We start from the raw sequence: 51,347 nt of genomic DNA, 5'->3' as shown, positions 1-51,347 counted from the left end.
TAGGAGTAGGGGAAATGGTTTTAAACTAATATGGGAGATTTAGGTTGGAAATTAGGAGAAAGTTTTTCCCTCAGAGGGTGGTGAGGCATGGGAACAGGTTGCCCAGAGAGGTTGTGGATGCCCCATCCCTGGAGGCATTCAAGGCCAGGCTGGCTGCAGGTCTGGCCAGCCTGCTCTAGCGTTTGGCAACCCTGCCTGTGATAGACAACAAGAATGTTTGTTCATTATTTTGCTACATTAAGGGAACAAAGGGAGTTGTTCAAACAGTGGCTGGAATGCTGAGACATCCCCCAGACACAGGATATCTCAGATCCATGGCTAAGAGAACATTGTGTAAATAGTGGGTTGCTAAACCGATAACGTACTCCCCTGTCTCGAGGACTAATATAACCAAATAAGGGAGAGAGAGAAGGACGGCTGCCTTGCAACCACCAGAGGGACAGAGACGACAGGGACGAGACGACCCCCTAGCAACAACTGACGCAGCTGCCACAGAACCCGGAAGAGCTTGATGATAAAAGGGGACTGCAAGGGGGGGAAGTTGCTCGCTGCTTGGAGGAGCACGAGTTCCCCCGGCTGCCCAGCGCTGTTTTGCTTGCTGATCGCTTACTCAATAAACTAATTGACTTAATTCAAATTCTCTCTGACTACGAGTAATTTATAACAATTTGGTGCCGTGACTCGGATAAAGGCAATTTGATTGGGAAGACTCATCAAAGAGGGCGCCCCGCCGATTACGGCGGCCTTCGCCGGGATTATTCCCATTCGAAACCTTTACTGACGAACCCTAAATTTGGGCAGCAAGCAAATAAAACCGGCAAAACCCCCAGGTAATCTTTGTGCACGAAGGCCGAACGAAGACCCACGGGGTGGGTAAGTATAGGCCAGTGATCCGTTCGGTTGGGGTTGGTGATCCCGGAGTGCGCCTGTGTGAGACGTCCAATTGCGGACGAAGCGAGTGTGGACCCCTCAGTAGTGCGGTTCCCACATCCCGCGAGGGACTGGGCCACGACCAGGGGGAAGCGGCTGTGTGTGTGTGTGAAGGTGCTCCGGAAGATGGGACAGAAGAAGAGTAAGCCTTCCGGTCCCATGGGTGGGGGAATGCTTAGTGTTAGATTGCCCCCTATTCCCCCAGAAAGTCCACTGGGGTTAATGATTAAGAATTGGAGTGATTCCCCTTCTAGGCGGGGAAAGAATAAAGTAAAAATGATTCATTATTGTGTTGAAGTCTGGGGAGGTAAACAAATTCGAGGTGACAACCTTTATTGGCCCATATTTGGATCATTTGAAGACTGGGTTTGCCAAGCCTTAAACGTTTATGTAAACACAAAGGAACCATTTTGTCTAGAGGAGAGCAAATATGCAAGCTTTTGGATTGGCTCGGGGAATCGAGTTAACTTGTACCCTTTAAAAGAAAAAGGAGGGGAGGAAAAACATAAGAAAAAGAACCGGGAATTGGAGGTCCCGACATCACCACCTCCTTATATTGTGCCCACAGCCCCTCCAGGGCCCTCTAACTCACAGTCCTCAGGGGAATCGGACAGTGAGGCTGATCCAGTTATCCAGGGACCAGTAACTAGAAGCCGAACGAGAAGACAAAAGTCTGAGAGTGTGGGGGGGGCTTTATCCGTTGAGAGAAATATCTATGGGAGGCCTGCAACCTGAAATGGGATATGTGGCGGTCCCCATTAATTCCGGGGATGTCTGCAATTTTAAAAAAGAAATGGGGAATTTACTGGAAGACCCCCTTGGGGTGGCAGAACGAGTAGATCAATTCCTGGGGCCCAACGTGTATACTTGGGAGGAGGTGCAATCCATATTGGGGATTTTATTTACCTCGGAAGAGAGGGGAATGATTAGGAGAGCAGGGATGCGAATCTGGGATCAACAGCACCAACAAGGTCCAGCTGCAGATATTAAATGGCTACTGCAGAGACCTAATTGGAATAATCAGGACCTCATACACCGTGGTCACATGCAAGATTTAAGAACTATCATTATACAAGGAATTAGGGAATCAGTCCCGAGAGGTCAGAACATCAACAAAGCTTTTAGCGAACAACAGAAAAAGGATGAAACCCCGACGGAATGGCTAGAGAGGCTGCGTAAAAGCCTGCAGCTATATTCAGGGGTGGAAATCCTGGATGGATATTGGGAAGAAATTAGAGAAGATAGAAGATTGGCAGGATCGGGGTCTGGAGGGGGTCATCGGAGGCTGGTGGGAGAAGACAGACCGGCTGACCGAAGACCGAGGGATATGACCTGTTTTTATTGTAATAAGAAAGGTCACATGAAAAGGGAATGCCGACAGAGGATGGAAGACGAAAGGATGTTTAAGGAAGATTAGGGGTGTCAGGGGCTCTATTTGCTGGGGACCCAGAAAAAGACTGAGCCCTTGATAAAATTGAAAGTAGGTCCCCAGCGTGAGGAAGTGGAGTTTCTTATAGATACAGGTGCTGAAAAATCTACGGTCCAAGTTCTGCCTCGGGGTTGTAAAATATCGAAGGAGAAGGTACAGGTAATTGGAGCAAAAGGGGAACCGTTCGGGGTCCCCGTTATAAAAGAAGTGCTAATTGAATCACATTCGAAAACTGGGAATAGGGTCTTTACTTTTGGTACCTGAGGCAGATTATAATTTGCTAGGTAGGGACTTGTTGTGGTTTAGCCCGGCTGGCAGCCAAACACCACACAGCCGTTCGCTCACCCTCCCCCCTCCCTCTCTGGGATGGGGGAGAGAAATGGGAAAGTGAAACCTGTGAGTTGAGATAAAGACAGTTTATTAAGACAGGGAAAATAATAATAATAATAATAATAATAATAATAATAATAATAATAATAATAGTATTAATAGTAATAATGTGTACGAAATAAGTGATGCACAATGCAATTGCTCACCACCCGTTGACCGATGCCCAGCCTATCCCCGAGCAGCCGGCCCCCCCTCCACCCCGGCTAGCCACCCCTATATATTGTTCAGCATGGCGTCAGATGGTATGGAATACCCCTTTGGCCAGTTTGGGTCAGCTGTCCTGGGTCTGTCCCCTCCCAGCTCCTGCTACATCCCTAGCCTGCTCGCTAGCAGGACAGAGCTGAGAAGCTGAAAAGTCCTTGGCTTGGTGTAAGCACTGTTCTACAACAATTAAAACATCAGCATGTTATCAGTGCTCTTCTCATCCTAATCCAAAACATAGCACCCTGCCAGCTACTAGGAGGAAAATTAACTCTGTCCTAACTGAAACCAGGACAGGACTTGATAATAGAATTAGGTACAAGTCTGGAAGTAGTAGATAAGGAATTGAAGGTTAAATTGTGCCCTCTGAGAGTAGAGGATGAGCAAGATATAAATCTGGAAGTTTGGTATACCCCAGAAAGTGTAGGGAGATTAGATATTACACCTTTCAAGGTAACTATAACCAATCCAGGTGTGCCAATACAAATTAAACAATACCCCCTGTCTGAAGAAGGCAGACGAGGGTTAAAAACCTGAGATCGAAAGATTGCTACAGCAGGGGTTGTTAGAACCCTGTATGTCCCCCTTTAATACTCCGATTTTGCCAGTGAAGAAAAAAGATGGTAAATATCGATTGGTTCATGATTTAAGAGAAATTAATAAGAGAACAGTAACTAGATTTCCGGTGATAGCTAATCGCCATACCCTGTTAAGTCATTTACATCCAGATGATCAATGGTATAGTGTGATAGACTTGAAGGATGCGTTTTGGGCGTGCCCCTTGGAAGAAACGAGCAGAGACTATTTTGCTTTTGAATGGGAAGATCCGGATACCCATCGAAAACAACAATTGCAGTGGACAGTACTTCCCCAGGGGTTTACCGAATCCCCCAATTTATTTGGACAAGCATTAGAACGAATTTTGCAAGATTATGACAGGGTTCCAATTAAAACATGGAAGGAAACATCTTTAACGCCACAATGGGAAGGCCTCTATGTTGTTTTACTTACTACAGAGACGGCTATCCGGACGGCTGAGAGGAGGTGGACGCATGCCAGTCGTGTGAAAGGACCGATCCAGAAAAGTGAATGGAAAGTGGTCGCAGGCCCTGATGACTTAAAGCTCACGTTGAAACGAACCTAATAAGTATAATTTGACTGTCTATGTATCGTAAAAAGAGGGAGTGGGGACCTTGATCAGAGAAAGGTTGCAGTTACAGGGAAAAATCCCCTGAAGAACACTACTGCTGCCGAGAAGAGCCTGCACCTTGTAGTTTGCTGCAACTGAACTGACACGGCAAGGCAGAGAGTGAAACGGTGGGGAATTACGTGGTCAGGTAAAGAACTCCGAAAGATGGGCCCTAGCCACTTTTTGTGATACATAGTAATGGGTGCAATAGTCTCCACTGTCTCTGGGTCTGCGCACCCTCACAAACCCTTTAAATGGAGCCTGATTAGATGGGAAGATCACCACGTTATTCAGCAGATAACCACTACTGGAGGCCCTAGCTTCAATGTCTCACTATGTGATCTGGTGACGTGGGGCCACGACAGGACAAGCATGTGTTCTAATTGATCGATGTTACACAATTAGACAAAGGGGAATGGTTAATACCAGCGAATAACACTAGATGGGTCTGTTCGTCGATGGGTGTTACTCCTTGCTTATCACTTAAGCTTTTTAATATATCTAAAAATTTCTGTGTACAGGTAATAATTGTACCAAGAATTCTGTACCATTCTGAGGAATATGTGTATACACAACACACGGTAGCGGATTATCACTTAATACAAAAAAAAAAAAAAAAAAAAAAAGAGAGAACCAATTACGGCTGTGACCCTGGCTACGTGGATAATTTTTGGAGGTACCGGGGTGGGTACTGGAGTTGCCTCTTTGGTTAGACAAAGCCAGGAGTTTACCTCCCTATGTGTGGCTGTAGATGAGGATTTAACCCGGATTGAACGATCCATTACTGCCTTAGAAAAATCTGTAAGGTCATTATCAGAGGTTGTTTTACAAAATCGCAGAGGGATAGATCTGGTATTTTTACAACAAGGTGGGCTGTGTGCAGCCTTAAAAGAAGAGTGTTGTGTATATGCAGATCACACTGGGGTAGTACGAGATACAATGGCAAAACTTAGGGAAGGACTGGAAAAGAGAAAACGAGAAAATGAAGCTGGACAGAATTGGTACGAGTCTTGGTTTAATTATTCACCTTGGCTTACAACCTTACTATCAACAATAGCAGGACCTCTACTGATGTTAGTGGTAGGGTTAACCTTTGGACCATGTATTTTTAATAAGGTAATCGCACTTGTAAAAAGCCGTTTAGAGTCAGCGCATTTGATGCTTATTCGTGCTAAATATGAGCTTGTAAATACAGATGAGGACGCGGAAACTTTAATGCTTAGCCACCAGGCATACATAGAATTCATGAACAAAATAAGTAACTAAAAGAAAAAGGAGGGATTGTGATAGACAACAAGAATGTTTGTTCATTATTTTGCTACATTAAGGAGAACAAAGGGAGTTGTTCAAACAGTGGCTGGAATGCTGAGACATCCCCCAGACACAGGATATCTCAGATCCATGGCTAAGAGAACATTGTGTAAATAGTGGGTTGCTAAACCGATAACGTACTCACCTGTCTCGAGGACTAATATAACCAAATAAGGGAGAGAGAGAAGGACGGCTGCCTTGCGACCACCAGAGGGACAGAGACGACAGGGACGAGACGACCCCCTAGCAACAACTGACGCAGCTGCCACAGAACCCGGAAGAGCTTGATGATAAAAGGGGACTGCAAGGGGGGGGGAAGTTGCGCGCCGCTTGGAGGAGCACGAGTTCCCCCGGCCGCCCAGCACTGTTTTGCTTGCTGATCGCTTACTCAATAAACTAATTGACTTAATTCAAATTCTCTCTGACTAAGAGTAATTTATAACACTGCCCAGAGCAGGGGGATTGAAACTAGATGATCTTTAAGGTCCTTTTCAACCCAGGCCATTCTATGATTCTATGATTCTATGTCTCTAGGCGTGGCCAGCTGGTACTTCACTAATAATGACACAAGTTACTGCCAGTCTCCCTTCCCTGTACCTGCTGGGTTCTCACTTTCTCCTCTGGGGCTGCATAGTCCTTGTTTACTTGTAAATACCTGAGATTAGAACTCTATTCACACAGATACCTGGATTTAGTAATTTCCCTTTGGTGACTCCACCTTTTGTGATCTCTCACTTTGTGGGGCCCAGCCACCGGCCACCCCACGCCCACACGGTCCATAAAGATCCCCTTGGGCTCTCGAAGCAAATTCAGATTCTTCTGAATAACATCATCTGGAAGTCACATGTGGCTATGTAATTCAGTGACCATTCACCATCTCCATTGTCACTGCACATGATGGTCTTGTACCCAGGGAGAAACAGCAAGTATTTAGGCCTATTGCTGGCACCATCTTTGGAGGAAGAGCCCAGCCTTCAGGCAGGACACTGGGGACATCCCCTTTTATTACAGAGCTGCTCTGGGAGAGTCCAGTCAGAGAAAGCCTTTAAGATAGACTTTGATACAGACTTCAGGTGAGACAATGCAAAGTCATTCCTCAGTATCAGTGGGAGGAAACCACATAGTTTTCTAGGAACAGCAAAAGAATAAATACTAAAATACATAATAAAACAATAAATAATATCAACTACAAAATTATTATTCAGGAAACAATAACAAAACAAACCTGGAACAGGATATATTGGGAGTCGTTTGGGAAGAGAGACGGGAACTTCATGAATACTAAAAAGCATTCATGAAAACACTTTCCAAATGACATCCTTGAGCTCCTGGTTCCTCATGCTGTAGATGAGGGGGTTCAATGTTGGAGGCACCACTGAGTACATAACTGCCATCACCAGATTTAGGGCAGGGGAAGAGATGGAGGGGGGCTTCAGGTAAGTAAACATGGCAGTGCTAATATACAGGGAGACCACAGCTAGGTGAGGGAGGCACGTAGAAAAGGCTTTGTGTTGGCCCTGCTCAGAGGGGATCCTCAGCACAGCCCTGAAGATCTGCATGTAGGACAGTGCAATTACAACAAAACTCCCCACAAACACAAGACCACTAAATGTGAGAAGTCTAAGTTCCCTGAGGTAGGAATCTGAGCAGGAAAGCTTGAGGATCTGAGGGATTTCACAGAAGAACTGGTCCACAGCATTGCCTTGGCAGAGGGGCAGAGAAAATGTAGTGGCAGTGTGCAGCAGAGCATAGAGAACCCCACTGCCCCAGGCAGCGGCTGCCATCTGGGCACAAGCTCTGCTGCCCAGGAGGGTCCCATAGTGCAGGGGCTTGCAGATGGCAATGTAGTGGTCGTAGGACATGACAGTGAGAAGAAAATACTCTGCTGAACAGAAGAAAACAACCAGAAAGACCTGTGCAGCACATCCTGAATAGGAAATAGCCCTGGTGTCCCAGAGGGAATTGGCCATGGCTTTGGGGAGAGTGGTGGAGATGGAGCCCAGGTCGAGGAGGGCGAGGTTGAGGAGGAAGAAGTACATGGCGGTGTGGAGGCGGTGGTCGCAGGCTACGGCTGTGAGGATGAGGCCGTTGCCCAGGAGGGCAGCCAGGTAGATGCCCAGGAAGAGCGCGAAGTGCAGGAGCTGCAGCTCCTGCTTGTCTGCGAATGCCAGGAGGAGGAACTCGCTGATGGAGCTGCTGTTGGACATTTGGTCCTCCTTGGTATGGGGACCTGTACAGGAAGGAAAATACAGTGACGACATAAGACATGCTTCTCCGAGTGAAACCTATACCATTTCTCATAGACTCTCCCTCTACCATACTCCCCAGTATTTTCTTTCTATGAAGGAAATATTCATTCGGTTCCATGATCTGAGCTTCATTTCATGAAGTTCAATATTCCATGAGGAACAGGAGCATTTGCCCATGGGCTCTCAAGGAAGCACTTCCCAAGGAATTAGTGGGTACACAGGAATGTACTGGGGGGCTAGATTTTATTTTCAGAATATTTTGTCAGTATTTGCAGTCCCAATGCAAAAGAACATGGGTGGCAAAAAGGACTTTTAGGATTTATTTTCTACACACCTTCCTCCCCCTCATCATGCCTAAAGAGCAGTCAGAAATCCTGAGCATTTCTGCTGCACTCAGAGTGAATTGCTGTGAGACCTGAGAGGCAAAGGGATTCACTGTGCAGGGTGAGGGGAGCTGGCTGGGTTTGTGCCCAGCTGCCTGGCACTTGCAGCTTTTGGACACTGAGGGCGATCACTTTCATGTTACCCTGAAAAGAAGTCAGATGCTACTGAGAGCAGAGGAACCCCCTGCCACTGCATGTCCACCCTCTCCCAAGTAACCTGAACATGGTCAGAGCACCACACTGCTAGTCAAGGACATCTATCATTCCTTTTACCAGCCCAACAGCATGTCCTTGCATGCAGCATCTGATTCTTCACTGATGACACTAAATGCTATGGAAAAGATTTGCATCCTGCAGGACAGCTCACCCAATGACAGTGTCTCATTAAGGGAAAGTCAACTCCTTCCCCAGCCTCACTGAATGATTGCCCACAATCCTGGGCAGTTGCACTCAGCCACTCTTCACCACATAGGGAAATGGGCACATGGCTGGAGAGATGCACCTCTGCTCTGCTGGAGCTGTGGCTGCAGAGGACATGCTTCATGCCTTGGATCCACAGCCGTGAGGGCAGAGGCTTTTCTGTGTGGGAGAGGAGGCAAGGGGGCTTGCTCAGAAGAAGGAGTCTGCACTGAATGGAAAAATATGGAGTTTTCTGATGAATTTTCTTACTGGCAACATTTCTGGTTTTACTTTCCTCTACCTGATCCTGTCCCCGCTTCCTGGACGTTTTACTCTAGGAAACTGTTTCCTTGTCCATGTCTTTTCCCTCTCTGTGCTCACAGACCCATGCCAAACTCTGTGCAGTAATGTTTTCCTTTCAGAAACCTACCTGTTTGCAGGGCACTACCTAGATGCATGTGCACCTCTGCAGGTGGAGAAGGACCTGTCAGAAACCCCTGACGGATACAGCAAAGTTGATGTTGACGCAGTCCATAAGAAGGAGAGAGGCTGAAGGCACTTTTGGAGCTGCTCACAAACATACTTATCTTCTAAGGTATATTTCAGGAGTCTCAGCGACGTTCTCATACTTGACAGCTCCTTTATTCAACTCTCCTGCCATTCCCTACTTTAAGAGCAGGAAAATAAAAACAGTGCAGAAAATCCCTGCCTTGATCTTGCTCATGAAAAGTCCCCTTGGATACATCCTGGTTGTGCTGTGGAGCTGTGAGCAGGCTGCTCCAGACAGCAGCCCCCCCGCCAGCAGCAGGACCCTGCCCTGCCGGGGGAGCTCCTTCCACCCGCAGCTTCTCCTCGCAGCGCCCTGGGCAGCTCCCCGGGCAGGCTGAGTGCTGAGCCTGGCAGGTGGCAGAGGCCCTGCCCCGGCACACAGCCCCTGGGGCACAGCAGGGACCCTGCTCTGCACCACAGCCCTGGGCACCCCTGCCTGCACTGTCCTGGACTGTATGGGCAACCTTGCTGCTCAGCTCCCCATCCCCACCACTTCTCTCATCAGCCACCTGGGACTTGCATCACTTTTCCTTACACCAGACTTCTCCACTGAAGTCTGCAGCTGGATGTTACAGCGTCTTTTCACCAAGTCCCACCTCTTTTCCTCAGACAACTGGCTGCACACAGGCACAGTTTTTGAAGTCGTTGTTATTAACATTTAACAACAAACAAGCAAACCCCACAGTCCTCAACAGTGAGCCAAATCCAAGTTGCCTCACAAGACATGTTTGACATGGGTAGGAAATGGTGAACAGAAATGCAATTACAGAGTTGGCTGTAGGGATGATGAGATAGAAAACTGAAATATGGGCAAGCTTGAGATCCCTCAAGTTCTGAGAACCAACTGTGTAGGTGAGAGGTATCGGAATGATCAAAGAGTAAGGGGAGGGGAATCTGGAGAAGAATGGAAACTGCACATGTCCAGAGAGTCTGCTGGAAAGGTTACTTCCAACACGGTCTGTTTCATAAAGCCAGGTGGAAATACCAGAAAGACTAGGGAGATGAAGTGCGGTGCATAAGGGACAGAGTTCTGGCAATGCAAGTACAGGGGAAGATTGGTATTTTTTCTTTTGCTATAACAAACATTCAAGAAAAAAAAATGCCATGGGGCAATTCAAACATTGTATTAGAAGTGTTCAGTCATTTCAACTGATTGAAGTGTGCTGATTGAAGTGAAATGTTTGAAAGAGGGGCTGTTTATCATCCTCCAGCAGAAGAACCCCAGGGACAATACTGGATGTCTTTAAACCAGTGACCTGAACAGAGCCAGCTCATTTCCTAACCCTACGCACTGCAGTGCCCAGAGCCATATTGGCTAGAACAGCATGGGCACTTTCCTCCCAGAGATGCACCTCCAGAGCACGACTCACTATTCTGGTGTTTGAGATCTGGCTTTAATCCCACTGCCCAGGGAGTCTGAGGGGAATACTAAGGGCAGGATGGCTGGGAGGGGAAACACAGAGAAATGCCCCAGTGTTCCGGCTTTGAGAGGCAGGAATGAGAGTGAGAGATGGGCACTTGGGGGGGTTCTCTTCTTCTGAGGGTCCTGCTGCTAAGGGACCACACAGTCAGAGACCCAGTGGTTTTGGGGCAGAGGCTTTGCTGGATTTGAGTGGAGACCATGTGGTTGTTCTGGGTAAGGCGTCTGCACTGCATGGATGTCAGGGAGGTGCCCAAATCTCCCCTACCACGGAGTTTCTGGGAGCAGCTCCCGCTCACTCCCTGCCCATGGCTCTGCTGCCTGCAGCTGTCCCTGCCTGCAGCTGGATCTCTGTCCCCACACCTCCTACCTGCAGGTCACAGCCCCCATCCCACCCGCTGGGTGCTCAGCTCTGCCCTGCAGACACCTCCTGGCAGCAGGGCTCTGCCCAGGGGCAGCTCGCTGGGGGCACGTCCTAGAAATGAGGTCACACAGACCCTGCTGACACTGCACGTGTGGTGGTGGAGCTTTCTAGGGGCTGAGGGGCAGGAAAGGGACATAGTACAGTCCTTCTAATGCTTGTTGTGTAGGCTTAGGAGAGTCTGACTTCTCTTGGAAATAACGGCATCTATTGCTATTCCCACTGAGCCAAAGAAGACAAAATGGAAAGCTCAGCAGGCTCAGGAAAGGTGGGGCTGAAGCTGAAATCCCCTGCCTGATCCCTTCTCTTGCAATGTCCCCTTGGATTCATCAAGGTTGTTCCGTGGAGCTGTAAGCAGGCTGCCCCAGGCAGCAGCCTCCCGCCAGCAGCAGGACCCTGCCCTGCCGGGGGAGCTCCTTCCACCCGCAGCTTCTCCTCGCAGCGCCCTGGGCAGCTCCCCGGGCAGGCTGAGTGCTGAGCCTGGCAGGCGGCAGAGGCCCTGCCCCAGCACACAGCCCCTGGGGCACAGCAGGGACCCTGCTCTGCACCACAGCCCTGGGCACCCCTGCCTGCACCCCCGGATTCATAGCCTGCAGCCGGCCCACAACAAGGGAGCCCTCAGGGCCTTGCCTTGATGCATAATTCCTTCTGTCAGAGACTTACCCTGTAATGTGCTGCAAGCATTGATTATGCAGCAAGCTCTCAGTATCCCCTCACTCCACTCAGCCGGTAACCTCTCTCTCCCTTCTCTCCCCTCCCTGTGCCAGCTGCAGGCAGTGCCCCCAGCCCTGCTGTGCTGGGCAGAGGAGCTGCTCCTGGGCAGAGCTGGCTCTCTGCAGCACTGCCCGCTTGCCAGGAGCTCCCCTTGGGCCCAGGAGCCCGGCCCAGCTCAGCAGCAGAGGCTCAGCCCAAGGTTTCCCTTGCTCTGCACTCCACCAGGCTCCCTTCATGTGTCCCTGGGGCTCCTGGGCTCACAGCTCCTGGATGGCAGCAGGGTCCCTCCTGGGGAACACACTTGGAAGCAGACAAAGCAAACACTCACTGGCCCTCTCTAAGCACCGTGCTGACTGATTCCTGCAGCAGGAATTGCTCTGCCAGGGTGTGCAGGGCTACGGGACGTGCCAAAGTTCCTCTCTGTTGTTCAACTTACTCATCAGTGAAGTGGATGATGTAACAGAGTGCACCCTCAGGGACTTTGCTGATGACACAAAGCTGGGAGGATTGGCTGATACCCCAGAAGGCTGTGCTGCCGTTCAGAGGGGCCTGAACATGCTGCAGAGATAGGCTGAGAGGAACCCCATGAAGTTCAACAAGGGCAAGTGCAGGGTCCTGTCTCCTTCCTAGGGCGGAATAACCCCCAGTACCAGTACAGGCCGGGAATGACCTGCTGGAAAGCAGCTCTGCAAAGAAGGACCTGGGAGTCCTGGTGGACAGCAGGCTGAGCATGAGTCAGCAGTGTGCCCTTGTGGCCAAGAAGGCCGACGGGATCCTGGGGTGCATTCGGAAGAGTGTTGCCAGCAAGCCAAGGGAGGTGATCCTGCCCCTCTACTCAGCCTGTACAGGTGCTTGGTGTTATTCCTCCCTAGGAAGGAGACACCAATTTTCTTTGTGGTGTCAAATGCATGAGAAGCCGGACAGGGTCAGAAAAGTGGCCATTTATTTGCAGAATAAGCAGTAGGGCTGGATTCCCCTGAAATGCTACTAGTTGCTTGACAGAGCAGCACACTGCCACAGTCATGGTGACAGCCTGGCAGCTTTGCGCCTAGGTATTACTGTGAGATCAGCCAAATGGGATGAAGGCTTTGTTCCTCATCCCTTCTGTTGAGAGAGGGGTTTTGCCTCTTGGCAGGAGCTATCGCTGCCACATGTCACCCAGGCAACCTCCGTGAGTGGCATGTGCCCTTGGGGCCCAGAGATGTGCAAAGCCTTGTTCTCTTGCTTTCCAATATCCACTGGCATTCCATCCAAGCTAAGCAACCCAAGGCCTTCTCCAGAGCTGGTCATCAGGGAAAGGCACTTCTGGGACTCCTTGCAACAGCCCGCAGTAATTCTGCCATTGCTTATGTCAATCATGAGTGCCTGGAGTGTTTCGGACTCTTCTAGAGGTGAGTTTGAAGTATGGGAATGCTTTATACAAACACAAAAGAGCTTTGACATGTTGGCTTGTGCTCAGTGACTTCTGACCTAGCGCACTGCAGGTTATTGAATCAAAGACTGGAGTGCGCGGAGTGCATCCAGTGTCCTAGAGCCACTCACACACTGGCCGATACTGACTTGGTTACTGAAATTACAGTCTGGTTGGGGTCTTCAACTTCCCAGATGTCTGCCAGAAAGACAACACAGCAGAGAGGAAATAGTCTAGGAGGTCTCTGGAGTGTGTGGAAGATAAGCAGGGGGTCCCAGTCAACTGTCAGTGAGCAAACGTAATGCCCATCTACAGGAAAGGCCCAAAGGAGGACCCAGTGAACTACAAGCCTCTCAGTCTGACTTTGGTGCCGGGGAAGGTTATGGTGCAGATTATCATGTGTGCCATCCTACTGCATATACAGGACAACATACAGGTGATCAGGCCCAGTCAGCATGGATTTATGGAAGGCAGGTCCTGCTTGACGAACCTGTTCTCCTATGAAAAGATGATGCACTTAGTGGATGAGGGAGAGGCTGTGGATGTTGTCTGCCTAAGGTTTAGTAAAGGTTTTGACTCTGTTTCCCAGAGTTAAATCCAATTGGCGGCCAGTCACAAGTGGTGTCCCCCACGGCTCAGCGACAGGACAAGAAGAAATGGCCTCGCGTTGCACCAGGGGAGGTTTAGGTTGGATATTGGGAAAAATGTCTTCCTTGAAAGGGTTGTGATACGTTGGAACAGGCTGCCCAGCGATGTGGTGGAGTGGTCATCTCTGGAGGTATTCACAAGACATACAGATGTGGTGCTTAGGGACAAGGTTTAGTGGTAGATGTGGCAGTGTTAGGTTAACGGTGGAACTTGATGATCTGAGAGGTCTTTTCCAATCTACATGGTTCTACAGTTCTATGGTTCTATAAGTCTAACATAAGTCATAATCACTGGAAGGCAGCCACCGCAGTCTGGGAACTCGAGACTATGGCCTGGACAAGACCATAGGTTCTGTGAGGGATTCCTGTGGGCTGGCACCATGCATCCTGGCACACTTTCCAGTGGATTCCTGGAGTTAACTACACTTGAAATGGCCATTGAGACCCCGAGAAACTCGTGTTGGGTCATGTGTGATAAACTCAGGCTGAACGACTCAAGAGCAGGTGATTTCGAGTGGCTGTGGCAGAGCCCAGCAGCCTGCCCCAGTCTTGGAATATGTGCCCTTCCAACTAGGGAAATTAAAAGGGATTAATATGAACAGACCCATTAGGTCAATCAGCACAGTAAGGGAAAGTAATAGTTCTTGTGCTGTAGGTGCAGCAGGCAGGAGGCCTTGGATAGGGCCTCAGAAGACTCAAGCAGATCTAATCCTGTTCATCCCTGAGCTAAGACAAACACTGTGAGCAGAGCGAAGGACACCAAGTGGTGCCCTACCATGAAGGAGGGTGCAGGTGCAGCTGTAAGAGGCGTCTTTCTTGTGCCATGACCGACGCAGGTTCATCTGAAGTGAAAGCCCCAGCCCAGGAACCGTGGAGTGAAGGTCCCTGGGCACAACTGCAGAAAGACTTTGCAAGACCTCTGCCAGTGACAGCTTGAAACACCAAATGCATCTTGGCAGTAGTAGGTCCTTTTGGCACAGGGGCAGATGTCCTCCCTGGCAACACCACCACGGAGGCCACCACTGCAAAGCTGCTGCGTGACACCAACTTTTGTCCCCGGGGTCCAGACAGGGGAGAGGGGAAGGGGAGAGGCACGCCGTGGGGAGGGGCTGGAGTGAGGTCACTGCCACTGCAGCAGCCTGATTGGCCCTCAGAAGGGCTGGCCGGCAGGCACTATGACATCATCCCGCTCATCAGAGAGCCCCCTGGGCAGAAATGACATCACTGCAGAGGGGAGGGCAAGGGGCCGGCAGAGCCCCATCGAGGGGCTGGCTGTGGGTCCCCTCTGCTACAGTCACCTGACGGCGCGGGGCAGGCAGGAGGGCAGGCAGGGCTCGTGGCCGCCTTGCTCAGGACGAGCCCTGGGCGAGCTTGGTGGGAAACCTGAGCCTTAGCTCCAGCAAAAGCTCTTCTCTTTGCTCTTGACTTTTCTCGATAACACCACTTCCAGGTGAGCTCTGCCCTTGCTAAAACCATACCTCCACCTCCACCATAAATTTCTGTTTTGGATCCTGTCCTTGCTGTCACCCCCCGGCAGCTCCTTCGTGGCCCCTCTGAACACTGTGTCCCTGCAGCATCCCAGCCCCACTGCCCCACACATGTTCCCACAGCCGTGCTGCCAAGGCACCGCACATGGCAGTGCACATTCAGGGCTGGGTCAAACTCCCCGTGTTACAATCCCAATGGCACCCTCAGGGTCCCTTCCTGCCATGGCCCTCCTGCCTTTGCAGCCTGCTCCAGCCCATGGCCCCTGCCCTGACCCAGCCACGTCCTATGGAGGGCTCTGCAGACAGCCCTGCTCCAGGTCTGCAGGGCTCTGGGCCGGGACAGAGGCTGACAGGGCTGGCCATTCCCCCAACACAGACCCTGAGCACAGTTCTCCCACCTCCCTGATCTCTGCCCACCTCCCTGTCCTCATCCCAGCCCAGTGGCAGTGGCCCCAGGGCAGTGCCCACCGCAGGCTGCTGCAGGGCTCTGGGCACTGCCACCACAGCCCCAGCCCCTCTGACGGGCACAGCAGCTCCTGGGGGCACAGAGGGCTCAGCTCCACAGATGGGGACTTCCATGGCACAAGCGTACAGAGGTCAGTGTCCGCTGCTGTGTCCCCTGCTCTCTTCTGCAACAGATCCCCAAGAGGCCTGCAGACCCTCCATGCCATCCTTGACAGCACTTGACATCCATGACATCACTTTCCTAATGGCAGAGATGGTCTCTCCTTGAGCTCCTGGTTCCTTGCGCAGTACATGAGGGGGTTCACTGCTGGGAGCATCACTGAGTACAGGACAGCCATCACCAGTTCCAAGGATGGTGACAAGATGGAAGGGCACTTCAGGTAGGCAAAAAAGGCACTCCTGAGAAACAGGGAGACCATGGTGAGGAGAGGGACACACGTGGAGAAGGCTTTGTGCCGTTCCTGTTCAGAAGGCATCCTCAGCACAGCCCTAAAGATCTGCACATAGCTGATGGACTCTCCAGGGAGCTTCACATTTATGTCCTGGAGGATGTCCTCTGCCCTGCCCCATGAGGGACAATCATGCCTATGTACCTCAGTGACCATCTCTGCTGTCATTAGACACCAACATGTTGCTCCTAAATCCTATGCTTGGTCTCTCCCAAATCCATGCAGCAACAGGCCTGCCGGGGAGCAACTGCACAGCCCTGATTTTGGCACAAGCTGTGAAAGAAGAGTGAAGTGTTCAGACTGCACTATTAAGATCCTGTTTTATTAAGCAGATACTAAAACAGTCAGTGCTGACCTACTGTAAGACATATCTATAGAGTATATTATAGCCTCCAGAGTAAACAGAGCAGTGTCATTCCTCATTAGAGATGAGACATCTGCAAACATTTCTCTAAGAACATAAATGCTAATGACACTAAAGATAACAATGAAAATATACATATGAAACAAGAATGAGGCCTTCATGGGGATAGGAAAGTCACTTGTGTAGAAAGAGGGAAAATCTATCACTACTCAGAAACATCCATGAAATCATTTGTCTAATGGCACCCTTGAGCTCCTGGCTTCTCATGCTGTAGATGAGGGGGTTCAGTGTTGGGGGCATGACCGAGTACAGAACTGCCACCACCAGGTCAGAGGATGGGGAGGAGATGGAGTGGGGCTTTAGGTAGGCAAAAATGGCTGTGCTGAGAAAAAGAGAGACCACAGCCAGGTGAGGGAGGCACGTGGAAAAGGCTTTGTGCCGGCCCTGCTCAGAGGGCATCCTCAGCACGGCCCTGAAGATCTGCACGTAGGAAAAAACAATGAAAACAAAACATCCAGATGTCAAACAAGCACTAAACAGAAGCACCCAAACTTCCCTGAGGTAGGCATCTGTACAGGAAAGCTTGAGGACCTGGGGAATTTCACAGAAGAACTGGTCCAAGGCATTGCCTTGGCAGAGGGGCAGAGAAAATGTAGTGGCAGTGTGCAGCAGAGCATAGAGAACCCCACTGCCCCAGGCAGCTGCTGCCATCTGGGCACAAGCTCTGCTGCCCAGGATGGCTCCCATAGTGCAGGGGCTTGCAGATGGCAATGTAGCGGTCGTAGGCCATGATGGTGAGAATAGAAAACTCTGCCGATATCAAGAAAACAAACAGAAAGAGCTGTGCAGCACATCCTGAGTAGGAAATGGCCCTGGTGTCCCAGAAAGAATTGGCCATGGCTTTGGGGAGAGTGATGGAGATGGATCCCAGGTCGAGGAGGGCGAGGTTGAGGAGGAAGAAGTACATGGCGGTGTGGAGGCGGTGGTCGCAGGCTACGGCGGTGAGGATGAGGCCATTGCCCAGGAGGGCAGCCAGGTAGATGCCCAGGAAGAGCGCGAAGTGCAGGAGCTGCAGCTCCCGCATGTATGCGAATGCCAGCAGGAGGAACTTGGTGATGGAGCTGCTGTTGGACATCTGCTGCCTGTTGGGTATGGGGATCTGTACAGGTAGTAAAAGACAATGAAAAGTTAGGACAGGCTTCTCTGAGTGAAACCTATACCATTCCTTGTAGACCCTCCTCCTGCCATACTTAAAGGCTTTTCCTTTCTCTACTGAAATCTTTCATTCAGCTTCACCACATGAGCTTCATTTTAAAGGTTCAGTGCACCACGAGGAGCAGGGGCCTTTGCTCCTGGGCTCTTGAGGGAATAAGTCCTTACTCAGTGCAGTGAGTACACGGGAACGTGGCAGCTGGGAAAGGTTTTATTTTCAGATTTTGTCAGATGAAATCCTTTCTTACACAGAAGGACATGTCAGCATCTGCATTCCAGTGCTACAGAATGAAGTTGGCAGAAAGGAGTTTTAGAGACACTTTTTTCTACATACCCTTTTCCCCCTCTTCATGTCGAAGCAGTGTTCTCTACACTCAGAAATCCTGAGGATTTCTGCTGCACTCACCGTGAACGGTTGTGAGACCTGAGAGGCAAAGTATTCCCTTTGGCTCAGAGCAGGGTGAGGGGAGTTGGCTGGGCTTGTTCCCAACTGCCCTGAGTGTGCAGCTTTTGCAGATGGAGGACAATCACATTTCTGTTACCCAGAAAGACGCCAGACACTGCTGAGAGAGGAGGAATCCACTGCCAATTCCTCAACGCCCAGCCTTTGTCAAGGTACCTGAGCAAGGTCTCAGCACCACACCTCCTGCCAAGGACACCTAACGTTCATTTCACCAGCCCAATAGTATGTCCTTGCATTTAGCATCTCCTCTACTACGTATGCCTTCCAGATATTACAAGCATACTATGGGAAAGATTTCAATCCTGCAGGGCAGCTCACAGCTCGAAAGACCAAGAGGGCAGCGACTTTTTTTTTAGGTGTGAGAGGAAGCTAGGAGGTAGGCTCACAGGAAGGGGTCTTTACTGAATGGAAAAATATGGAGTTTTCTGATGAATTAGCCCTGTGACAGGTTTTATGATTTACCTTCCTCTCATTCCTTGATCATACCCCTGATGACTGAAGGTTTTATTTCTGGGAGCTGTTTCCTTGTCTCAAGTCTTATTCCTGTTTCTGCTCACAGCCTCAACCCAATCTCTGTGCAGTAATCTTTGCCCTTCGGCAACCTGCCTGTATGCAGGGGACTGCCTAGTTGCATGTGCATGTTTACAGGTGGAAAAGAACCTGTAGAAATGCCCGGATGGGTTCAGCAAAGATGATGCTGTTGCTATTGATAGGAAGAGGAGAGGCTGAAGGCAGTTCCAGGGCAGCTCACAAACCTACTGATCATCAGTATCACAGCTCAGGAATTTCAGCAATGTGCTCATATTGACAGCTCCTTTTCCATTTCTCCCTGTTTCCTGTCCCCATCCAGTAGAGTAGGTAACTGACAAGAGGGCAGAATATTCCTAATTGGACTTTTCTTGTGGAAAACTTAACTGGGAAATGCCACTGGGTGCTGTATACCTGTGAGCAGGCTGCCCCAGGCAGCAGCCTCCCACCAGCAGCAGGACCCTGCCCTGCCAGGGGGGCTCCTTCCACCCGCAGCTTCTCCCTCTCCCTGCAGTGCCCTGGGCAGCTCCCCGGGCAGGCTGAGTGCTGAGCCTGGCAGGCGGCAGAGGCCCTGCCCCGGCACACAGCCCCTGGGGCACAGCAGGGACCCTGCTCTGCACCACAGCCCTGGGCACCCCTGCCTGCACCCCCGGCTTCTCCTTCCTCCAGGAGCTGCGGCTGCATTGCCCTCCAGCCAGACACTTACCAGGGCTGGCTGGTAAGCTCAGCTCAGGGCTGGCAAGTGTTCTCCCCCAGCGAGCTCTGTGCATCCTGCCACTTCTGCCTGCCTTTACCCACTCTGTCTGTGCAGGCAGTGCCCCCAGCCCTGCTGCGCTGGGCAGAGGAGCTGCTCCTGGGCAGAGCTGGCTCTCTGCAGCGCTGCCCGCTTGCCACGAGCTCCCCTGGGGCCCAGGAGCCCGGCCCAGCTCAGCAGCAGAGGCCCAGCCCAAGGCCTCCCTTGCTCTGCCCCCCACCAGGCTCCCTGCCCATGGCCCTGGGGCTGCAGGGGAACCTGCTGGGAAACAGCCTGAAGGAATCCCTGGGCTTCCCTCCCTCCCCTGGGCACACACACTTCTTCACACCAGGCTCATTTCTCCTAGCAGAAAGTGAATTAGCTGTAACAATAACTTCTTTATGTCCCAGTATCACTTTGGACATGAAGTCATGGCTGGGGACATTTCTTCCTCCTTGTGGCCAGTTCCAACCTTCCAAAATGCACTTTGCGATTTTTTTTTCTCCCGCTCTTCCCTACGACAAAAGAAAGCTTCATCAAGGTTGAAAACTCTCCTAAAGTAGGCATCCCAATCTATCAGCATACTTGCTGCCTGTCAGCCAACCAGACAGAAGTCACCTCACCAGCATCTTTCAAGAAATGGGGCTGTTGCTGGCCTTGCACTTCTTGGCTGGTCACACCCAAGCGTTGTGCCTCCTGCTGTCCAGTCATGGACTCAAGCAGAAGGGACAGGACATCCCATATGCAGGCCTTCTTTCTGTCTGGGTCCTCCTGGGTATGTAGGCAGAGGGGATCCCACAGTCAGCATGCCAACCAGGTGCCTTCTGCTGGCCTTCCAGTGCCACTGGCAGATGTCAGCCAAAAAGTACAAGATCCCAGGGAGCAGTCAAGGGTGACCTGTCAGCTACAGACAGAAGTGACCTCACAGTCCCTTTCTGTGACACGTTTCCTGTGCTGCCCTATCAAACTGCAGAGACAGAAGTGACTCTCACAGTCACTGCCCCAGTCACATTCCTCCTGCTGGGGCAGGAGATCCTGAGGCTGAGCTGAGCTCATCAGAGCATTCCCACCCATCTCCTCCTCCTTGTGTTTGAGGAGGTGATCAGATCCACGGCCCCTCACATTCATCTTTGAATGCCATGTACTGCACAGCAACCTCACGGTTCCTGCCCTGCCCCAAGGGGGCAAGCGCCTATAGTTAAAGGTTAGGAGAGGGGTTGAAGATGAGGAAGTTAATGCACAGGAATGGGGGCTTTGGGTGTTAGTTGTTCATTTATGGCATTAGGGACTAGGGGACTAGAGCTCACATGTTTTTCTGGGTTAGAGATTAAGCAAAATCTAGTGAAAAAGTGTTTGGTGTTCTGCTTGGGGTGTCAGGTCTGTGGTTAGGGTATGGTCAAGCTCTGTAGTTTAGGGTTTTGTTTAGGTCTGCAAGAAGACTAGGGTTAACTAGAGCATTTTAATGTTAGCGTTAAGGGCCAGGGATCAGGGTGAGCAAGAGTGGAAAAAGGCTATGGACTAAGTTTGGCTTCAAGGTATATTGTGGTCAAACATTAGATTAGTGGATTCCTCTCAGGGTGTGGAGTAGCATTTAGGTTTAGGGATTAATGTTACAGAATAAAATAGGTTAAAAGGGCCTCACATGACTGCTTTTAAGTCAGCTTTACGGTGGGATCAACATTACCTGAACATTCCTTACAAACATGCAAAAAAATCGTTAGGTGACTTCTGCTATCCAAGCTCCTCTTCCCTCCCCCCAAATCTCTCCCTCTCTGCTGGCCAGCTTTCCTGGAACTTCCCCATATCAGCCACCTTCTTAGGGGCACCTTTCTGATGGCTTTCATGAACTCAGAGTATCTGTCTCACCTCTGCTGGCTAACCTCCATTCCTGAGAAAAGAAACAACTCCTAAGCCAGCATGGAGAAGGACACCAAGGTCTAGTGGTAGGAGCACCCTGCACTAATGTGCCCGGCAGGCTCTGCAACACACCACAAAAGTGTGCTTCCTGCCTACAAGTTTTGGTTCCAGAATGGTTCCTGTGGACCCAGGGTAACTTCTTCCAGGCTCTCATGCAGGCTTTTATGTTCCCCCGGGCATCTGGGAGGCAGTGGCCCCCTCTGTGCAGAAAAACTGAAAGCAGCCCTGAAGGATGAATTAGGCAAAGCTGAAACCTCTGAAATGACAACAGCTATCCAAGACCTCCTTCCTCTATGGGCCTGCCAGGTACTTAGAAGAAAGAAGATCTTACAACTACGTGCAAAGCAGGTGCATCTGCTGGCCTATCATGGGACCACCAGCAGATGTGAGTCTAAAGGCACAGATCCCAGCCGGAAGTCAAGGGATGACCTGTTGGCTACTTCAGAAAGAAGAAACTCACAGGCCATTTAACAGCCGTTTGTGTCCTACTGGACTTAGAGCTTCTGAGGCACCACTGCCCTCATTAATACCATACCTACAGCCATACCACTGCTGCCGGACTCCAGCCTCTCTGATGCATGGGAGCCAGTTCTATGCCAGTCCTGGGAGGTGCTAGGGCATCCTGGAGGGACCTTGCAGGCAATGTTCAAGCCCCCGTGCCTGTTGGCAGTCTCTCAGCCCCTTCCACACAGTGAAGATCACGCTGACATCCAGAAGCCATGTGCCTGAAGCTGGCCTAGAAGACACTCAGGGGAGGCACCCTCCCAGCCCAAGCCCCCGCCCCAGCTGCAGCTGGCAGTGCTGCTCTGCAGAGCGAGGGGGCTGTGGTACCCGGGGCACAGGGGCACTCTGCAGGGCTGTGTTGGGCAGGCTGGAAGGCAGACCCAGCTCATGGGGTCACTGCCATTGCCCAGGGCTGCAAAGAATCACTCGCCAGACTCCTTTGCCGGGCCTGATGCATGCCCTGGGGCTACTGAAGAGCTCTCCTCTGCCTGTTCACACCAGATCGAAGATCGAGCACTTGAGCTCTGGTCAGGCCACCTGGGATAGGCTCATGCTCTGCAGGCTCCATTCACTGCTGTTTCCTGGGCTCAAACTTCCCCTGCAGATCCAAGCACTGGTGCTCCCTGGCTGTGCTGCTGGGATGGGACTCTTCCTCTGCACCCCTGCACACGGGTACTGTCCCTGCAGAGCCAGAACAGGTCTCAGAGGAAGGACGTCAGACAAAGAAGGCAGTGCAGGCTCCTTTATTTTGTTTAAATTCACAGAGAGCATGGCTCCTCAGGTACAGAATCTCAGTACATACACTCAACATGTACATACTGAACTGGAAATGGGACAAATAATGATATTTTATTGGGCAACAGCTGAATTAAAACTAAAAAATACTGGTACTAACAATGCATACTCAAAGACACAAACAAACAAACAAAAAGAATATTGAAGAGAATTTTGGCTCTTCCTGTAATAAGTGGCTTTATGAGTCATTTGCAGAAGATGACTGAAAAATAATTTCTTCTGAAACACCTCAAGACATCAGTTTCCACAGGGCATGTTTCAGTCGCTTATTCCTCATGCTGTAGATGAAGGGGTTCAATGCTGGAGGAACCACCGAGTACAGAACTGCCACCACATGGTCCAGGGATGGGGAAGAGATGGAGGGGGGCTTCAGGTAGGCAAACATGATTGTGCTGACAAACAGGGAGACCACGGCCAGGTGAGGGAGGCACATGGAAAAGGCTTTGAGCTGGCCCCGCTCAGAAGGCATCCTCAGCACAGCCCTGAAGATCTTCACATAGGACACCACAATGAAAACAAAACAACCAAAGCCTAAAGAAAAGCTAAACACAAGTGCCCTGACTTCCCTGAGGTAGGCATCAGAGCAGGAGAGCTTGAGGATCTGGGAGATTTCACAGAAGAACTGGTTCACAGCATTGCCTTGGCAGAGGGGCAGGGAAAATGTATTGGCTGTGTGCAGGACAGCATTGAGAAAGCCACTGCCCCAGGCAGCTGCTGCCATCTGGGCACAAGCTCTGCTGCCCACGAGGCTCCCATAGTGCAGGGGCTTGCAGATGGCAATGTAGCGGTCGTAGGCCATGACGGTGAGAAGGGAATATTCCACGGACATAAAAAGTACAAATAGAAACACCTGTGCAATACACCCGTCATAGGAGATGGCCCTGGTGTCCCAGAGGGAATTGGCCATGGCTTTCGGCAGAATGGTGGAGATGCAGCCCAGGTCGAGGAGGGCGAGGTTGAGGAGGAAGAAAAACATGGGAGTATGGAGGTGGTGGTCGCAGGCTACGGCGGTGAGGATGAGGCCGTTGCCCAGGAGGACAGCCAGGTAGATGCCCAGGAAGAGCGCGAAGTGCAGGAGCTGCAGCTCCCGCGTGTCTGCGAATGCCAGCAAGAGGAACTCGCTCACTGAGCTGCTGTTGGCCATTTGCTGTTTCTGGTCATTTGGTCCTGCCCAAGGAAGAAAAAGCACTGCCAAGTTACCGCAGACTTATCTGAGAAGTTATGGCAGACTTAGTGAGAAAAACTCATTCTATTTCTCAGCTTAAACCCCCCAAAATGCTTGCTCCCTTCCAGGCAGACAATTTGCAGGTCCGTTTCAGGAGTTCTGATTCATGCTGCCTGAGGGTATCCCTGGAAGAAGGGGACTCTGCTGTAGACAACAGAGGAGGAAGTCCTGCCCTATAGCAAGAGGTAAAGAGGAACATGGGGTAATCTCAGATAAAATTTAGTGATGATATCAAAGAGTCTTACCCCTTTGTTGCTCACAGTTCAACCAATTGCCGAGCAGGACTTTGGGGATTTATTCTTTTGTATTTTTTGTTATTGATACCTCCCCAGCATTTAAGTTCTTTTTCTGAGACAGAAATCCTGGGCATTTCTACTGCACTCCAAGTGAAATCCTGTGGATCCTCAGAGGCAAAGGGACTGTCCCTTTAGTGCAGAGTGTCCTTCAGGGAGGACAGCCAGTCTGTCCATCAGTGCTGGTCTGAGCTGCCATGTGCTGGTATCTCTTTGAGCTGCAGGACAATTGCAATCAGAGTTTCACCTGAGCAGGATCTGAACACTGCTGAGAGCAGAGGAATCCAGGCTCAAACTTGCACATCTCCAGACCCCTCACCCTGTCCCCATACTCCCCTTCCCCCAAGCACAACGAGGGCTCACTCCATGGGCATGTGAAACCCCCATCCCCAGCCAGCCTGGGAACAAGACCAGCAGCAGCACGGCCAGGTGGAGAAGCCAGGAGGAATGCCAGTGTGCTGCTGCCAGGGGAGGCAAGGCCAGGGAGGGACAGACGGACACTCAGCAGACCCTCCTCTGCTGCAGCTCTGCCTGCAGAGGAGACTGCTCATGCTCATTGCAAATACTGTGTGTTCTGTTCTGGCAGGAAGACACAAACGTAGGGCCCTGGGCATCAGAGGGTTTCCAGCTCCTAAAGATCAGCTAGGATAAAACCTGAGAGGACCAAAAAGATAGTGTTGGTGCAGTCTGTGCGCTGAGGTGTGGAAAGGGACTTTATGAAGTTCATCGCTGACACATATCCCATTGCAATGCTCTAGGTGTCTCAGTCTCCTGTACAATCCCAACAACCCATTACCATGAAACCTGCCTGCCTTCCACTGCAAGAATCTGCAAGCACAGACTGCAGAAAAATTCTTACCCTTCGGGTAGCACCTGCCTTGGTCTTTCTCTTGAAAAATCCAGTCACCGATGCCATTCTCTAAAGCATCTTCTACTCTGTGCTGGAGAAACAAAAAGAGCCGCCCTGAGAGATGCTATCAATGATCAGATGTGCCAGCTGTAGAAGACCCCTCTGGCAACCCCATCTGCATTGCCCTGCTGCCAGAGACTCACAGTGTCAAGAGGCTGCAGATCTGTCCTGCCACACGCTGCCCTCTGTTGTTGCACTCCTCGCTGCCTCCAAGCCCTCTCTCCTCTCCTCTCCCTGTGCCACCTGCGGTCAGAGACCCCAGCCCTACTGTGCTGTGCAGAGGAGCTGCTCCTGGGCAGAGCTGGCTCTCTGCAGTGCTGCCCGCTTGCCAGGAGCTCCCCTTGGGCCCAGGAGCCCGGCCCAGCTCAGCAGCACAGCACCCGGTCATGGCATCGCTTGCTCTGTGCCATTGGGCTCTCTCGAGGTGTCTCCAAGGCCTCAGGGCTGACAGCTCCTGAAGGCAGCAGGGTCTCTGCTGGGGCTGTGGTGTTTGAGGTTGACAGGAATAACCACTGACTGCTCCTCACGGAACACAGAAGAGACTGATTTTAGAAGTGTGATTTGTGCTATTGATGTGCAGTTGTCAAATATGACGTTGTGGTTTAACCCAGCTGGCAGCTCAGCACCACACAGCTGTTAGCTAACTGCCCCTGCAGCTCCACACCCGTAAAGCTCATGGGTTGAGATAAAGGACAGTTTAAAAGGACAGAAAAGGAAGAGATTAATAATAATAATAACAACAATCACAACAATAAAAATCAGGTTTGCAAAGCAAGTGATGCACAGTGCAATTGCTCACCACCCTGTAATCGATGCCCATCCCATCCCCGAGGAGTGGTCCCCTTGACCCTGGCCAGCCTGCATCGGGATCCAGTGTTGCGGTCCCTTGACATTTGTTTTAGGGTAAAACCGGCTTTCAGAGGGATTTGGATTATTTCTTTCCCTTTCTCAAATACTTCTTCTGCTCTGTTGTTCCACATGATGATGTCACCAAGGTATTGCAGGTGTTCAGGAGCTTCCCCCATTCCAGGGCAGTCTGGGTCAGTCCATGGTAAATGGTAGAGCCAATTGCTTTGTGAGTCACCCCTTCCCTAGAGGGGGATCCCAGCTGCTTGGCTTCCCTGCCCTCTAATTCCAGGCTATTGGCCCTGTTCTCCCAGCACTGGAGCAGCCAAGTGACAGTGTGCTCACCTAAATGATGACTGAAATTTTTTCGCAAGTCTCATAGCTCACCCTGGGATAAGGGTCTTGTGGTTACTCATGCCATTCTGATCTCTTCCTCTTTGCCCTCCTTCTTCCTTGATGGCCCAACTTTGTTGAAGCATTCCTTGTCTTCTTCCTCCTTTCTTGTCTGCATAGGAGTTTTTTTCCTTTCTAAGAAAGAAAAAAGTTTTTTACATCCATAGTTTTCTCTTGCATATAGGAACAACCAATAGTGGCACAGGTTGGTTCTCTGGCACAGCAATGGGGCCCATCAGAGGGGCTGGAGTGGCTGCAGGGCCTGTCACAGGGGTTGGAGTGGCTGCAGGGCCCGTCACAGGGGTTGGAGTGGCTTCAGGGCCCATCCCAGGAGTTGCTGTGGCTGCAGGGCCTTTCAGAGGAGTTGGAGTAGCTGCAGGGACTGTCACACAGGTTGGAGTGGCGGTAGGGCCTGTCACTGGACTTGGAGTAGCATTGACTGTGTCTTCTATACTTAGGAAAAGCCCCAGCATGTTGCAGTGATTTGTGTCTTTTCACAAGACTTTTTCATGCATTTCACCAATTTTTTAGGATTCTGCACTTGCTCAGGGGTGAAGTTCCAAAGCATTGGATGTGCCCACTGCTCTAGGGGCCTGCCAGTATCCTCCCATGCTCCTAGCCCCTACTAAATCTCCTGCCTCGGGGCAGACTTCTGGATGGCATTCTCAAGTACTTTTTTAACCTTAAACAAAAGCTGAAATACATTCAGGAGACATCACAATAGGAACATGCTGGATTGACCATCCCAGGGATATTCAAAGCTTTGAAGAGCTATTGTAACTAGCCTGGAAGAGAAAGGGGAGGTGAAGGAGAAAGGGAGAGTGAAGTAGTTGTGAAAAGTGTCACCCTTTTGTCAGCTCCCTGTCCCTATCTACCAGCTCAGGGGCTGAGTACCAGGGGAACAAGTGGTCTTGCTGCTAAAGGCAGAGGCATAGAAGGCATTAAATATCTCAGTCTTTTCCTCATCTCTTCTCAAAATGTTTCTCTCCACATCCAATAAAGTATGAAGATTCTCCTTAATCCTCCCCTTCTTGTGTATTTATAAAAACATTTTTATTGTCTTTGATAGTAACAGCCAGACTGATCTCCGGTTAGGCTTTGGCCCTTCTAATTTTGTCCCTGCAAAGCCTTGCAACATTTAGGACAAAGCTCCAAACAAAATGACAGAAGGCATGAGAAGGAAGCACAGAAAAGGTGCCTTCCATGCTCTAGCCTTCTGTGAGTCTGTGCTGCAATTCCGTTCAACTAGTTACTCCTGTATTGTCCAAATTCTCCTGCAACTTCTGATGCTGCTATCTTGTGAGGGACAGCACAATCAGGGTGAGCCCTCTGCCTACAGACATTAACAGCTGACACAATGGAGCATCTGTCCAGGGGAACCCTGAGAAACAGTAGGATGTTGCCTACCGAAACCTCTTGACATTTACAAGAGCCTAGTCCTGCAACAGAAGAAGAACCCCATGCATCAGGGCAGAGTGGGACCATGCTGAGTGAGCAGTGCCCAGGAGGAGGAGGGCCTGGGCACCACGAGGGATGCCATAGAGCAGCGGTACCTGCTCACCAGGAACGAGGCCAGCTTCCTACAGAGCTGTCTTACAAGGAACATGGCCACCAAGAAAATCTGAGTCATCTTACTCAGCTCAGATCCGGTGTGACATGACACGGACAAGGGTCTACAGCCAGCAGGGAAAGAGGTGAAAGTCTAGGAGTCCCTAGGATATCCTGGTCTGGAGAGGATCAAGGACATTGGCAAGGCTGAAAGTCCCAGCAGGACCCAGGTCTTTGTGTCCATGGCTATGGCTGTGGTCTCTGCCACTGAGGCCTATGAGGAGACAGCTTATCGGTAAAGCACCAGGGCCTCATTGCCTCCTCGCCCCCTCCCATGAACCAGGCAGGAGTCGTACCATTCTCCAGCACTTGTCCATAGACATCCCCATCTCCTACTGCCCCAGGAAGAGCCCTGAGCAAGGTGTGAAGGGAAAGGATCTCCCATTTCCAGGGGCCGGGGATCAAGGCTCAGCCCTTGTGCTTGGTGAAAGACATCCAATTTGTCTACGCATCAGTGTCACCTTCACATTGCCTTTGTCTCCTTGTCCTCACTGCCTCCAATGTTCTGCTCTAACGAGCTCCAAGGGAGGCTATGTCAGTCCTGGCCCTCGGGGAACACTGCAGGAAACTTGCATCTGACTTGGACTTCTAGAGATTTCTTCAATTGGCCCTCAGTGTCTGAGGTTCGTGGGCTCATCACCAAAGCCCCCAGAGGGGTGATTCCAATGCCTTGGGCTGGGCCTCTGCTGCTGAGCTGGGTCGGGCTCCTGGGCCCAGTGGGAGCTCCTGGCAAGAGGGCCCTGGTGCAGAGAGACAGCTCTGCCCAGGAGCAGCTCCTCTGCACAGCGCAGCAGGGCTGGGGGCTCTGACCACAGCAGAGACACAGAGAGGAGAGAAGGAGAGAGGGCTTGGAGGCAGTTGGGAGTGGGAGGATGCTGAGAGCTGACTGCAGGAGAAATCTGCACAGCCCTTGACAAGGTAAGTCTTTGGCTGCAGGGCCATGCAGCTGCACGTCCTGGAAGGGTCTCCTCCTGGGTCTTGTTTCTGGGAGGGCAGTGGGCAATGCAGTAGGCTTTGAGAGTCCTGCTGGATTGCACTGTGAGGTGAGGAAGACTGGCAGAAGCCCCTTAGCATTCCCATTACCTAGGTGCCCCCAGTCAGCCCAGGACACCCTGCCCTGGCTGGCCGTGCCGGGCTCTCTGTCAGCTGCCCCGTAGCTCCTGCAGCCATGGAGGTGCCCCTTGGCCGTGCCCTGCTGGGTGGCAGAGTGCTGCAGGGCAGCACTGAGCACAGCCGCGTGGGATGGGGTCTGTGAGCACGGGCGGGGGAAAGAAGAGGTGGGCAGCAGAGTAGCAGCTCCCAGCAGGGACAGCTGCAGGCAGCAGAGAGAGGGGCAGGCGGCCAGAAGGAGCTGTTGCCAGAAACGCCGTGGCAGGGGGGATTCGGGCACCTCGCAGCTGTGCCCTGCAGTGCAGATGACTTTCCCTGGAGCAGCCCCTCCCTGGCCTCCTCTCCTCACTGCAGCCCATGGGCTGTGGGGCAGGCATGGCCAGCACAGCAGGCAGAGCCCAGATGAAGAGAAGCTCCCAACCTCAGTCTGCCTCAGAGCTTCACCCAGAGACAAGGTGAGGACGCTGTCTAGCTGCACTTGGACTGGGGCTTCTCTGCTCTCAGCTGTCTCCAGTTTCTTCTCATGGAAACACCTGAGTGGGATGGTCCTGCAGCTTACAGAGGGGTGACAAAGGGCAGCTGTGAACAGGACTGCTGGGCAGAGCTGCTCTGCTCAATCTTCACCAAGGGACAGTCCCTTTGACTCCTGGCACCCACAGGATTTCACCAGGACTGCACAGGAAATCTCAGGGAGTTCAACCACACAATATGTCTCCTAAGGATTATAGGGGCAAATGGAATAAAACACAGCAAACAAACCCCCTGAAGCTTTGCCTGTGCTTTCACATGAGCTTTTTGTAACAGCACTGCAAATCTCATGGATCTGACAAGTGGAATGAACTTGAGTTTTCCCTGTGAGTTTTGAGTTTTCCCTTTTTCCCTCCCGATGCACAGCAGGAAGTACTCCACAGCAGCCCCTATTCCCAGTGCCACTCTCAGCTAGCATCATCTTGAGCTCAAGAGAGCTGCATAAAGGTTCTTTGCAAAGAGAGGCTCAGGCTGGGGTTGATCTAAGAATTCCAGTAGGTTTTCCTCAGAGAAGTCTGTTCTGACTTTTTTCTGCCTTATCCTCTTTAACAGGCAACAATGTCCATTGTCAGCAAATGTCCAACAGCAGCTCCATCACCAAGTTCCTCCTGCTGGCATTTGCAGACATGTGGGAGCTGCAGCTTCTGCACTTTGGGCTCTTCCTGGGCATCTACCTGGCTGCCCTCCTGGGCAATGGCCTCATCCTCACAGCCGTAGCCTGTGACCACCACCTCAACACCCCCATGTACTTCTTCCTCCTCAACCTCGCCCTCCTCGACCTGGGCTGCATCTCCACCACTCTCCCCAAAGCCATGGCCAATTCCCTCTGGGACACCAGGGCCATTTCCTACTCGGGATGTGCTGCACAGGTCTTTTTCTTTCTCTTCTTCATATCATCAGAAATTTCTGTCCTTACTATCATGTCCTACGACCACTTGTAGTGGTTTAGCCCGGCTGGCAGCCAAACACCACACAGCCGTTTGCTCACCCTCCCCCCTCCCTCTCTGGGATGGGGGAGAGAAACGGGAAAGTGAAGTCTGTGAGTTGAGATAAAGACAGTTTATTAAGACAGGAAAAATAATAACAATAATAATAATAATAATAATAATAGTATTAATAGTAATAATGTGTACGAAATAAGTGATGCACAATGCAATTGCTCACCACCCGCTGACCGATGCCCAGCCTATCCCCGAGCAGCCGGCCCCCCCTCCACCCCGGCTAGCCACCCCTATATATTGTTCAGCATGACGTCAGATGGTATGGAATACCCCTTTGGCCAGGTTGGGTCAGCTGTCCTGGGTCTGTCCCCTCCCAGCTCCTGCTGCATCCCTAGCCTGCTCGCTAGCAGGACAGAGCGAGAAGCTGAAAAGTCCTTGGCTTGGTGTAAGCACTGCTCTACAACAATTAAAACATCAGCATGTTATCAGCGCTCTTCTCATTCTAATCCAAAACATAGCACCCTGCCAGCTACTAGGAGGAAAATTAACTCTGTCCTACCTGAAACCAGGACACCGCTACGTTGCCATCTGCAAGCCCCTGCACTACAGGAGCCTCCTGGGCAGCAGAGCTTGTGCCCAGATGGCAGCAGCTGCCTGGGACAGTGGCTTTCTCAATGCTGTCCTGCACACCGCCAGTATATTTTCCCTGCCCCTCTGCCAAGGCTATACTCTGGACCAGTTCTTTTGTGAAATTCCCAAGATCCTCAAGCTTTCCTGCTCAGAGTCATTTCTCAGGGTGGTTGGGCTAATCATAGTCAGTGTCTGTTTATCATTTGGGTGTTTTGTTTTCATTCTTTCCTCTTATGTGCAGATCTTCAGGGCTCTGCTGAGGATCCCCTCTGAGCATGGCCGGCACAAAGCCTTTTCCACGTGCCTTCCTCACCTGGCCTTCGTTTCCCTGTTTATCAGCAGAGGCGTGTTTGCCTACCTGAAGCCCCCCTCCCTTTCCTCGCCATCCCTGGACCTGATGATAGCAGTTCTGTACTCGGTGTTGCCTCCAGCAGCAAACCCTCTCATCTACAGCATGAGGAACCAGGAGCTCAAGGATGCAGTGAGAAAACTAATTGGATACATGCTTCTTCATCATTAATAATGGATTCACAATCCTAGAGGACTCAGAGCTTTTGAAAACCTATTAGGACCATAATAGTTTCTTTTATACAATTTTCTGAAAGTTTTGATTTTGATTTAATAATTATATTTGATAATGAAATGTATTTGGTTTGTTTGTTTGTTTCTAGTCCATTTATATCATATAGAGCCAGACTTCCTGTGTAGGTAAAGACAACAAATAACCCAGTAGAACTTCATTGGTCTCAGCTGCCATCTCTTCCCATCTGCTCTGGAGCTGGGGGAGCAGCCCCAGCACGCTGGAGGAGCTCAGGGACAAGAGCCCAGCTGCCACATGGAGGAGCAGGCCCGGTGCCTCTCAGGGCTGCCCCTCACTGCCCGCTGGGCTCTGCCTCTCTGCTGCTTTCGGGTTGGGGCTGCTGCTTCCCTGGAGCCATGGCCATGGCCAGCAGCAGGATGTGGCCTTTTCACTGTGTCCTGGTTTCAGGTAGGACAGAGTTAATTTTCCTCCTAGTAGCTGGCAGGGTGCTATGTTTTGGATTAGAATGAGAAGAGCGCTGATAACATGCTGATGTTTTAATTGTTGTAGAGCAGTGCTTACACCAAGCCAAGGACTTTTCAGCTTCTCGCTCTGTCCTGCTAGCGAGCAGGCTAGGGATGCAGCAGGAGCTGGGAGGGGACAGACCCAGGACAGCTGACCCAACCTGGCCAAAGGGGTATTCCATACCATCTGACGTCATGCTGAACAATATATAGGGGTGGCTAGCCGGGGTGGAGGGGGGGGCCGGCTGCTCGGGGATAGGCTGGGCATCGGTCAACGGGTGGTGAGCAATTGCATTGTGCATCACTTATTTCGTACACATTATTACTATTAATACTATTATTATTATTATTATTATTATTGTTATTATTTTTCCTGTCTTAATAAACTGTCTTTATCTCAACTCACAGACTTCACTTTCCCGTTCTCTCCCCCATCCCAGAGAGGGAGGGGGGAGGGTGAGCGAACGGCTGTGTGGTGTTTGGCTGCCAGCCGGGCTAAACCACAACACACTGCTGCTCTTTTTTGGCTTCCACATTGTGCTTCTTGTATTTGGATAAGCCCTGAGATCTTATGTGCCTTGGTGACAGTCCTATTGTCTCTGCAGTGGTATCTCCACCATCTCTCTTCATGCCTCTTCCAAAGCTGATGTCAGGAATACACCCAAGGAACTTCTCCATTGACAGGCCTCTTGCTTTTCTGGGCTTCACCATGGATCAGAGCCCCAGAGTGGTCAGTGAAGGACCGAGGGCTGGACTGGGAGTTCCCTTCTTGGTTGCACATGGCCCAGCAAACAGTACCTGTGTCCAGTTCTGGGCTCCCCGGTACATAAAAGACAGGGATCTCCTGGAAAGAGTCCAGCGGAGGGCCACAAAGTTGATACGGGGCCTGAAGCATCTTCCCTATGAAGAAAGGCTGAGAGACCTGGGTCTGTTCAGCCTGGAGAAGACTGAGAGGGGATCTCATCAATGTGTATAAATACCTGAGGTGTGGGAGACAGAGCGATTTGGCCAACCTCTTTTCAGTGGTTTGTGGGGATAGGAGAAGGGGTAATGGCCACAAGATAGAGCACAGGAAGTTCCACAGCAACATGCGAAAGAACTTCTTCACGGTGAGGGTGATGGAGCACTGGAACAGGCTGCCCAGGGAGATTGTGGAGTCTCCTTCTCTGGAGATATTCAAGGCCCAGTCTGGAAGGCCTACCTGGGCAGCCTGCTCTAAGGAACCTGCTTTGGCAAGGGGGTTGGACCCGATGATCTTTCGAGGTCCTTTCCAACCCCTTCTGTGATTCTGTGATTCTGTGATTCTGCATATTCACATCTTTCTGTCTGTACAGTGATATATATTTCTATAGCCACAGCTGTAACTACAGCTATATGTGCAAGTAAATGTAATGTATACAGAGTTACACGTGTACACATAGATAACTGGGAGAGAGGCAGGCAAGTGGCTGGGATTCTAGGATTTTACATCACCTGAACTATCAGGAAACCATCCCAGCAGTGCTGGGAGCTGGGGAGAGGGGAGAGGTGGAGGAAGGTCCCGGCGGTACGGCTGGGAGGTGGGTTGTGATGCCATTCCTACTGCAGTGACCTGACAGCCTGGTGGCAGGCAGGCGGACACGGCGATGTCATTGAGTGCATCACAAATCCCATGGGACACAGGGGGCAGCTCAGGCAGCGGACAGCTCTGTCAAGCCACCATGGCTGCACTGCTGCTGCTGAGGTCACCTCCTCACAACACCGCGATGGGCCAGGAGCAGGCAGGCCTCAGGAGGCCATCAAGAGCAGCAGCTGTGGAAGCTGCAGGCAGATGCCTGGGCCCCTGGGGAGGGCTGCCCTGCAGTGATGCCACCTGGACATGGGGTGGGAGCCTGTGGGACAAGGCACTGAGAAAGTGCTGGATGTGACAGAGCACAGCGTGAGAAGGGAGAGCAGTACAGGCAGGGCTGTGAGGGACAGCAGCATCTCACGTGCCCTTGGTTGGCAGAGATGTGAGCAACGAGCAAACGACACAGAGAGCTGGAGGGGAGCAGTGGGGACCCTCTGCGCAGTCAAGTCTAGCAAAGGCAGCAGTGCCCAGTAAACCCATCGGTGATGTCACTGAAGCCCAAATGATGTAGGCAATGGTATCTGAACTGTCAAATGAGGGGATATGTATACCAAACTAGGGATCACTAGAGGAAATCTAGTTGGCAAGTGTTGATAAATGGGATAAGGACTGTAGCAGAGAAAGGGAGGGATGAAGGTCGACTGAGGAGGAAGAATCCTGTGGGAGAGAGGAAAAAGAAAGCGGAGAGGAGAGGAGAGGAGAGGAGAGGAGAGGAGAGGAGAGGAGAGGAGAGGAGAGGAGAGGAGAGGAGAGGAGAGGAGAGGAGAGGAGAGGAGAGTGGACAGGAGTTGGAGTTGGTCTGGGTGTGCTCAGCTATATCTGCCTGCATGTGCACATCCATGGCTTGATATTCTTGCAGACACCAGCTGCAGGTGAACTTCGCCTTTCCTAAAAGCTTATGCCCACCACAAAGGTAAGTTATGTAAGTTTCTTTTTTAGAGCCTGTCCTTGCTGTCACGCCCTGGCAGCTCCTTCATGGCCCCTGTCTGCACCCTGTCCCTGCAGCGGCCCAGAGCCACTGCCCCACACATGGTCCCACAGCCATGCTGCCAAGGCATCGCCCACGGCAGTGCACATTCAGGGCTGGGTCAAGGTCCTTCTGTTATAATCCCAATGGCACACTCGGGGTCCCTTCCCACCACGGCCCTCCTGCCTTTGCAGCCTCCTCCACCACCAACAGGCCCTGAGCCTGGCATGAGGATAGAGATGGCCTGGCAGCCAAATGCAGCCCCTAAACCTGGGGGGAGTGGCCAGTGCGGGACATGGCTGACGAGAAAGGCTGCAGGTGACAAAGGCCCTGGGCCACCTTCCTGCTCTGTCCGTGCCAGCAGGGCACAGCCCGGCCTCCTCCCTCCTGCACCAGTCTGTCTTTGATCTCTGCCACACAACCCAAAGCCAGCAGTGCATGTCCTCCCCCTGCATGTTCTCACATCCCAGCTCGACACGGATATTTCTCTCTGCTGGGCAGCTTCCAGCCCAGCCCAGCTGCCCCCCAGCTCTCCCACCTCCCTGCCCTCTGCCCACCTCCCTGCCCTCTGCCCAGCCCAGCCCAGCAGCCCAGGCTGGGCTGGCCCCACGGCAGTGCCCACCACAGGCTGCTGCAGGGCTCTGGGCACTGCCACCACAGCCCCAGTTCCCATTCACTCCTGATCTGCTGAGAATGGGTCTCAGACCAAGGTTTATTTGGTTTCAATACACAGAGAGCCTGGCTTCTTGGCTACAGAAACCCTGGGTCACATGGACAGGCAGATGGATACTCAGGTAGAAGCGCATGAAGAAGGGCATTTCTGGGTAGACAACAGTATCACAACAGCAGAAAAGAAAACCAACAAACTCCTTATAAAAGGGGGAGATGGATTGTCACGACATACGCAGAGAGTCATCCGCAGAAAAAAGAAAACAGTCTGTGGTCACTGATAAACACCTTGTTAGCAGTTTCCATATTGAATTCTTGAGCTCCTGGTTCCTCATGCTGTAGATGAAGGGGTTCAATACTGGAGGCAGAACGGAGTACAGAAATGCAACCACCAGGTTCAGGGGTGGGGAAGAGATGGAGGAGGGGTTCATGTAGGCAAAAATTCCAGTGCTGACAAAGAGGGAGACCACCGACAGGTGAGGGAGACACGTGGAAAAGGCTTTGTGCTGTCCCTGCTCAGAGGGCATCCTCAGCACAGCCCTGAAGATCTGCACATAAGAGAAAACAATGAAAACAAAACACCCAAACCCTAAAAAGGAAATGAACGTGAGAAGTCCAGCTTCCCTGAGGAAGGAGTCTGAGCAGGAGAGTCTGAGGATCTGGGGGATTTCGCAGAAGAACTAGTCCACAGCATTGCCCCGGCAGAGGGGCAGGGAAAAAGTAGTGGCAGTGTGCAGGACAGCATTGAGAAAGCCACTGCCATCTGGGCACAAGCTCTGCTGCCCAGGAGGCTCCCGTAGTGCAGGGGCTTGCAGATGGCAACATAGCAGTCGTAGGCCATGATGGTGAGAAGAGAATACTCTGCTGAGAGGAAGAATAGAAATAGAAAGACCTGTGCAACACATCCCGAGTAGGAAATGGCCCTGGTGTCCCAGAGGGAATTGGCCATGGCTTTGGGGAGAGTGGTGGAGATGCAGCCCAGGTCGAGGAGGGCGAGGTTGAGGAGGAAGAAGTACATGGGGATGTGGAGGAAGAAGTACATGGGGATGTGGAGGCGGTGGTCGCAGGCTACGGTGGTGAGGATGAGGCCATTGCCCAGGAGGGCAGCCAGGTAGATGCCCAGGAAGAGCGCGAAGTGCAGGAGCTGCAGCTCCCGCGTGTCTGCGAATGGCAGGAGGAGGAACTCGGTGATGGAGATGCTGTTGGACATTTGATTCCTTTGGGCATGGGGACCTGTCTGAGGAGGGAAATACAGCAAAATGTTATGCTAGACTCTGTGAGGAAAACTCTATTTCTTGTACAAACCTGAGAAGAGTCTGCTGAGAGCAAAAGAATCCAATTTCAAAGTGCAAATCTCCAATCTCCTCAGCTCTTCTGGATGGTCTTAGTTCTCCCCATCTAGCAAGAGACAGAGGGATCATTGCAGCTGACCACACAGAGATGTCCAGTAGCAGTTCCATGCCTTTAGCCATCAGGTGTCTTCTCCATGGATAGCACAGAGCTGCTATGGCAGAACTGTGCCCTAGTGGAGGGCAGCCTGCAGCCCAGCAGAACCTTTGCAGGAAAAGAGTGGAAAGCCCTAAAGGTGGGGTGACCTTTAGGTAGAGTCAGCCCATTCACAGCCCCAAAGAATTTTGAGAGCCCTCCATGTCAGGAGGGGACATGGATGCTTTTCCTTCATTAATGTATCTGCATGATAGAATGTGTATCATCACTGTCTCAGCTGCACCTGAATTCTAAACAACTACAGTATTGACTCAAAAGGCAACTCACGTTCAAGTTCCAGTGACATTGTGCTTGGAGGTCTATGCTATGGATGAGAGGAGATCTAGAGCATTCTTCTGTGAAGGCGTCAGCAGTACAGGGATGACAGGGAAGTGCTCAAATCCCCCCTGCCGCTGAGTTTCTGGGAGCAGGTCCCTCTGCCCATGGCTCTGCTGCCTGCAGCTGTCCCTGCCTGCAGCTGGGTCTCTGTCCCCACACCTCCTGCCTGCAGGTCACAGCCCCCATCCCACCCACTGGGTGCCCAGCTCTGCCCTGAAGACACCTCCTGGCAACAGGGCTCTGCCCAGGGGCAGCTCGCTGGAGGCACGTCCTAGAGACCAGGTCACACAGACCCTGCTGACACTGCATGTGTGGTGGTGGAGCTTTCTAGGGGATGAGGGGAAGGAAAGGGACTTGATGGGAGTCCTTGTAACCCTCAGCTCCCTCAGCCGCTCCTCGTAAGACTTGTTCTCCAGACCCCTCACCAGCTTGGTCGCCCTTCTCTGGACTCGCTCGAGCACGTCCATGTCCTTCCTGTAGCGAGGGGCCCAAAACTGAACACAGTACTCGAGGTGCGGCCTCACCAGAGCCGAGTACAGGGGCACAATCACCTTCCCTAGACCTGCTGGCCACACTGCTTCTTATACAGGCCAGGATGCTGTTGGCCTTCTTGGCCACCTGAGCACACTGCTGGCTCATATTCAGCCGACTATCAACCAATACTCCCAGGTCCTTCTCGGCCAGGCAGCTTTCCAACCACTCATCTCCCAGCCTGTAGCTCTGCTTGGGGTTGTTGCGCCCCAGGTGCAGGACCCGGCACTTGGCCTTGTTGAACTTCATACAGTTGACCTCAGCCCATCGCTCCAGCCTATCCAGATCCTCCTGCAGAGCCTTCCTGCCCTCGAGCAGATCGACACACGCACTTAGCTTGGTGTCATCTGTATGGCTTAGGAGTGTCAGCCTCTCCTTGGAAATAACAGTCTCTATTTCCATTCCCACAGAGCCAAAGAAGCAAATAGTCTGGAAAGCTGAGCCTGCAGCCTCTAACCCCTGACTGCCTTCTCGCCTTTATACATCCCACGGGTGCTGTGGAGCTGAGAGCAGGCAGCAGCCTCCCACCAGCAGCAGGATCCTGCCCTGCCGGGGGGGCTCCTTCCACCCGCAGCTTCTCCCCGCAGCGCCCTGGGCAGCTCCCCGGGCAGGCTGAGTGCTGAGCCTGGCAGGCGGCAGAGGCCCTGCCCCGGCACACAGCCCCTGGGGCACAGCAGGGACCCTGCTCTGCACCACAGCCCTGGGCACCCCTGCCTGCACCCCCGGCTTCTCCTTCCTCCAGGAGCTGCGGCTGCATTGCCTTCCAGCCAGACACTTACCGGGCTCAGGGCTGGCAAGTGTTCTCCCCCAGCGAGCTCTGTGCATCCTGCCACTTCTGCCTGCCTTTACCCACTCTGTCTGTGCAGGCAGTGCCCCCAGCCCTGCTGCGCTGGGCAGAGGAGCTGCTCCTGGGCAGAGCTGGCTCTCTGCAGCGCTGCCTGCTTGCCACGAGCTCCCCTTGGGCCCAGGAGCCCGGCCCAGCTCAGCAGCAGAGGCCCAGCCCAAGGCCTCCCTTGCTCTGCCCCCCACCAGGCTCCCTGCCCATGGCCCTGGGGCTGCAGGGGAACCTGCTGGGAAACAGCCTGAAGGAATCCCTGGGCTTCCCTCCCTCCCCTGGGCACACACACTTCTTCACACCAGACTCATTTCTCCTTGCAGAAAACCAATTAAGTGTAACAATCACATCTTCTTGTGCAGCTGTCAGTTGGACACCTAGAAAGAGTCAGGAACTGATGTCCTTTACCCCTGTTTAGGGATGGGTTTCAGCAGATTCAGTCAGTGCATCTCACGCTGGTTGTTATTCCTGGGACTGGAAGGGGTCTCATCTCCCTCCCATGCCTGCCACAGACTCACAGGAGCTGGGATTCCTCTGGCGTTAGTTCAGGTGTACACAACACAGGCACCTGCATGTGAGGTACCTCACTAATGCCAATTAGTGTCCCACTAATGCTCCTTAGTTGAGATGGAGGACAGGCAGGAGTTGTTCAGATGCAAACATCTAAAATGGCAGCAGATGCCACATGTAGGACAAGTGAACCTGTCCCTACTCCTTATGTTCAGGGCAGCCTATGGAGGAAGTCAGCAGAGCAAAAGGAGTCATGTGTCATAGTGACACAGTGAAAACTCAATAACCAAAGTTATTAAGCAGGTATTCTTTATCTCTGCACTGTGTGTGTGGGGGGGATTGCTCCACCAAACACACACTCCAAGGGTTACTGCTAGTGTGCTTATATTAATGGGATATATACATATTCATGTCCATTCCATGTAAGTTTCTTGCGTATTCATTAGGTCTATGAAGAATCATTAACATAGGCTCCCACCCCTATTCGCATGCACACCAGAGTCCTCGGGTGGTCCTCCAGCGTACTCTGGTGGTCTTTTGATGAAGGCCAGAAGTCTACCTTGCTGCTAAATTTCTGACCCTTCCTTTCTTTTACAGACTTCAGCAGTCCAAGACAGTTCTTGCTGGTTCTATTATCTGTGTGTATGAAGTCTTTTCTTCCCTTATCTTTAGGGTCGTCCCATCCTCATACTCCCTGTCTCTGTCCTGTCCTTGTGGTTGATATACAACATACTTCCTGTGTTAGCTAAAATCTGCAAAATCAACATGCTTTACCTTGTTCCTTGTCTCAATAGGATAAACCTCTTCCTTCCTCTTCTATATGACCCTTGACTTTAATGGCTGCTGTGTCATGGACATCCCCGCATGAACTCAGGTCTCACCAGCAAGGTCTCCCTGCCTTTTGTGCCTTGAGGCAGGACTCTGCAGAGGTGCAAGAGGTGCTGGGTGGGGATAAAATCAGTGGTTACTTTGCAAACTCCACTCTTAACAGTTCATGGGACCATAGGACCTGCATCCAAGGATGCTGAGAGAGTGTTCTGGCCTGGAGGTACTGGTTCCTTACGATCCCCAGAAGAAAAGGAATGCCAGGTCCCTCTTTAGAGTCCATTTCTGGACTGCAATTTTCTTGATAGCAACTGTGAAGGAAGACCTGAGCCCTCAGGCACTACCCTGAGCACAATCACTTTATGGGATGGAAATGCTGTTCTGGAGGCCAGCAGTGTCTACACAGGCTTACACCAACAGAAAAGGCTCAGAAGGAGAGCGTGGAAGTGGAACGAGAGCAGTTCTGGACAGACCAAACCCTGCTGCTTCCTGGCAGTGCTGCTGTGATGGGACTCTATTCCTCTCCACTTCTACCCATGGACCTTACCCTGGAACCCCGAACAAAGTTCTCAGAGGAAAGTTTCTTATGATCCTTGGAAGAAAGGCGTTCAGACACTGTAAGGGATCATTTAAATGCTCTTAGAGCTAAGACAATAAGGAGAGAAGAGTATCGATCATCTATTGAAGTTGGTGTGATGTCTTTCCAGACACAATAATCCACTGTTAGTCTCCACTCTCCATCAGACTTTTGCAGTGGCCATATGGGACTATTAAAGGGTGAGCAAGTTTTGCTGATCACTCCTTGGCTCTCCAGTCAATCAGTCAGCTTATGGATGGGAATCAGGGAGTCTTGTGTGTAGTGATATTGCCACTGGTGCATGATTTTGGCAGAGATTGGCACTTCAACCCTCAGCACCCCTACAATAGAAGGGTCCTGTGAGAGACCAGGCAAGGCAGAAAACTGTTTAAAATCTTCCATCTCCAAGACAGCTGTGATAAAAGCTCACTGGTACCTTTTTGGTTCCTTGGAACACCTTCTCCTGAGGTAGTCCATGCAAAGGCTGCCTGGAGTCCCAGTGGGGTGCCCTGCCAGTCATTCCCAGTTAAGCTGACTTTGGCCTCCAACACAGTTAGCTCTTGGGATCCCCCTGTCACTCCAGAAATACAGGTGGGTTCTGCCCCTTTCAAGCTTAATGACATCATGGTACACTCTGCACTGGTGTCCACTAGAGCCTTGTACTCCTGTGGTCTGACATACCAGGCCACCAAATCCACAGAGGCCAGTAAAGCCAATTATCCCCTTCCTCCCCCTGGCTGAGGCAGGGCCCCTCTAGTCCTGGTCACAGCAATCATTACTCTGTCTGGGGAACTGCCCAGTGGAAATTAGAGCAGCAATTTTCCTGGAAGAACCCCTTTTTTCCATTGTTTTTCTTTGCATCTCATCTATTGGTGCCTGTAGGGTTAAGGTGGATTTCCCATCCCAATTGCTCATGTCCTCTCCACAGTAATACTGGTAAAACCACAGGGTGACATTTGGTGTCTACCCACTATATCCCCCCTCTCTTGGGCAGAGGGACATTTACACCTGAGATATTGGTTCATACAGTCGAGGAGGAAGATTTTTCCTTTTTTTTTTTCCTTTATTATTTTTCCTCTGATGGCCCTACTTTGGAGTAGTCTGCCTTTTCTTCTTCTTCCTTCCCTGTATGAGTAGGAGCTTCTTTCCTTCTTAAACAAACTGATTTTGTCTCTCTTGTTTCTTCTCGTGTATATGTATGACTGATACAGGCACAGGCTGGTTCTCTGGCCCAGTCACAGGGATTGGAGTTGTGTAGATTTCAACGCAGTAAGCATAGGCCAAGCCCCAGCACATTGCAGTGATTTCTGTCTCTTTGGAATTGCCAAGGTGATGACACTCCTTTTTCAAGCATTCTGCCATTTTTTTAGGTTTCTGCACTTGTTCAGGGGTGAAGTTCCAAGGCATTGCAGGTGTCCACAGTTCTAGGTGCCTGCCCATATCCTCCCACACTCCCTGCCACTCATAATTATCCTGCCTCAGAGCAGATCTCTGTGTGGCATTCTGAAATAGTTTTCCCTAACCTTAAACAAAACCTGAAACACATTCAGGAGAAATAAGAATAGGAAGAAGCTGGTTTGAACATTCCAAGGATATTGAAAGTTTTGAAGAGCTATTGTAACTAGCCTGGAGGAGAAAGGGGGAGGTGAAGGAGAAAGGGAAAGGGAAGAATTGGGGAGAAGAAGTGTCCCCCCTCATCCCTCCCATAGATTGTCTCCCCGAAGAGAAAAGGTAAAGACTGTTAATTATGAATAGTTTCTGAGAGAAGGTTCCTCAAGTATGGAGGTGACAGCAATGCTGAGTACAACTAGCAGATTAGTCTCATGACCAGCAATTTCAGCATAACATACGGCAGTGTTAGGCTGTAGAGTAAACTAATACCAATAATCCAGCCCCCAGAAAGGATAAACAGCACAACAGGGAAACACACAGTATGTAATGTGCTATCCAACACAATTCTGAGGCCAAACACAACTACCACACTGAGGTTAAAAAAACAAATACAAAAAAAATCCACATTGTGGTCAGCAACTATGAAGGTGATATAATGCTTGTAACAGTTTTATTTTAACACGATCTGGTCATATCTGTCATTGTCTCAATCCTTTGGGCCCCACGCAGGATCCTTTCAGGAAGGAGGGCATCCCATGGGAGGGATGCAGAGGCAGAGATTGACCGTCAAGGAGCGGTGGAGACAAGTGTCATGGACTGACTGCAATCCCCATTCCCCTGCTCCACTCAGGGGAAGGAGGTATAAAAGTGTGGATAGGGGGAATGGTGTTTTTAGTTTGCTTGTAGTTCCTGGCGGTTGTAGTCCACTGGTGATAGGCAATAAATTATATTAATCTGCCTATGATAAGTCTGTCTTGCCCATGATGATAACTGGTGCCAATAACAATATTTGGTGGGTGACCTCCTCTTCTATCTACCTCAGCCCTTGAGCTCTTCTCATCATAGTTTCTCTCCCTTTTCCTTGTAGGTTGGGAAGTGAAAGAGCAGTTGCTGTGGAGTTCACCTGCGTAGCCAGACAAAACCACCACGGCAGGGGTATGGGAAGGGTTAAGCACCAGGGTTGTGCCCATCCAGGGATGGCATCTCAGCATCCACGACGTGCTGTGCCAGCCTGGCTGCACAGCAGGGAAGGAAGTGAGGTTCCTCTGAAGGAGAGCAGTAGAAGAGGAAGGCTTGATTTTCAACTCAGGCATTTCTGGAACATTCCTGAGAGGCCTATGGGAGCTGCAAGCCACAACAGTCTTTGGGACACAGGACATCTTTCCTCCCAGACCAGACCAGATCCCAAAGAGGCACCAGCTCCCAGGGAAACCTGGCCCTGGATTGTCCCCCATCACGAAGAGGCTGAGCCATGGCCAGAGGAGCCCTGGGGCTCAGGGCAGCCCTAGCATCAGGACCCAGGAATCCTATCCTGGCTGCCACATTGTCCCCTGAGCCCAGCATGACTCTCAGGCAGAGCTCTCATAGCTTCCACCTGCCCCATTCAGCCCCCCTTCCCCTTCCCCCTGATCCCAGGACTTGCAGCTTTGGACAGCTGACAGCCCCTGTGTGACACCCTCACCTTTGGGGGAGAGCTGCAGGAGCACTGGGAACGCGGAAGTCAGGTCAGAGGTGATGGTCACCCTCCAGCAGCCCTCCATCTCGCTCTCTGCTGGCCCCCAGCTCACGACAAGGGATGCCCGCCCTGGCTCCTCAACCACAGCTCCTCTGCAAGGTGCCCCTGCTCCTCTGCCCGTCAGCGAGGGTCACCCAGTGCAACCTTGCTGCCTGTTGACCCCACTCCTGGCCACAGAAGGACAGCGGTGGGGAGCACCCAAGCAGCGCCCAGCAGGGACCAGGCCTTGCAGGGAAGTGCCGGCACTGCCGCTGCTCCAGTGACGATATCCTGGTGATGCAGTGCATCCTCCTTCAGCACGTGTCATCTGAAGGCTTATGATATCACAAGCATGGAGACGGCACAGCTCGGGAGAGAGATGAGAGATTTCCTTTCTTGTCCTGAGAAACAGTCACCTCCCTTCTGCCCAGTTCTTTTCCAGCAGTTCCTGACAAATTCACCGGGAACCTCTCCAAATGGTGACAAAGGCCATGGAATATAGGAAGTGGAGTGCTGGAGAAGTCACTGCTGTCCCCCTGCCCCAACATGTTTCTGCTCTTGGGAGCCCTTCCAGGAGGGCTGGGTTTGAGCCTACTGCCCTGGGCCTGGGCTTTTTTCAAAAGACAGGAGCAAAGGCACCTGGGATGCAGCAGCCCCTCACTGTGCCTGAACTCCTCTTCTGCACAAGTCTGGGCACTCTCTCATAACTTGACCAAGTCTCTAATTTCTGGAGGCCTGTGGTATGCTGAAGGCCGGACTACTGCCCCCGACTGTACTGCACAGAGATACATGTGGTCCTGTGTAAGCTGGACTACAGGTGCACACTACTGGGTCATGTCAACCTGATCATGATGTCCATGGCATGAGCTGCCATGTCTGCAACCAGAGCCCCAGAAGAGGAGAGGTGCATCTCTGCGGACATGCTCCCCTTTCCTCTTGCATGACAGACAGGTTGCCAGTGACTGCCCAGCAGTGCCTATCCCCGGGCTGTGCACAGCTGGGTGAGGCTCTCGGGGGGCTTCTCTGCCTCTTTGTCTTCCTCAGAGTGAGCACCGTGATATTTCCCCACTTTTCACCACCCGTTCATGCTGCTCCTGCTATAGTGTTTAGGCTCCCTAGGGATGGTGGATTCAGGTACAGTTCCAAAAATGACCCTGATCACCCTGCCACAGATGTGTCTGCATAGCAATGAGGTGTTCCATCACCCATCTGACTTGTGGGGCCACAGGCAACGCGGTGCAAGGGGGTGGGTAACATGCCAACTGTCCCTGCACAAGACCTAGAGTGCCTTTCTCCTGGGATCATAATGAACCAGCACCTCCTGGTCATAACCAAGAATACTTCAATGTAGGCCCTACTGTCCCATGGACTATAAGGATGTAGTCTGCAAAGTACCAGTGATTTTATCCCCACCCAGCACCTCTTGTACCCAGGCAGAGTCCTGTGTCAGGGCATAAAAGGCAGGCAGACCTTGCTGGTGTTAGATGAGGCCATGTGGACATGTCCATGACATAAACTAATTCTCAGAGAAGATGTGATTGTTACACTTAATTGGTTTTCTGCAAGGAGAAACGACCCTGGTGTGAAGAAGTGTGTGTGCCTAGGGGAGGGAGGGAAGCCCAGGGATCCCTTCAGGCTGTTTCCCAGCAGGTTCCCCAGGGCCATGGGCAGGGAGCCTGGTGGGGGGCAGAGCGAGGGAAGCCTTGGGCTGGGCCTCTGCTGCTGAGCTGGGCCGGGCTCCTGGGCCCCAGGGGAGCTCGTGGCAAGCGGGCAGCGCTGCAGAGAGCCAGCTCTGCCCAGGAGCAGCTCCTCTGCCCAGCGCAGCAGGGCTGGGGGCACTGCCTGTAGCTGACATGGGGAGAGAAGTGAGTGGGAGAGAGGTAAGGGGCTGTGTGGAGAGTCAGGATGCTAAGAGCTCGCGGAATGAGCAGTGTTTATTGGCCTTAACAGGGTAAGTCTTGTAGTAGTGCAGTACACAGGTATTATCCTGGAGGAATCCTATACTTGGAATATCCCATAGCAGATCAGGCTGGAGGCTCTTCGTATTTCTGTATTGCAGAGAAGGATGTATTGCAGAGAAGAATGTGCTGCAGAGAAGGGCTTCCCTGCTGCAGGGCCAGTGTCCAGGCCCTGAGGGCTACATTGTCGCGGGCCGGCTGCAAGCTTTGAAGCCAGGGGTGCAGGCAGGGGTGCCCAGGGCTGTGGTGCAGGGCAGGGTCCCTGCTGTGCCCCAGGGGCTGTGTGCCGGGGCAGGGCGCCTGCCACCTGCCAGGCTCAGCACTCAGCCTGCCTGGGGAGCTGCCCAGGGCGCTGCGGGGAGAAGCTGCGGGTGGAAGGAGCCCCCCTGACAGGGCAGGGTCCTGCTGCTGGCAGGAGGCTGCTGCCTGGGGCAGCCTGCTTCACAGCGCAAGCAGGATGTATCCAAGGGGACATCGCAAGAGAAGACAAAAGGCAGGGGTTAGCTCCTTGAATCTCTGCTTTCCTGAGTCTCTGCTTTCATTTTTTTCTTCTTTGTCTCAGCCAGAATAGAAATAGAGGCTCTTATTTCCAAGAAGAGCCTGAGGCTCCTTAATCATCACTAGGAGGGTTATAAGGATCACAGCAAGTCCCTTTCCTGCCCTTCAGCCCATAGAAAGCTCCATGACCACACGTAGCATCCTCCCCAAACCTGAACCTGGCGGCGGCAGTTCTGTACTCCACTCCGTGCCATCCCTGCACTGCAGACAAGACGCCTTCCCCGAGCAGCCGTGTTGTCTGCTCTCCCATCCAGCAAAGCCTCTGCCCCCACAGTCATGGGGTCTCTAACTGTTAGCCTCTCGGCTGCCCAACCTTCAGAAGAAGAGGACACTCCCAGTGCTCACCTCTCACTCTCATTCTTGCTTTCCTCAGCAGAAGCACTGGGGCATTTCTTTGTGTTTCCCCTCCCATCCATCCTGCCCTTACTATTCTCCTCAGACTCTCTGGGCAGTGGGATTAAAGCCAGAGCTCAAACACCAGAACAGTGAGTCCTGCTCTGGAGATGTGTCAATGGGAGCAAAGTGCCCAGGCTGTTCTAGCCAAAATGTCTCAGGGCACTGCACTGCCTAGTGCCGGGAAATGAGCTGGCTCTGTTCAGGTCACTCTGGTTAAAGGTGATCCAGCAGTGTCCCTGGGGTTATCCTGCTGGAGGATGTTGAACAGCCTTTCATTATTATAGATGCACTACATCTGAACAAAAGTATGTGTTTCAGAATGTTCCTTTCCCAGAACGTTCAGTTCCTTTCCCAGGACCACACTGCTGCACAGCAGGGCAGAGTCCTTGAGAGCTCATGGGCAGAGGCCGCTGCTCCAAACAGTGCTCAGCCAGCACAAACCAGAGCTCCAGCCAGAGAGGAGAATGAAGCTGCTGCTGAGAAAGCATGTGTTTGTGACTGATAGGAACAACATTATCACTGTTTGAGCTGCATTAGGGATCATAATTCATATGCAGCTCAAACAGTGACAATGTTGTTCTTATCGCTCAGGTATGTGCATGAACAAAAAGCATCCATGTTCCCTCCTAACTTTTGGGCCTCTAAGGTGTGTTGGGCTAGGAAGGATCCCACCCTTCGGGACACCACATCTAAGGATATTTGACTCTTTACATGGGGCTTCTGCTGGGCTGCAGGCTGCCATGCTCAAGGGCACAGCTCTGCCCTAGCAGCTCTGTGTTACCTAGCAGCTCCATGGAGAAGAGACATCAGTCCTAAGGCCATACAAATGCTGCTGGATGGCTGTATGTGCGCAGCTGCTGTGATCCCTCTGTGTCTGTGGTGAAGAGCAGAGAGCTGAGATCTTCCTCAGGTATGATGAAATGGGTGAGGTGTTTGGAGATCTGCCTTTTGAACCTGGATTCCTCTGCTCTCAGCAGTATTCAGGTTATTTTCAGGGAAACAGCTGAGTGTGACCATCCTCCGGAGGTGCCTGTACAGAGCAGCTGAGACCAGGACTGATGGATACACCAGCTGCCCCCACTCTGCCCTGAGGGACAGTCATGCTGAAAAATTCTTTGATAGCTCAACTGTATTCTATCTGAGAAAAGCCCATGTTGTCATCTACCTAACTCTGTAGGGCAGGACTCCCTCCTCCAGATCACCTCTGATCCTGGTGGTACCGTCAATCAGTACCAATCACAGCTCATGAAAGGGACCTGCAAAGGCCTTCCTGAAAGGGCAGAGGCAGTCTGGGAGGTTTCTACAAGAAATGGAGTAGGTTTGATCACAGAGTTCTGTCCTAATGTTTTCCTGTTTTTTCCTCCTCAGACAGCTCTTCATACCCAGATTACTTCCCTCACTCTGATCTCAAGGACAGAGTCATTACCTCACAGGACCCACAAGATTTCACCTGGAGTGAAACAGAAATGCAAAGGGTTTCCATAGTCGCCTGCTCCCAGTAGCACTCTCTGGCACCACCAAGCAGGGCCATAGAAAGGCACTTGCAGAGGTCTTCCTTAAAGGGAAGCATCATTTTGAGGTTTAAGAAGAAACGGAGTACATTTTGCTCACACAGTCCAGCCTGACATTTTGCTGTATTTTCTTTCTCAGACAGGTCTCCAGGCCCAGAGGAATTAAATGTCCAACAGCAGCTCCATCACCGAGTTCCTCCTCCTGCATTCAGACACGCGGGAGCTGCAGCTCCTGCACTTCGCGCTCTTCCTGGGCATCTACCTGGCTGCCCTCCTGGGCAACGGCCTCATCCTCACCGCCGTAGCCTGTGACCACCGCCTCCACACCCCATGTACTTCTTCCTCCTCAACCTTGCCCTCGTCGACCTGGGCTGCATTTCCACCACTCTCCCCAAAGCCATGGCCAATTCCCTCTGGGACACCAGGGCCATCTCCTATGCAGGATGTGTTGCACAGGTCTTTTTCTTTTTCTGTTTGTTTTTAGCAGAGTTTTCTATCCTCACCATCATGTCCTATGACCGCTACATTGCCATCTGCAAGCCCCTGCACTATGCGACCCTCTGGGCAGCAGAGCTTGTGCCCAGATGGCAGCAGCTGCCTGGGGCAGTGGGGTTCTCTATGCTCTGATGCACACTGCCAATTCATTTTCACTGCCACTCTGTGGAGGAAATATCCTGGACCAGTTCTTCTGTGAAATCCCTCAGATCCTCAAGCTCTCCTGCGCAGACTCCTACCTCAGGGAAGTTTGGCTTCTACTGGCTGGATTCTGTTTAGCGTCTGGGTGTTTTGTTTTCATCATACTGTCCTATGTGCAGATCTTCAGGGCTGTGCTGAGGATGCCCTCTGAGCAGGGGCGACACAAAGCCTTTTCCACGTGCCTCCCCCCACCTCACGCCGGGGCAAACCCATCTGGGCTGCTGCATTGTGGCAAGATATTGCTGCCCGGGTAGAGAACCTGGTTGTAAAGGTACGCCATGTAGATGCTCATGTGCCCAAGAATCGGGCTACTGAAGAACATCAAAACAACCAGCAGGTGGATCAGGCTGCTAAGATTGAAGTGGCTCAGGTGGACCTGGACTGGCAACATAAAGGTGAATTATTTATAGCCCGATGGGCCCATGACACCTCAGGCCATCAAGGTAGAGATGCAACATACAGATGGGCTCGTGACCGAGGGGTGGACCTGACCATGGACACTATAGCACAGGTTATTCATGATTGTGAAACATGTGCTGCAATTAAACAAGCCAAACGGTCAAAGCCTCTCTGGTATGGAGGACGATGGCTGAAATACAAATATGGAGAGGCCTGGCAGATTGATTACATCACACTCCCCCAAACCCGCAACGGCAAGCGCCACGTACTTACAATGGTGGAAGCAACCACCGGATGGCTGGAAACATATCCTGTGCCCCATGCCACCGCCCGGAACACTATCCTGGGCCTTGAAAAGCAAGTCCTATGGCGACATGGCACCCCAGAAAGAATTGAGTCAGACAATGGGACTCATTTCCGAAACAACCTTATAGACACTTGGGCCAAAGAACATGGTATTGAGTGGGTGTATCACATCCCTTATCATGCACCAGCCTCCGGGAAAGTTGAACGATACAATGGACTGTTAAAGACTACACTGAAAGCGATGGGTGCTGGGACATTCAAAAATTGGGAAACACATTTGGCAAAGGCCACCTGGTTAGTCAATACTAGAGGATCTGCCAACCGAGCTGGACCTGCCCAATCAAACCTGTTACGCACTGTAGAAGGGGATAAAGTTCCTGTAGTGCACGTAAGAAACATGCTGGGTAAGACAGTCTGGGCTACTCCTGCCTCAGGAAAAGGCAAGCCCATTCGTGGGATTGCTTTTGCCCAGGGACCTGGATGCACTTGGTGGGTAATGCAAAAGAATGGGGAGGTTCGGTGTGTACCTCAAGGGGACCTAATACTGGGTGAGAATAGCCCATGAGTTGAATTGTAGTATGTTAATTATCATATAACACTGTATGTCATCACTACCATGGTTGCTATATATCATAGATGAAAATGGTGACTAATTAGAAGGTATTGGAAAGAGTGTAACCTGAGCATGACATAAATGGTATGGAATAAGGGGTGGATATCTGTCCTGGTTTCAGGTAGGACAGAGTTAATTTTCCTCCTAGTAGCTGGCAGGGTGCTATGTTTTGGATTAGGATGAGAAGAGCGCTGATAACATGCTGATGTTTTAATTGTTGTAGAGCAATGCTTACACCAAGCCAAGGACTTTTCAGCTTCTCGCTCTGTCCTGCTAGCGAGCAGGCTGGGGGTGCAGCAGGAGCTGGGAGGGGACAGACCCAGGACAGCTGACCCAAACTGGCCAAAGGGGTATTCCATACCATCTGACGTCATGCTGAACAATATATAGGGGTGGCTAGCCGGGGTGGGGGGGGCCGGCTGCTCGGGGATAGGCTGGGCATCGGTCAACGGGTGGTGAGCAATTGCATTGTGCATCACTTATTTTTGTACACATTATTTATTTATTATTATTATTATTATTATTATTATTATTGTTATTATTTTCCCTGTCTTAATAAACTGTCTTTATCTCAACTCACAGGCTTCACTTTCCCGTTTCTCTCCCCCATCCCGGAGAGGGAGGGGGGAGGGTGAGCGAACGGCTGTGTGGTGTTTGGCTGCCAGCCGGGCTAAACCACAACACATATTCAGGTTACATTTTCAGGAAACATGAGTTTGCCCATGCCAGATTTCTGGTGCATGACTCTCCAACCACCAATTTGCCACTCAGCACTGTCGTCTGGACTGCCACCAGGAAACCATATGAGTGGACTACCAGCTCATTACTGACGTGCTGTCTACCTTTTTGGCTCATCAGGGAGTCAATCTGTGTCTGGGACAGGGAACATCATTGATATCTTAGCTTGATTCCACGGCTGTTCCGCCTCCAGATCACTTTTCCCTGACTTAGAAAGGCAATTTCACAGTACCAGTCCAAGCTCTGTGAAATCCCGACCTGGCATAAGGCTCTCCCTGAAAAGTCTTCAGGACCTTGGAACCAGTTTACTACAAGAATGAGCATGTTCTTGATGTTGTTTCAAAATCTCCTAATGTGCTCCTGGGTTTGTCCAGTTAAACATCCTCCACACTTAGGACCCAATTCTTGTGACGTCGTCAAATCCATCTGGATGTGATCAACAAAAAGTTTTATGTCTCCAGGACTAACAAAATGGCCACCTGGAGAGGAAAAAAAGGGGTTTCAAGCCTGCTGAACCAACCAAGACCTCTTGGCACCTTGGATGCAGACCCATACAAAGGCTGAGGCACTCAAACCAGAAGTCTTCCTCGTAAAGTAGGAAGAATGCTTTTGAAGGGGCCCTGAGCAACGA

The 51,347-nt window shown here is 51.5% G+C and overlaps 3 protein-coding genes and 2 pseudogenes across 3 annotated transcripts; 1 reads left to right on the top strand and 4 right to left on the bottom strand.

The window, feature by feature from the left end:
* Window positions 1-6,742: 6,742 nt before the first annotated feature.
* LOC126913625 (olfactory receptor 14C36-like) lies at window positions 6,743-7,657 on the bottom strand. Its single transcript, XM_050716110.1, has one exon. The coding sequence runs from the start codon at window positions 7,655-7,657 to the stop codon at window positions 6,743-6,745; it is 915 nt and encodes a 304-aa protein (XP_050572067.1).
* An 8,925-nt stretch (window positions 7,658-16,582) lies between these two features.
* LOC118261113 (olfactory receptor 14C36-like) lies at window positions 16,583-17,357 on the bottom strand (annotated as a pseudogene).
* A 5,432-nt stretch (window positions 17,358-22,789) lies between these two features.
* Window positions 22,790-28,164, bottom strand: LOC126913633 (olfactory receptor 14C36-like). Its single transcript, XM_050716119.1, has 3 exons — window positions 28,132-28,164; window positions 24,938-25,019; window positions 22,790-23,727 (listed from the first exon to the last, which is right to left on the bottom strand). The coding sequence occupies exons 1-3, from the start codon at window positions 28,162-28,164 to the stop codon at window positions 22,790-22,792; spliced, it is 1,053 nt and encodes a 350-aa protein (XP_050572076.1).
* A 1,884-nt stretch (window positions 28,165-30,048) lies between these two features.
* On the top strand, window positions 30,049-31,564 carry LOC118261112 (olfactory receptor 14C36-like). The gene is made up of 2 exons (XM_035571782.1): window positions 30,049-30,403; window positions 30,987-31,564. Exons 1-2 carry the CDS (start codon window positions 30,049-30,051, stop codon window positions 31,562-31,564), a joined length of 933 nt encoding a protein of 310 aa, XP_035427675.1.
* A 3,993-nt stretch (window positions 31,565-35,557) lies between these two features.
* LOC118261110 (olfactory receptor 14C36-like) lies at window positions 35,558-36,318 on the bottom strand (annotated as a pseudogene).
* Between the last annotated feature and the right edge of the window lie 15,029 nt (window positions 36,319-51,347).

The sequence above is a fragment of the Cygnus atratus genome, chromosome 34 (assembly GCF_013377495.2).
Source record: "Cygnus atratus isolate AKBS03 ecotype Queensland, Australia chromosome 34, CAtr_DNAZoo_HiC_assembly, whole genome shotgun sequence".
NCBI lineage: Eukaryota > Metazoa > Chordata > Aves > Anseriformes > Anatidae > Cygnus > Cygnus atratus.
The sequence above is the reverse complement of the archived record's forward strand: the minus strand, read 5'-3'. Positions and strand labels throughout refer to the sequence as shown.

Coding starts and splice junctions, on each gene's coding strand:
- LOC126913625 (XM_050716110.1), bottom strand. CDS start 7,657: ATGTCCAACAGCAGCTCCATCAGCGAGTTCCTCCTCCTGGCATTCGCA.
- LOC126913633 (XM_050716119.1), bottom strand. CDS start 28,164: ATGGGGATGTCTATGGACAAGTGCTGGAGAATG. Junction 25,020..28,131: donor TGGACAAGTGCTGGAGAATG/GTACGACTCCTG, acceptor TTGTTTCTCCAG/CACAGAGTAGAAGATGCTTT. Junction 23,728..24,937: donor AGGCAGGTGCTACCCGAAGG/GTAAGAATTTTT, acceptor TTCCTTGGGCAG/GACCAAATGACCAGAAACAG.
- LOC118261112 (XM_035571782.1), top strand. CDS start 30,049: ATGTCCAACAGCAGCTCCATCACCAAGTTCCTCCTGCTGGCATTTGCA. Junction 30,404..30,986: donor CCTTACTATCATGTCCTACG/ACCACTTGTAGT, acceptor TGAAACCAGGAC/ACCGCTACGTTGCCATCTGC.